The 72,089-nt window shown below is 38.9% G+C and overlaps 2 protein-coding genes across 5 annotated transcripts; one reads left to right on the forward strand and one right to left on the reverse strand.

Moving 5' to 3' along the window:
- Positions 1–4,395: 4,395 nt before the first annotated feature.
- Positions 4,396–58,130, forward strand: LOC103697565 (vacuolar protein sorting-associated protein 8 homolog). 4 transcript variants are annotated; one of them, XM_039117381.1, is made up of 19 exons: positions 4,398–5,952; positions 11,895–12,206; positions 12,325–12,573; positions 12,698–12,818; positions 12,924–13,066; positions 13,163–13,796; positions 17,050–17,114; positions 17,217–17,318; positions 17,473–17,615; positions 19,127–19,185; positions 22,942–23,600; positions 23,767–23,957; positions 24,238–24,541; positions 32,186–32,473; positions 32,583–32,692; positions 55,981–56,272; positions 56,752–57,150; positions 57,266–57,509; positions 57,578–58,130. In XM_039117381.1, exons 1-19 carry the CDS (start codon positions 4,474–4,476, stop codon positions 57,601–57,603), a joined length of 5,820 nt encoding a protein of 1,939 aa, XP_038973309.1. In that variant the 5' UTR covers positions 4,398–4,473; the 3' UTR covers positions 57,604–58,130. The 4 variants fall into 4 exon arrangements, with proteins under 4 accessions (XP_038973311.1, XP_038973313.1, XP_038973309.1 ...); XM_039117382.1 differs by having other exon boundaries at positions 4,399–5,952; positions 19,130–19,185; XM_039117383.1 differs by lacking the exons at positions 56,752–57,150; positions 57,266–57,509; positions 57,578–58,130 and having other exon boundaries at positions 4,396–5,952; positions 32,583–32,726.
- Positions 39,369–40,509, reverse strand: LOC120105161. Its single transcript, XM_039117386.1, has 2 exons — positions 40,253–40,509; positions 39,369–40,106 (listed from the first exon to the last, which is right to left on the reverse strand). The coding sequence occupies exon 2, from the start codon at positions 40,102–40,104 to the stop codon at positions 39,487–39,489; it is 618 nt and encodes a 205-aa protein (XP_038973314.1). The 5' UTR covers positions 40,105–40,106; positions 40,253–40,509; the 3' UTR covers positions 39,369–39,486.
- Positions 58,131–72,089: the final 13,959 nt, after the last annotated feature.

The following is a 72,089-nucleotide window of genomic DNA, read 5'->3' on the forward strand; positions in this document are numbered from 1 at the left end:
AATCGAGTTAGTTTCTATCTAAGGAAAATTGAGAGTGAAATTTTTAAATTGAAAGTCCGGTTAGAAGCTAGGATATCATGTTGCGATGAATACTCTAGTGAAGACCCAATTAGCGATAATGAAATTTTAGTGTTATCCAATGAAGAACAATTCATCATTAATATGATCCATTCTCTGAAAGACCTAGAGGAACAAAAAAATTAACTTACAAAATTTTTTACTATGACAAAAGGTACACTAGGCTTGATAGCCAAGAAAAACCTATATTTATCAAAACTATGTCTGTAAAATTTTCTCATTTATCTATTTTGAACAATTAGAACAAAGTATTGAAAATTGGAAAATAGAAATAATCAGGTTAGTTTCTATCTAAGAAAAATTGAGAGTGAAACTATTAAATTGAAAGTTTGCTTGGAGGCTAGGATAGGTTTAGTCACCTCCTTATTGATTAATAATTTTAGATGACTTAAAGAGTGCCTATATTTATATTTATCATAAGTACAATGGACTTCCTCTTTCCTAAGAAGCATTTTCTAATGATTCTAGCCATGGCTCAAGCTCTATTTTAATTCCTTGAGAATGGTGGCTAGTCAATAGTTTATTAGCTCAACAAAAGCTCTAAAACACTCTCTCAACTCAAACAAGCACAACAAGCATCCATGACTTTGGTCCTGTCTCAGAGAACCTTGACTTCCTAATGATTACACAAAGTTAACAAACTCACTATTCAGATGGATATCATTATAAGAAAAAGATGTTTACATGAAGTTAACGAACTATAAGTCATCTATTGGTGTGTATCTTGGAGAAAGATGCTTGCACAAAGTTTACCGAGCTTCTGATACTTTAATACACACCGGTAGATGATTTAGAATTTTTTATTAAGAGGGAACACTCAGATAGACATTCAAACACTAGTTAAACATTTACGAGGAGGATTAGGAAAGGTGGAGATGGATTAAGAAGAGTCGAAGAGTGGAGATGGATTAGGAAGAGTGTTGTAGCGGAGAATGGAGAGTGAAGAGTGTAATCCATCTCCACTCTCCCCTACGACACTCTTCCTAATCCATCTCCACTCTTCCACTCTTCCTAATCCATCTCCATGTTTCCTAATCCTTCTTTGGTTCTCTGAGGTAGGACCGAAGTCATGGATGCTTGTTGTGCTTGTTTGAGCTAAGAGAGTGTTTTAAGGCTTTTGTTGAGCTAGAAGACTATTGATGGTTCATACTCCTCCTTTTACTCCTCCCATTTAAGTTAGGATCCATTGAACATCAATGATATATAAAATGAAAATTTTTTATATTTATCCTTAGCCTAGCCCATTTAATCCAATCCATTGGATATCAACTGATAAATTGAATGGAACCGAATTGAATTTCTTAGGCTAGTTTCATGTGATTTTTATAGATAATTGGTTCGATTTTGATTATGATTTTATGAAACTGATTTAAATTAGTTATAATTTTATGAAATCGATTTAAATTGGCTTGATTTCAGGTATATCTCTAAATCAATCCAATCCAATCCAATCGATATACATCGATAGAATCCATTGTATCCTTTGATCTAGCGGCTGCCACAACTGTTAAGCTAGACTTTGATAATCAAGACCAATCAGTGCAATAAAATGAAAGGGTTCCTACTTTACCTTGTTTTCGATAATGGGACAAGCAACGATGGTTAAAATAAAAACCTCATAACAAAGAGTAAATGAACCGAGAGCATTTGAAGCTTGGACCTATCACGACATGAGGCTAGCCCTTTCCAAACCGACCCACTATCGTCGGGCATGTAAAATTCCCATAAAACTACCTTTCTGCAGTGTGACTCCTTCTCATGCTAAAGCCCGACCCTCTAGGTTCCTCTCAAAGCTCCACTGCGAGTTTCGATGAGAGAATTTTAGAGAATGCGAAGAGATTTCTTCCTTGTTCCACACCCCTCCTCTACCGTGAGATTTGTAGATCGTTTCACCAAATTTTCTACGAATTGCCTCTCTTATGCTCTTCGAAGAATTTCTTTTTCTTTGGGATTATGGTATTTTTCACGGTTTTTTATTCAAATTTATGCCCTATACCTGGAAAATACGTTCGATTTCAGCTATACATTTCTTTTGGGATTTCTTTTGTACATCCCTCCTAAATATTGGAATTCATGTGAATATCCTTCCAAAATTGATATTTACATGTATACTCTTATAAAATATTTTTTTTTTGCATGTTATCCTTCTTTTTTCTTTTTTCTTGCATATGTGCCAACATCATCTAACACCATTAAGAAATTAGCAGTTTAAAATTAAAAATAACTAAAATATCCTTAAAGGGTAGATATGGAAAAAAATGTATAAATGTATATATTCAAATAGCAATTTTAAGAGGATATTCATACAATTTTATATATTTAGAAGGATTTACATGCAAAAAAATTTAATTTTAATTTTATCTATTTCAACTTGTTTTATCACTCGGATTAGTCTAGTGCATGCTTCTTAATATTTTCTGCAAAATATTACCCAAGAAAAATATAGATTCAACAATTAGATAACAAAAAGAGTTATGGAAGTCTTTTCACTAATCATGAGATTATTCTACTTTATTTTTTTTCATTTATAGCAACCACTATATCTTATTTCATCAAAAACTAGCTTGTGATATTTATTATTATAGATTCATATATGAGGGCATGTATCATAATATAGAAAGGAATTAGAATCTCTTAAAAGCACATTATCGATTTCAATGATCAAGCTTTCTTTCTACTACTGTGTTTATGGATGGAGGAACAAAATTAATCATCTCAAGCAAAGTCATTGAAGGACTTTAGAATCCTTCTGACTTACTAACAACCTCTGCAGCTATGTTGTAAAAGGCCACCTCTTACGTTGTGTACTTTAAGCTACTTTTTTTTGAAGCTTCAATTTTCTGAAAAAAGAAAAAATCTAGTATATAGGGCTCATCTTGTTGTAACAATTTTAAATTAGCCTTCAATCTGCATATAAGAAATTTTCTAGCTCTAAAAGATAAGCATAGCAAATCTCATATACTAAAAGATAAATGTTGAAAATCTCTCACAATATTTTTTTTAAATAATCCATAAAATTAAAGGCAGGACTTGACCATTTTCATGTAAAAAATGATACGATAGAGAACTTTGGCGACAATGAGAGGGACTTAGATTTCGATAGCAAGAACTCCGACAAATGGAAGAGAGAGAGAATGGCTGCCAACAGTGAAGAAGGGAGTCAAGGGAATTGTTTTAATTTTAGATGGAGTAGTAAAAGAGAAGGATCGAAAGAGATCAAAAATTTTTTTAGAGGATGTAGAGATATTAGTTTTCAGAGAGACCCGTTAACCTCTTACTCGCTTCAGGGTTGACAAGAGAATTTCATTTTTTAAATTAATTCTTAATTTAAATAAATATAATTTTGGTTGATCATGTCAACTGATCCACTATGGTAAAGTTATTCTTATAAATATAGTATTTTGTGAGGGCATGCACACAAATATCAATTTGTAAGGGTATTCATGCAAATTCTAATATTTGAAAGGATATTTATACAAAAATTTAAGGATTTTTTTGCATGTATACCCTTCTAAATATATGAGATTGTACGAATGTCCTCACAAAATTACTTTTGCATGTATACCCTTATAAACATTTATTTTTGCATATTTACTTGTTATGGATATTTTAGTCATTCCAATTTTAAAGCCGCTAACTTCTTAACAATATTTAGGGCTGAAATCAGATTAGATACTAGTATATCCATTACCATATTTGTTTTGCTTAACAAGTACAAATACAGATACGATGTTAGTTGGATATAAAAATTCATATCAATATTTATTTTAAATGGATATGGATACAAATCGGATATCGAAAGTATGGATATAAATACGTATATCAAATAATTAAACTTTATGAGTACAAAATCAAAAATTTTATTAAATAGATGATAAATCAAATTAATAACATATTAATATGGCTATTTTTTTTAAAAGTTCATAAGTGTTATATAAAATTAAATAGGGTTACAAATAGAATTGGATATTCGGATACAGACCAAATAGTTGTCCATCTATATTTATATCTTTTTTTTTGACGAATATGGATGGAGATATGAATATTAGTCTGATGTTGGGATACGAAAATGGATTCGGATGGAGATCCACTTTTGCTCCTAATGATGATATGTGTACAATGGCAAAAGAAAGAAAAAAATAAATAAAATAAATATTTTATGAAGATATATATATATATTTATTTATTTATTTATTTGAGGAGATTATTTATTAAAATTTCAATATTTAGATTTTTTTTATTATTGTTTTTTCGCTTCATTCAGAAGATTGAGGTTTTTATTTAAACCGTGGCTGGATAACTGTTCAAGTCGATAACCAGATCTTTTCTTCAGGGAAAAGGGAATAAAAACCAAAACAAAGCAAGGAAGAGAATGAGACACCGATAACGACGACGATGGCGGAGAAAAAACCAAGCAGAGCTTCCATGGAGGAGCTCGACCTCGACGCCTTCCTCCGATTCCACGGCGATGACCTCTACTCCTCAAGCAGCGACGACGACGATGAGCAATCCGCCGCCGCCCGCCGCCGGACCGTCGACGAACTCCTCCACTCTACCTCCTCCTCCTCCTCCTCCTCTCCCCCCACCCCCTCTCGGATCCCTCTCCTCGTCTCCGATACCCAACCCAAAGAGGAATCCCCAATCCCCCAAGAACACGACCAAAGATCCGGCCGAGAAGAAGAACAAGAAGAAGAGTCCACCAGCTCAACCGTCGATTGGAGAAGGAGATCCCGAGAGGTTCCCTCCTCTGTCTCCCTTTCTTCTCTAGGCCTCCGGAGCTACTATAACTCTACTGCCTCCTCCTCTTCTTCTTCGTCGCGCCTCTTGCCTCCTCTCTTTGGCAGCGTCCGGCCGAACCCTAAGCCGGGGGCTGCACTCGCTGCCGCTGCTGCCACTTCCCGCTCCATCCCAACGCCGCATGCTGCAGCGATCAAGTCCCAGAGAGCCGGCAGCGGATCTCTTCAGAAGGTCCTCGAGGAACCAGCTGTGGATCCAGAGGAGGTCGTCGGTTCTGGAGGATTGGATGGTTCGGAGCTCTCGGAGGCCACTCCGTCGACTGGGAACTTCGGAGTGGAGGATGATGATAGGGGACCGGTGGTTTCAGCAGTTTCGCGATCTTCTTCAGAGGCTGAAGTAGTGGCAGTTTCTGAAGAACTCCGTAGTGAAGAAGTATCAGGAGGTGGTGGTGGATCTAGTATTGACGAAGAGATTGAGACCACTGGGCAATTAGAAGCCAAGGAAGATGTGGTGAATTCAGTTGAGCCTTTGGTCATCAGTGATGAGAATGCCCAAACGGTGGATGAGAATTTGCCTCCTACAGATGAAGGTAGTTCTGTTGCTGAAATTGTCGAGGATGACAAAAATGAAGTAGATTTGGAAGTGCCCAAATCCGAAAAAGATGATTTTGATAAGAGTACTCCTGATGGAGAAATAAGTTCCGTTGGAGACGAAGCTCAGGTTGGAAGTGAGATTGATAAAGTAGTCGAAGAGAGGTTAGGTCAGCTGGAGAACAGTAAGAAGGCTGAGAAGAAAGCGGAGAAGAAACTACGTGCTTCTATGAAGCCACTGGAATGGGCTGAAGAGATTGAAAAGAGGCAGGCATCGTCAGGCCTGCACTGGGAGGAGGGGGCAGCTGCCCAGCCAATGAGGCTCGAGGGCATCCAAAGGGGACCTCCTGCTGTTGGATATTTGCAAATTGACCTCGACAATGCGATCACTCGTGCCATTTCATCACAAGCATTCAGGCACGACCATGGCTCCCCTCAAGTCCTGGCAGTTCATATGAACTTTATAGCCTTGGGCATGTCGAAAGGAGCTGTTCTTGTTGTTCCCAGCAAATATTCTGCTTATAGTGCTGATAATATGGATACAAAGGTCACTCCTTGCTCCTGTTTTTTATGATTATTTGGATTTTGGGTTGTTAAACTATTCTTATTCTGTTGTGATCATCTTAAGAAAATGATTGCCTTGTCAATATTTATGTTCATTTGGTGGATTCTTTTTGCACCATCAATTTTTATATAATTCAAGTTCTATGAATTTGCTACTCGATATTCGTTCGGAAATGCTGTTGTTGCTATTATAATTGCAAATGGTCAATCTGCTACAATTTATTTTTTTGCCTGTTTTCTTTTATATGGATTACCATAACAAACAGGCTCTATTCCATTACATGGGGCTGGCTTTATAAATCGGCCAGTAATGTACTACTTGCATCCAGATCTCTTTGCTTCTCTCTTCTGTTTGTAAACCAAATGCAAGTACAGTTTAAATTGTATCTTCCATTTAACTATGCTACCCATGCCTAAGCCATCTCAAATGGTGATTAGTGCATCTTCTGTTCATGGTGTCTGTATGTTTCTTCTCAGCATCCATTACCTTGTTATATTTATTTTAGAAACAAATACATCTCAATATCCTTCCATGTGCTGCAATGATCTTGCTAGGGCATCATTCAATACCTGATGCTTACAACATGAGTGCTTTTGGAATCTTGATGCCTCAAACTCTTATTGCAAGCAGATGCAGAGTCTTTTTGTTCCTTAATTTTAAAGTGTTTCCACATACAACCACCTCAACTTTACTACATTATGGCATACATGGTCATTACACATCATTAAAAAAAATATTACAACATAAAATGATTTTATGTAAACAAATCTCTTTACATGTTTTGCTTGTGAATCAATAATTAGTCAATATCTACATGTATTTAGGGGCACAACTATCTTTAGTCAATCAAAAGAGTTTCTTGCAAAAGGGAAACTTGATAGTTCTTTTATGCTTGCGTATATACAAGCTGAAGGCTTGAAGTATCAAACTTAATTGTTTAAATGTATTTTTCCACGGTTTATTGATTGTGACTAAAAATCCACATACATTATTGTTCATATTCCAAGTTTAGTTTATGTACTGAAATTTGACCACCTGTTTGAGCTTCAATTAAAATTGTAATTCCCTGTTCTTTCATAATGTTTCTCCACAATTGAGTTGAATAGCAGTTTAGCTGCTAGCTGCTCAAATCTCATTGCCACTGCATGATTTATAATAACACACAATAAGATGATAATTGTGCCTAAAAATCCATATCTATTATTGATCCAATTCCAAGCTTATTTTATCTAATGAAATTTGAGTACAAGTTTGAGTTTCATTTAAAATTTTAATTCCCTTACTTTCATAAAGTTTCCCATGATTGAGTTGAATAGCAGTTTAGCAGCTAGCTAGTCAAATCTCATTGCCACTGCATGATTTAGCATAACGCACAATAAGATGCCTCATCAAAAGTGGGTTTGCTAATAGAAAGTTCAAAGAGGTTGAGCCTTGGTGAAGTCAAATCTCAAATATTGTCCCTTGTGGCTAAAATTTATTAGCTACACAATTTTAAATGGTTGTCACATTGGTAATTGTTTCTTTCTGTACATCTATATGCTGCTAGCTTGTTCATTTTACGTACTTTTATTTGTGTCATGGATTGTTAGCATGCCCATTCTGCTTCCTTTTTTATTTATATGGTGGAACAATTATTAACCATTATTTAGCATGCTTTCTCAAGGTCAACCTTGTATAGATCTGTTTATTTTTCTATACTTTTAAATGATAGTTTCTAAATGAGGAAATAACCCAAAGTGTGGTCCCATTATAAGGTAAATTGCTTTTTATTTTTCAAATTGAGATTAGGAGGGGCTACTTCCCACCATTTTTCTACCCTATGCACACCCTACCCTAGGGCTGACTCCAACGAGAATCAAACCCCCGCCTCCTTGCTCAAGTGGCAAGGGGTGACACCATTCAAGCAAGCACTCAGTGGTAGGTAAATTGCTATTTGAGGTCCTTGTATATATTCTATTGTATCATCTCGTTTCTTTTCATCTTTACACTTACATTTTCATCTTTATTCAGCTTTCTCTACTTCTATAATTACTAAAATGATGAAATGCATGTTGACTTCTGTTGAGTGGTTCATCTTTAAACTATACATTAATAGCATCGTCATCCTATCTTTCTGAAGCATGTTTCTATGAATCTTCGGTCCTATCATTGTTTTACACAATGACTTTTATAGTACAATGGCACCTAGTATGTCATACTTTTTACTTTCATGCATATACGATGGACACAAATGCAGCCCAACATTGTGAGCTGCAAAATTATAGGAATTGACTTGCCTTTTTTTAATAAAACATCAATATAATATAGATTACATGCATAGCAAGACAGATTAATACCTGTAGAGGTGATTTGAGAATACAAGAAGATGGAAGAAGATGGATGAAGACTTCTCTATGCACTAGAGTACTTACCTACTACACGAATTACTCGGCAGTCTCCTCATCTCTTTCTTCTTATCTTTCTTCTCTTTATTGAATTTTTTGTAGGCGGCACTAAAGAACTTTTGCTTAAGCTCTACGTGATATGAGAGGCTCGCTATCTCTAAATCTGCCTCTCCTATTTATAAGAGAGGAATTGGCCTTGGAGTGGAAACCTTAGGCCTTTGTGGTGCCAACCTAGGGAACCCTAGGTGTTGGTGGCGACTAGTTTTGAACCCTAGTAAGTGGCGGCCATTGAAGAAGTCCTAGGCATGTGGGCAACTGCCCTAGGTTTTTCGGTTGTGGTTGGCCACCAAGGGTAGCCCTAGAAGCCGGGTACACTAGAAACCCTCATACAAGGTTGAGTTTGGGTTCCATAACACTGGCCTAATAATGCTATGCCAACATGCATGAATGAATCCCTATACCAAGGGTCTGAGTCACCTGCTTAATTAGATTAAACTTGAATTTGGTGAGGACTCAAGATAGATCTTGGGAAAAGGTCAAGGATGGCAGACATGTATGGACCTCGAGGTCAACATAGATTTCTTATCCACCATGTTCCATCTTACTGAATGGGTATGTCATAGTCACAATAAGTAAGGTAGACTAGCCTTCTATACATAAAGATATATAATTATGCTAATTTCTGATAGATAGAATGGATGAAAAAGTCTTTCTTGATGCATATTAATTGGTCCTGCAATTCAGTCCCTTCACCTTGATCATTGGAAACTATTCACACTGTTAAACCTATAGCCAATTGGTTTTATAGCCTACCAGAACAACTGATCACTAGACAAACACAATTCAAAACAAATGCGCATGCAAAACCAATTTTGAATAAGATTTTATTATATACAAAATAAATAGTAATTATTATATGGAACCAATTCGATTAAAACATTGCCTAGTACAAGGGCTCCTGTGTCTAACATATCTTTGTTTTGATATGGATAAAATGTCATAGGTGGATTCCTTGTTAGAACAATCCTTAGCCTCACGCTTGACAAGACACAATAAATCAACTTGTTTTATATTATGGATAAAATTTAAGATATCATTGTTGATACATGGGTATGTCTCCAAATTCATTGAACTAAAATCACATCAGGTAGTCATGCCCTTTGGTCAGGGGATAACTTGCATGCTGTACATATGATATCAATCTCTCTATCTCTTGCTATGGTTTCCAAGAGATGGTCTTGTGTTGTTGACTATTCAGTGTGAAACATGCCCATATGCATTAGTGCAAGTTCAACTACTGTGATGATTGAGAACATAGCCACTTCAATATATTATTGGACGCTACACACAATGGCAACCATATAAGTGCATATATTATTGGATGCTACACACAATGGCGGCCATATAAGTGCAATGCCCAACCTCACTTGTAGTTCTGAACAATTTTCAAATCTCGAGGATGTTCTAATTCTTACCATGAAATACACCAATCACTTGGTCATTCTACCCAATAGTGACACTTGTGGACTCTTTTTTGGTTCAAAGGTCTATGTGTGACACAACCTTCTTAATGTTTATAACCATGTGTAGAAAAGTTATCTATGAAATATCTCAAAATGGTGTGTTGAATATGCCAAATGCCTTTTAGGGCACATTCTACTTACAGCATTATAAACATGAATAACAACCTAGAAAGAATGACCATTGTATATGCAACAGGTAGTAAACACGAAATAAAGTATCGCATATCATGCTTCTGCTAGTGCACAGCATTAATATTGTACCATATCATGATGAAGGCTTGACATGTACCAACATAGAAAGATATATGACACTGTGAAGAGCAGGCTAGTGTTGTACTAGAATGCGCTCTTTCTATTTTCATAAAAAAAAATACGTCGCAATCTTACTACCTCTAATTGTTTCTTGGTGAGAGAAACACATGTTCCAAACACTTAGATATGACTTTTAGATCAACGTGAATATATTCAACATGTTAAGTCATTGCTGTGAATTTATATGTATTATAATAAGATGTCCTAACATCAACTTTAGGCAGGTTTATGTGCAGTCTGACCATGTACTGTCCTGTATAGATTTGTATCTACATTATGTATAGGTCAATTCCGTTACTAAAAAATGAAACTGGGGATGGTAAGTTGCTATACGTATAAGGTAGTATTAGTATGAACATTATGTTGGTTAGCATTCCAGAGCAAAAACAGTAAGTATATGTCCTATACCATCATAGAAAAATATGTTAGATACACTCTAAAATTATCTTCTCTAATTTGTGGCCAACCACAGAAGGAGGGTTTGCCATCTTTCTCTATTACCAGTAAATTTGCTACAAGCTAGTTCATTAGTGCCTTAGTTTACAGTTCTTTTATTTCTTTATCCCTACGTATATGGATACTTTTAGTCATGTGTCATTTATACGATGTTATACCCTATCATCCTTCTTAGCTCTTGTATGTTGCACTTGGTTTCCTACCAATTGTCATATAATTAACATTCTCTTTCTTCATAATTATGCTTATTAATACTGCTATTTTAGTCTGTTGAATCATTACATTGAAAATAACATAAGTTTCAATTCCTAGTTTAAGGAATATGGAAAAAATGTTTAATAGGATTCTTATAGGGGAACTTTAACACTGGATTTTGGGGTGGAAACTCTTTACTATTGAAAATGTGCTGAATAGTATCTTTATTCCAAATGGTTGGTAGGACAGTTTGATGCCTGATTATTTCTTTAATAGCATTTTGTGATGTCGAGGCAAATTTTCTATAGGAATTTCTTATAAGTCATTAAAGATTCATTTCATGTTGCAGTATGCCATTTGAGAGACTGATTGTTAACCTGTTTCTTCTCACCTTCCACATCTATACTTGAGAGGTGTCCACAAAATCCCACATACACATACATCTTGATAATAGTTTATTCTCATTAAAAATAATTCCACCTTCATTTTTACTGATTATTCTCTTTACAAAAGATGACCATTTTTAGCATAAACAATACTTTATGTAATTGCATATGGGATAAATTTTTGAAATCTAATGTCTGCCAGTTTTTGAAATGCACAAAGAGGGGGAAAAAGATAAAAACCTGGAATGAATTAAGTCTAGGTGCCTCTGATAAATGAAACTTGTTAGACATACACATATATGATATTTTTGACTGGTAATTAAATAATATTCTGGTTAGTTGTTGGCCATTTTTGTTCACGACAGGTGAAGAAACAGATAAATTGATAAGGAGATCTTTTCATGCACTGATCAACATTATGCTATATTGTAAAGCTATCTTATTTTATGGCATTAATTGCTTGAGTATGGGAAATGTTTTCCGGTAAAATGCATAACACCCTTGAGTTGAGTTTTGAGGTAATTATAAAATCATGTACCATATGTTTACTGAATGGAAATTAATGGTAATCTGAAGCTTCCAACTTATCATATCACTTCTAAGCTTCCTATCACATTACAATGATGGTTTCTGAGGTGTCACTACTTATACATGTTCTTATTTTTCAGATGTCGACACTTGGTTTCCATGGTGAGAAAGTTCAAACACCTGTAACTTCAATGTGCTTCAACCAGCAAGGTGACCTACTTTTGGTAGGATATGGTGATGGTCATCTGACAGTTTGGGATGTGCAAAAAGCAACAGCAGCAAAAGTAATCACTGGGGAACATACGGCTCCAGTAGTGCATACGTTGTTTCTAGGGCAGGATTCCCAAGTTACACGTCAATTTAAAGCTGTTACTGGAGATTCTAAGGGACTTGTTTCATTACATACTTTCTCAGTTGTTCCTTTGCTCAATCGTTTCTCTGTCAAGACTCAGGTCTAAAGAAATTTAATATTGTATGATTGTCTTCTTTGAAACTGAGTGTTTTTTTGTTCTCCGTGTCATCATTTTATTAAAGTTTTTATGTTGATATTTTGTTCATTTGTATCAACAGTGTCTTCTTGATGGTCAAAAAACTGGCACTGTGTTATCGGCTTCTCCTCTTTTGATGGATGAGACTTATGGATTTGGCTACACATCTGCCCAAGGGAACTCAGCAACCACTAGTGGTCTTGGTAGCATGATGGGAGGTGTTGTTGGTGGCGTAGTTGGAGGAGAGGCTGGATGGAAGCTTTTCAATGAAGGTTCTTCAGTGGTGGAAGAAGGTGTAGTCATATTTGTCACCCATCAAAATGCTCTAGTGGTATGGAGCCTTAAGACGATTATGAAAATTTCCAACTAGTGTTTATCTTGTTCAGTTATTCTTGAACCAAGTAGAAATCTTCTAATTTTTTTGATGCGTTATCTTGCTGCTTCCTTTCTTTCAGGTTAGACTGAGTCCCAGTGTAGAAGTTTATGAGAAATTTCCCAGACCAGATGGGGTACGAGAAGGATCAATGCCTTACACTGCATGGAAATCCACAACATGTTTGCATGACTCATCTCTTGGTGAGATTTTGACAATTTTCTTCATTTCAAAATTTATATTGATCTCAGTAAAAAGTTATATATTTATTGTGGCAATAACAACAACAACAAAAAAAAAACCTGCAGAAGCATCTGATAGGGTTTCATGGCTTGCAATTGCATGGGATCGGAGGGTCCAAGTGGCCAAGTTGGTCAGATCAGAAATGAAAAGATACAAAGAATGGAACCTTGATAGTGCAGCAATAGGTGTGGCATGGTTAGGTGATCAGGTAAGGGAGGTGTCTTTCCACGCCCAGTCATCCTGCTGTTCTATTTTATTTTCTTTTCTTGTTTCGGTAAAACATTGGAGTTCTTTTTGACCTCAGATGTTAGTGATGCTTACCCTGAGAGGACAGCTCTGCTTGTTTGCCAAAGATGGAAATGAACTTCACCGAACCAGTTTCATTGTAGATGGTTTGGGAATTGATGATATGATCACATATCACACCCACTTTTCTAATATTTTTGGAAATCCAGAAAAGGCTTATCAGAATGCAGTATCTGTAAGAGGGGCCACTATATATATACTCGGGCCGATGCATCTTATAATTTCTCGTCTTCTTCCTTGGAAGGAACGCATTCAAGTGTTGCAGAGGGCGGGTGATTGGATGGGTGCATTGGACATGTCAATGAGGCTCTACGATGGCCATGCACATGGTGTTATTGATCTTCCAAGAACTGTTGATTCTATAAGGGAGGTCATAATGCCATTTCTGGTAGAGTTACTGTTGTCATATGTAGATGAAGTTTTCTCCTATATTTCAATTGCTTTTTGCAACCAAACTGATAAAGGGGGATGGATGGGAGGTCCAAAGATCACAGACAGTTCCATGTGCACAGAGGTAGAGGAGCAATATGCTCGTGTTGGTGGTGTTGCAGTAGAATTTTGTGTTCACATCAAAAGGACCGACATCTTGTTTGATAGTATCTTCTCCAAATTTGTTGCTGTTTGGCATGGAGGTACTCCTTCCCCTCCACCCCCTCCTGGGGGCATGCTCTCTAATTAAAGAAGTGTATTAAGCAAAGTTCGTCGTACCGACATACTGGTGCGGTCCGGTACCGGTACGGTACTGGTACTGAACCGAGCCAAACCGGTACCGTACTGAAATGCCACAGCGCGTGGCTTTAGCCACGCGCTGTCTCCCATGAAGAACATTCCGTACCAGCGCGAACCGACTGGTACGGGTATGTACTGGTGCGAACCGGTTCGCACCGGTACAGGCCATGAACCGATCGGTTCCGACCCAATCAGGGTCGGTATGGGCTGTACCGGTCGGTTCAGCAGACTATAGCATTAAATATGCATTTCTTCAGCTCTGAAGTTTATCTATTCCTGTGATACATGTAATGTACAGTTTGTGACATGGCTTGTTTAATCAACTAGTATCTGAAATCATTTTTTCAGTTGTAGATAATTGTATCAATTAAAATGCTCGGCTTACAAGTTAGTTTTGTAAAAACTGTATATCTTCTAACTTTAATAATTGCAAGTCCTTTTCAAAGTTGAACTTTTGCCTTAGTGTCTATGATGAAAATGATGTACAATTCCTAGGGACTTTGGTATTCTAAACATTAAGTTGGCATGATTCAGTATTAATTGACTGTAAATGTGGCGACTATAAATTGAGTCCTAAACCTCTTTTTTCTGACTATTACACAATTCATATTCTTAATGTCAACCAACATGTAAGTTATTTTGACTTATCTGAATTATAGTTCTTGCAATTTCATACTCGTGATTAGTGTTTGTGGTGGCCTAAATTATTCTGCTTATATGATTAATGATTAATCTATATAATACCTTATGCTATCTTACGGCTTCGGGATCCAAACCATGTCAGTGTGCCTCATTGTATGATTAAAGTAATAGCTTCGAAAAATCTCAATTGAAATTACCAAGATATCATAGTTTTCAACAAAAACTTGAATCTTGCGGTATAGAGGTGTACTGAGTATTTGCCATATCACATTTGTATTGACAAAGGGTATCAAGTAGTATGCTTTGGTACTTCTGGTACAGCCTATTTTGGCCTCCAAAATTGTTTTTGCCTTTGTTGATTGTTTAATAATACATTTTTGTAAATATATGATATCTATATAGATTTAAGTGCCCTAGTCATTCTATTTAATGTGTGCTGAAGCTTTTCATTTCTATTTTATTACTTACGATAAAAATATGCTGAAAAAATATACGTCCGTTTGTAATTGAAATGCAAATAGGATCTTTGAATTAATGAATGATGCAAAAATTGTGGTGCATTCAAGATGAAATAGTTTACTAGCACTAGTCTCACAAATGAACAAAGAAATAATATATTTATAGCATTATTGAACGACAATAATTATTTTTTTGATACAAATTATACCCCCTTGATGCCTCAGCGAGTGCTTGGAGGCTTGTGGACATTTTCATCGGCTACTAGGTTCATGTTGGGGTACAGAAGTGGAATTATTGTGCATGTTAACAACCTTTTAAATGTGGTGATGTTTTATCCTGGAATTTCATAATATTTTGAGAATTGAAGGACATGACTATTAAGCAAGGTTTCTGCAGAGAAAAAAATGATAAAGGTCCTAGATGAGAGATACTTGTTTGTGCAATAGAACAATTTGTTATAATTTTTTTTGTGCTTAAACGTTTCAGGAAAGTCTTAGAGAAAACTCAGAAACGTAGTAGTAGGAATCTTCTGCTTAGGTTGCCACACGTGCTTGGTTGGAAATTTATGCCTACACCTGCTTCCTTGTAAAAAGAAGGTTTTTCAAAGACCCACTTCCCTGCATCTGCACCTAAATTTGCTCCCGCACTTGCAGTTGCACCTATACTCGCTTCGATAACTTAGTTCAGCATTATGGTACATGTAGAAACAGAACAATCAACGAAAACCATTTAGAAAAGCCTTCATACATTACAATAGTTTATCAGAATAGGTTTGAGACTTCCATTAACTCTGAAATTCAACTTTATTTTTTCTTTGTACAACTATAACAATTCCAAAGAATGCCGAACCGGGCCGTACCGCATGGTTCAGGCCGAACCGGGCCGTACTGCATGGTTCAAGCCGAACCGGTTCTGATCGGATTGGTTCAGGCATATAAAACAGTTCCAGCCCCTACGGGGCCAAAATCGCCCGATACAAGAGCGAACCGGAGGTCAGGACTTAGTGCGAACCGGCACCGAGTCCGACGGAAATTTATTAATGCCACAACGCGTTTAGTGCAACACGCTGTGGTGTTTTTGGCGACTGATTCGCACTGGTCTGAACCGGTACCGAACTGGATCGGGTGCCGACCGGTATGGCACCCGGTACCGGTTCGACAATCCTTGAACAATCCTAAATTCCATCTACTCTGATTAGCTTTAGAGCAATCACATCCATATATACTTTGAGATTTCAAAAAATATGTTATTTTGTTTAGCATGATGGTCACATATTCATGTGTGCAATTGTCTTTTTAAAATCAATAAATTGTTACCAAAAACTGTAGTAGGTAATTTGTCTTCAAATCAAGGTTTTAAATCTTGGCGGGATAGGGGGCATTCTGGTCGTCCTGTCCCATTTCCGTGAGAAAACATGACTGGGAAGGGGTCGGGACTCTAAAACCCATCTATGTAGGTAGAGAAGAAGAAAGTGGAAAGAAAGAAAGGAAAGATAAAGAAAAGGAGAAAGTAAAAGGAAAGAAGAAGAAGAAGAAAAAGGAAAAAAGAAGAAAGGAAAGAAAAAAGAAAGAAAAGAAAAAGGAAAAAAGAAATAAAGAAAGTGATGAAAACAAAAAGAAAAAGGTAGGGAAAGAAAGGAAGATGGAAGAAAAGGAAGGAAATAAAGAAGAAAGAAAGAAAGGAAGGAAATAAAGAAGAAAAGAAAGAAAGAAAGGAAAGAACGAAGAAGGGGAGATAGATGGAGGATATTTACTGGAATGTATGGCTGGGATTGATGCCAGGATGGGGCAGGACAACGGGGCGTCCCATTCTTTGGAAAAACCAGGACAACCTTGTCTCATGGGATTTAAAACCTTGCTTCCAACATTTATTCTTCTCTTTATATTGCTTTTAAAAAAAAAAATTATCTTACGTAGCTTGAACTAACTGCACCTGGCTTAAATGGCGAAAAAGTTTGACGAAGCTGATGCTGCTTAGATTACCGAAACACTTGTTTATTGTAATTGTGGTATGCTTATGGTTTGCATGAGATCTAATATTTTTCTGCTAGTACAGGTACATTCTTGGAGATTTTGGAGCCATATATATTAAGGGACATGCTTGGGTGCCTTCCTCCTGAGGTATTATTGATTGTTCATTATGATTGCAATCATGATACAGACTTACAGAGCAATTACTTGCAACAGAATTGTTTTGACTCTCTGTTTATATAAATTCTATAGATCATGCAAGCCTTAGTAGAGCATTATAGTGGCAAAGGATGGTTGCAACGGGTTGAACAATGTGTTCTGCACATGGACATCTCTTCCTTGGATTTCAATCAGGTAATTCTATTTGAATTGCTTAGCAAGTTGTTTTCCGATAGTTATGGAAGATGCTGCTAGCAGGCATTGGAATGCAATTTCGATTAATTATCAGCATTGAGTTGCTTTAGTTATAACTTATAAGTTAGTTTTCATACTCCTATTGTATATGCAGGTTGTCAGGTTATGCCGTGAGCATGGATTGTATGGTGCACTGATATATCTTTTCAATCGAGGTTTAGATGACTACAAGACACCTTTAGAGGAGCTTTGTGCAGTTGTACAACATAATCAGAGAAAGGATGTTGCTGCTATTGGGTATCTTCAATCATTGTCCTGAGTCTTTTGGCCAACCATGACAAAAACTTCATATGTATAGTGCCCTCACAGTTTTGTGTTGCTGTACATATGAATAACATTCATACCATTAAATATGGGTCTGCTAATTGAAACTAACTTCTAAATACTATATAGGTTGTTATCTCTGTCACGTGATCTTCCTCAAGTCCATTATGAATTTATGACCACTTTCTCCATGTTTTTCTTGGACCCCCTAGCTTTCTTCTATGAAATTTCAACTAAATTCTAAACAATGTCATGTTGAAGGGTTTAAATACTGATACCAAACCTTGTACCATTTTTTTGCCTCATTACAGTATAATACTGATACAATATTGGTATGCTAGGGATGGACCGAGACAATTGGAATCAAAAGCAACTAATAGCAACCGGTATGGTCAGTGTGGTCTGTTGGTTTTGACTGCTATGGATTGGTTAGGTCGGTACATACCGGTCCAATTGGTTTTGATGTCCTGCTCTATCCCAATATTATGGCATGGTGCCAGCACCATCCTGTTCTGCCAGTTTTTGAAACCTTCATTTATATGAATAGACAATCTAACTCTGACTTATATCATTCTGAAGTTATAATATATTTTATCCTTGATTGTTTATTTTTCTCTGTCAAACTTACCCTTTCTATCCATGGTATATATGGTTGTGTACCTTCAGTTTAAGAACTCATTATATTGGGCATGGTTAACTCTATGCTAAAGTGCATGACTTTTCTTGAACCTTGATTTGGGAACTAAATTTATCTAGATGTGTTGTTTTACGATATGGAAATTCTCGTTCTGCTGGAGATCAAATGTGTATGCATGTGTATGCACTTATGCAAGTAAGCTTCTCTTGATTATTTTAAGGCTAGAACTGTTGTTGGTATGTAACTAGAAAATTTAGTAGTACAAAAATCAAAAGCTATAGAAGAACCAACAATTTGAGTGGATTGCTAGATATCATGCTGCTGCAAACAGTAACTCCTGTCATTGTCACCCATTTTATATAATTTTAACCTCTCTTTCTTCTCTTGCTTGTGTGATAAAGCATTTTGTTTTTCCTTTTAACACCACTATTTGTAACCTGCTCCTGAGGGGAAGTTTTTCTTTACTCTATCCTTTCATAGTTTCTTGAGTATGCATTTCATGCAGTAATTGAAATCATGTGGCAATACATATAGCTATGAGTTAACCATGTGCATCAACCAATCTCTCTCTCTCTCTCTCTCTCTTTCTGATTGTTATATATATTTATATTTCATCTTTCATGCTTTTTTTAATTTTCTTTTACTTTGATGTTGACAACTGATGTACTATAGTGGTCAGTTAATTCTCCCAGCTGACTCTATGTATTTATCTTGTTTCTTGTACTGTTTTATGTATCATAATGAAAGATTGAAAATATCGTATGTTAAAGTTACTTCCCTTCTTTCTCATAAGTAATCTGGGTGCTGCCTTCTCATCTTTAACAACTATGGACCTTTACAATGTAAGCAGGTACAAGATGCTTGTCTATCTGAAGTATTGCTTTCAAGGTCTAGCATTTCCCCCAGGTAAACTTTTCATACTTGATTTGATCTAGGGTTCAGGCTTGTGGCTTCTGGATGATCAAATTCTTTTTTCCTGATGATTAATGTATGCTGTATAATTTCACCTACTTATATGTTATTAATTTGTTTTTTTTTCAATATCTCTGTCTCACTCTTAATAATGTAACTCCATGTATTTGCCTTGTCTGGCAGCATCATTGTGATTGTACAGAGGTTGGTTAGAGGAATTATGGGAGAACTTCTGTTCTCCATTTCAAGCAAAATCAGGAAAGTAGTGGCAGATTTGGTTCCAAATAGGCCTGTTAGTAGTATTCTAGTGTGATCCTTAATTCAGCAAAGAGAAATATTGTTCACATTAAAATGACTATTTTGTAATTTATGACATATTCCAATGGTTTAGGTCGTGGTATAGCAGTCTTCTTAATGCAGACATGTTTACAGGAGAAAGAATAAAAAATATGAGTATCATAAGTTAACTTGGGACAAAATGAGCTTCCCTAAATTAAAGTGGGGTCATATATTGAGAATTCTCTCTTTTGCACAAGTTTGTTGGTAACTGTCAATGGATAGTGGTCTATTTTACTAGCTTTGCCTGACCTTTTTCCTCCGCAACCTCTAAAATTATCAGAATGACATTATTTTAGTTGACAAGGGGAATTTTGGTATATATAAATCAATAGAAGACACTTTCCTATGTCAGTTTATTTTTAGAAATATGTTTACTTGGATTCTGCTCATTTTAAACTTTGCTTATTTTGGCACTATATTGGCATACGCTTGATGTCATATCCAAAAGTTTTCATCTTTTCTCGAATAAAGCAATTAGCTACCCCAAGACAAGTAATGAAGCAGGAGCATTTCTGGGTTTCTTTAATATCAGTTCTTCCTAAAGTGCAGATATTGAGAAAGTAATTAAATTTGTTATTTTAGGGTCACATGCTTTCTCTCACCCATGGTTTCGAAAGTCGCCGAAATGGCATGGTATGGTTAGTGCTGTATCATTTTGGTGTGAAATCGGCACTGGTATGGGTCCTAGGCTGCTGAAATGGTTGTACCAGTATGTACCGGCTGTACCAGTCTATACTAGGCCATACTGGTGCATGCAGTCGGCACTATACCAACCATAGCAGTCGATGCCAATGTTTTTTCAAGATTTTGGAAATTGCCAATTTTGGGACGTACCATCAGTACCGGGACTACCAATACCTACCATTCCGATGGTAAAAAGGTACAAGGTTGAGTATTCGTATTTAAAACCTTAGTCTCACATCAGTTCATAATATTTACTATATTTTTTCCCACCAATTTAGAATTCAGGTATTTTGTTTTGCAACTATTCTACCATTTCTCCTTTCTCATATGCTTCCTAGGTACTGGTCATAATCCTGACAAAGGTTTGTAGGTCCGGATGCAAATAGACACTCATAACCATGAAATAAAACTCTGAAACCTGAACTAATGGAGTTTGTGTGGAAGAAACAAATATCATATGCTCTTTGATTGGATGGATGAAATCTGTTATTTTTCCTAAATGACTAATGATTTCTATTAGACAACTTTAGACCAATGGAACTCGACCTTTGATGAAAATTAAAGAGACCTGAATAGAGTTGCTGTGTGGCTGCAGATACTGTTTTGCCTTCTGAAATCTTTCTAGCTAGCATTGTTAGAAAATACTCTAAGAGGAGATTAGTTTGTGACATGTTTTAATTGTAGAGATGTTTATTCCTGTGGTCTGCTGTAGTCATTTATTTTAAATCGATTGGTTGTTAGGTAGGCTATACAGCATGACATTTGTGCAAATAATGTATCAATGATCCTCCTTTTAATTAAAGAAGAGTGTTACAGTGAGTCATCCTCCTTTTAATGCTTGTTTCAAGCCCAGTTGAAACCCACATCAAAGTTAACCATCAACTTGTAACCTTCTTCATCCACATGGGCCCACATGTGAGTGGTCTGCATGTGTCCCCAAAATGCTAAGCGGGCCTTACATGCAACCATACAATGCTAACCAGGCTGCATATGTTGCTCCAGAATGCTATGTGGACCTCCTTTTCAGCTCATATTTGGTATGATTGCATGTAGTTATGACAGTATATGGGAACCACATATAGGCAATGCAATGTGGTCATGGGACCCCATATGTATGTGCAGGTGCCTATGCAGCTGCATACACTGCACTTTAAAACATTTTCCCCACTTATGCATCAAATTGTTGCAACCATATGTACAGTTAGTTGGCAGTATGCAATGTTTTGATGTTATTTACATTTAGAAGAATTCAAAAATAATTTTGGATTGTACGAGTTCTAAGATATTCAGATCAAGATCATTCATATGGGCCCTCAATTAATAAGACCTACACTTTTTAGCACACAAGCTCTATTAGTATTATTGATTTTTTGTCCACTTGATGTAGGTACCAGTCTTCCCACACATATGATTCTTTTAAAGATATATAAATATTGTAGATTATGTTTAACAATGTGGATCCTCAAGTTGAAATGCGTATCTATTTTGCACTAATAGGATTGAAACCTCAAATCTACTAGGAGGAAGCTTGACGCCGAGCGGCGCACCCCCTGCTCGGCATCTATTTGTCTATTTCTCTGTTTATCTATCTATATATAAGAGCATGGTATGCCGTACAGGCCCGAACCGGGCACTATGGGGTATACCATATTGTACCGGTTCGGTACCAGTACCCGGCATGAGTAGCGTACCGATATTCGGTATGCTAAAAAAAATTTTGCACCGTACCATACCGACATTGTACTAGCGTGGCACCGGTACCGAGACGGCGAACCTTGTATAAGAGTATGCACGAACTCATGCATGTGCTTTTATATGCATGAATGGAAGATTGGAGGCACATGGTACTTCCGAATTAGCTTTTCCTTTGTAATGTGGAGGTTGATCTCAATAGCTGCTTCTGTCTTTAGTTTTAGATAAAGCTTCAATCTCTTGTCATCAGAAATTTTCTTCTATTTGGGGGTTAACTTCAAGATTTTTTTTTCCTATATTTGGTTTCAGATAAACACTTCTGTTCCCCTTCATTATGCTAGTTTAATTTAAAGAAGGAACAAAAAAAAACTAGATCTCTCAATTCCAAGAAAGTGGAACTTTTACGTTCTAGAAACCCAGTGATCATTGGACCTTATTTTTTAGTTTCATAACCTAATCCCAACATAATATGGGCAAGATTTGTCCATAAACTTGCTCTGACAAGGTGGGGGCAAAAATTTGACAGCTACCAAACTTCTATATATAACTGAAAAATACTCTGGCTTCTATTTCTCCCTTAGGAAGACTGCACAAAATTTTCATTGAAAGTAACAAGTGGGACTCTCATATTGCTCTCCTTAGGAAGATGAAGCACAAGATGTTCATTGGAGTAACAAGTGGGACTCTCATGTAAAGGTACTAAAATGAATAAGAACATTCATTAAAATTTGGTGTAGAATATATTAATTTTGTTCCGTATTCAATTTTTTTTTTGGATACATACTAGATCCTGATGCACTCCTTTGATCGAACATGGCCTCTTGATGCCATGCTTTTACAATTTTGTAAATACAATTTCAAATATATGGTTGTTAGTTATTAGTAATGATACTCAATATATGTTAATGATTAGAGGTCTTCAATAAGCTTTCCCTTGTTTTCGATTTTGTTACTAGTTATAAAAATAGTGATATGACATTGGAATATCATGAAATCTACTGGGTTGTGCTTAAGAAAAAGAATTTTTGGTTACAGGACATGGTACTCTTCCTCTTTCTCGAGTTCATTCAGTTAGAAAAGAATTGTTGCAGTTTTTACTGGAGGATTCTAAGTCTTCTACCGCTCAAGTAATGAAAAGTTTGAAGTCATATTCTGGAAGGTGCTCAAACCTATGTTCTCTCCTGTGGTTGGACACAGAAGCAACACTAGATGTTCTTAGATGTTCTTTCACACAAGAGGAACCCAAAAAAATAGATAGTTCCTTGACTGATTTGGCTGAATCTAATATTGAACATGGAAAAGGAATTGATTTTGAGAGCCAAGACTATCAGAATGTAATGGTACAGAATATCACAAGCACACTTATAGAAGTTCTTGATTTGGAATCTGATGTGATCAGAACCTTTGTCATGGATGACAATATGGCCGTTTGGCCTTCTAAAAAGGACTTAGGTCATATCCTTGAGTTCATTGCATTTCTCATTTCTTGTAAGAAAGCGAGTATTTCTGGGAGGGTATTAATGCATATTCTTGAATATTTGACATCATGCGGTCTGACACCAAATGATCCCAGCCTGAAAACTGAATCTTCTCAGAAGGAGAAACAGGTACTCACACTTTTGAAGGTGGTGCCACAGACGGACTGGAAGTATGATGATGTGCTGCATCTCTGCATGAAGGTTAATTTTTATCAGGTATCATATTCCTTTCTTTCTTTTTCATCTTCATTCAGAATCATGTGGTTTTGAATGATGATATTATTATTTTCCATGGGTACCAGATGATCTTCTAGCACATATATTTACCATATTCACCTGGTTTTCTGTTCTGAAAATTCTTGATTTTAATGTAAAATCGCAGGCATGTGGCTTAATACATGCAATCACGGGCCAGTATATTGCTGCTTTAGATAGTTATATGAAGGACTTCAATGAACCTGTCCATGCTTTTGCTTTTATAAACAAAATGCTGATACAGTTAAAGAATACTGATGCTTCATCTTTTCGGTCAGCAGTGATTTCTCGAATACCTGAGCTGGTCAAGCTGAGCAGGTAAAACTGTAGATAACTCTTCATGGTGTTGGCTTTTATTCCCTACATTATTTGAGCAGTAAAATAATGGAGGCAATAAAAGTCAACACCATAAAACCAATGCTTATTGCCTACATTATTATTTCAAGATCTTATCAAGTTTTCCAATGCATATTGCCTCCATTATTATTTCAAGATCTTTTCATTTTTTCCTTTGTAATTTGCATATCTTGAAAATTAGGTTTTTCCATTCAACTCTTTATGTTGAGATTGTCCTGCTTAATGGATTTGTGTTTTGCAGAGAATGCACCTTTTTTTTGGTCATTGACCAATTTAGTAGTGAAAGTAAGCATATTCTGTCGGAGCTTCATTCTCATCCACACAGCCTCTTCCTTTTCTTAAAAACTGCTGTTGATGTTCACTTGTCTGGCACTCTCAACTTTTCTGTGCCTAAAACTGTCTGGGTTTCGGATATTCCATCTGGAAGAATAAGAGATACTCATGATGAACTTGAAGCGTATATGGAAAGGCTATCAAACTTTCCAAAGCCTTTGCATCATAATGCAATTTATGTAACTGATGAATTGGCAGAACTGTATTTAGAGGTATGTTCTTCAATCTGGACTGAGATAAATTTGAGAGAGCTACTAGGTGATAAATGCATGAGCTTCCTCTTTGGCTTTATCAAGCTAAATAAACATGCATTGGATTAGATGACCTGATCTTCATAATGCATTCCTTTCATTTAGGTTACTCTCTCGTGTGGTTGCATTAGTTGTACCTGTATTCTATGTACCTGTAATCTAATTGATTTGTGGTTATATATGAGACATTCCCAACAAAAAAATATATATGACTTTTACAATTAGACAAAAATATACCTCTTCATGGGATAAGTGTTATGCTGCTATCCATCAAATAGCATATTCAGATTGCTTTGTATCTATTGTAGATATGATATTATGCACAGATGGATAACACTAGAATATGGACAAATTCATTCAGTATGATGGCAATTTCAATTATTTGAATGCAATCAGTTCGAATTATTGCTCTGTTAGCAAACAGCCAAAGTTATCTTTGTTGCTTCAAAATTGCCATTTAAATTTTTCTCTTATTTTTCATCCTTTTGTTCACCAATGACCTCTATTTTTCCAATCTTGCATCAAATTCACTCAAATAGTTACTGTTATCTTGGAAAAAATCCTGTGTTACTTATGGTAGGTGTGTTTAAAGTTTAAACCAACGTAGCATTTTATACTAATAATTATATCTCTTATTGTGTGAAGTCCTATTCATCTGGAAATTTTATGATTAAGAAAGTGAGGAAATCCTTCCTCCAAAAGTTCGATTGAAATGCACTATCTGAAATTATCTTTAAATTTAATTGTTTATGATCGCTGTTGTAGTATTAAAGTAAATAAACATTGTTTCTGATAAAGTCACATGACATACAATCGCAAAAACTATGGTTTGTAAGCAAGTATTCCCCTTCTGTAAACAAATTTTTGATAAAGTTAGAAGGTAATTTCTCTCCACAAACATTTTTTTTTGTTTTTGCTGATAGTAACAGCCAACAGGGTCATAAGATACATCAAATAGGCTTCCTGAACCACCTTTGCCTCATTGTTGATAGTATCCACGCTGTCCGGATATCGGTTCCAGGCCGGACCGGTTTGTACTGGGCTGAACCGGCCGGTATAGACCGGTTCGGCAGACCATGCTTGTGAGTGTTGGATGTCCAAATCTCGTACCCTGAGTCACCATCATGTTCTCTGATCCCTTCATCTCCATCACTCCATCAACTGTGTGCTGGCACTGAGTTGGAGCGAAAAACCATTACTCAGGCCATAGATCCAAGCCTTCAACTCCTAACTTGATGATACTTGGCAAAGAAATCTGTTGAAGCATGCCCTTGTCTCCTTGAGTGATCTAGAGTGCCATTAGGCCCATTCTTCCAATCCGCGAGGAAGAATGGCTAAATATGCGGTTGGGCAATACCACATGCAGCAATACAAGGCAAGGACTTGGTAGGCTGGAGATGCTGATGTTGGTATGGCAAGGACTAAAGAACACTCCAATTATGCTTTACATGGCCAGAGCAGCCTCAAAATCCACGTCTAAAGGCTAGAAAGAGCAAAAGGAAAGAGCTGGCCCTAAAATAAAATTGGATGCTGGTATACCTAAAATTTTCAAGGTGCTCCTCTCTCTGAAAACAAGTTTTGAGAGTACCCACACATAATTCCAAAGAATGACTTAATTGCAAAAGTTTATCAGTCTCATTCTTTCTATAACAACAAAGTGAAAATAGAAATCTTTTTCCTTTTTTTAAAAAGAGAACAAAAGACATAACATGTGGAAGTCCTGCACTTACTTTTAATTCAATAGACTAAAATGTGTTTTCTGATCCCTTCTTGTTAAGTACTTTTACAATTCAGTAATAATCAATATTTTCAATTTCTTTTGCAATGATTCCTTATAGGCACAGTGAAGTGGTGTTCATCCCTTTATTAGTATCACAGTTAAGGTTTCAACTCCCAGTCTTGGACGCCCCGAATTAGTCAGAGACTAGGTTAGTACGATATCAAAATGGTACCATATGACAGTTGGGATGTCTTAGCATCTTTTAATTCATTTGGACTCCAAATGTTTTTATTTTTATGTTCTTTCTATTGCTTGTCATTTTTAATGATTATTAAATATTTTTGGAATTTGTTTAGGCCATAGTTTAGGATTAGAGAGCTTTTAAGGCTTTTATTGGGTTTATGGTGCTGATATTGGGTACTGGCACCAATTTTGTTTGATTTGAAGAAAATAACAATAAACTCATAGCATTGGTAATTCCAAATATAATATGATAGCATGTTCATGTCTTAGTACAAACATGCTAACAATTTTTTCCCTGAAATTAATTTTTTAATAATTATTTTATTCCAAAGATAACAACTTCAAAATAAAATACACAGCTAAAAAACGTGGCATTGTAGGTTGATTGCAAAACTGCAATATATCAAAAATTCCAGCTGAATGGAAAAAAAGGGCATGGTTTCCTTGCCTTTTTTTTTTTTTTTGATTTTCAGACAAAAATGGTAAATCAAGAAAAAATGAAGTGGGAGAGGAGATTTTTGTGTTCTAATCTGGATTTGAGTTTGAAGGAGGTCAGATCTGATCAGTAGATGCTGAATTTGAACTCTTACCTTCTTTCTCTCCTCCATTTTCTCTTTCTTCCTCCCATGTGTGAAGCAAAGAGGGAAAAGAAAGAGGATGGATATCTCTTTTCGATGCCACTGTACCCGTCAACATCCCAGTTCATATCAGCCATTACCAATTGACACCAATCGGGACAACCTGCTTCTTTTCCATTACCCTGCATCTCACCATTCTGATTGGGGGCAGCCGGCCTGGACTAATATAGATCAGGATCTAACCTTTGTTATAGGTTATACATGATTCTTATAATTTATATATTCATCTATTTGTGGATTGTGCTTATAGTTATTACATATTGTGTATGCTTGTGCTACTTGCAGTAAGAGTAACATGTTTTCTATGCTTGTCCAACTTATGTTATCTGATACTTCAACTTGAGTGATCTAACTATACACCTTTGGTTTGTTTCTTCTTTGTGACCACTGACTGTATTACCTCTTGCTGTACTGTATCACATTGTTTCTATGCAAGCCATATCTGAGTATTTTCTCCCTCCTTTCCTTCCCCTAATTGTATTTGATTCAAATGCCTTAAATAATTTTTTGATGGTTAACCTTTAAGGCATATAGCTAAACTGTTTATCAGAAAAATTTGCTCCTTGTAAGTTGTAACTTTTGTTACCACTCGTCACAGTGTGCTATACAAGTTTAATCTCAAGATCTTCAATGCAATTTTCTGTACATAATATAACTTATAAGTTGATAAGAAAATACTTATAGAATTATATTCTGGAATTTCAAGTTCTCATTGGTATCCTACCTAATAAACCTAACCAACTCATCATTACCTGATAATTTTCTATACTATTATGTGTATTTCATTGTGCACTGGAAGTTGATAGGAGTACAATCCTCCTTTTTTGCCTTGGATTTTTCTCTCTTGTAATTTGCTCATCTAACTTTTGAAATGCATCTCCCCTATATTTTGGAAAATTCACCACCTTCTAACAAAGATATAACTCTCTATTTTCATAATTGTAGTGTGATCCTTAATTTTATATTTTGTTTCCTCTTTTTTGGCTAATTTGTGAGTACTAATTTGCTTCTTGAGCAGATTTTTGTACTTTTATTATTTGACACATATTTGGCCATACCAATGGCTGACTAGAAAAACTATATTTGTGAATATCAAATAGATTTCTTCCTTCGTAGAAAGACTAATCGAGTTTTGTGTAGTTATATTGGATGAGAGTTTAACTAGCCAATATAGGTTGGTAGTTTTGGTGTGTGTGAGGAAATGGAAGAAGGCCTAGAGAAAATAGGAACCTGGGAACTAGATGGTGGAATTAGCAAGGAAGCAAAAGGTTTCTAAAGATTGTTGAAGGAAGGAAAATGGGATCTAGATGAGAAATCAATGCCACGGGGGAACAAATGCTTATAGTATCAAAAAAGTGGCTACAGAGATATTAAGAGAATCAAAGTTAAAAGGGCTATATGGTAAGAAAACTTGGCGGTGGAAAAAGATAGTATGGTAGCTGTAAAGGTTAAAAGAGAGTGCTATAGAGGATTGCTGAGACTAAAGAATAGAGAAGTGTATGAAATCTATAAGATGAGAAAGAAAGAAATTAAGAAAGTGACACAAAAGGCTAGATTTAAAGTATATGAAGAGTTATATCCGCAAGTTAGAAACTAAGGATGGGGAGAAAGATATCTATCAGATTGCAAGACTAAGAAAAAAGAAACTTAGAGGCTTGGCTCAAGTTAAATGTATCAAAGATGAAAATAAAAAATTTTGGTTAAAGGAGGATGAGATCAAAGAAAAATAGAGGAGTTATTTTGATAAGCTATTCAATGAAAGTCTTACAAATGATTTAGGATGCCTTACTAGTTCCATTGAGGATAGAAATATCAAGTATACACGTAAAATTAGAGTATTTAAGTTAAAGGAGCCTATGACTTATGAGAAAGATAAAAATAGCAAAAGTGGTTAGATGGAATCCCTATTGAGATTTGGAAGTGTGTAGGTGATATGGGAGTAACTTGGTTAACTAATTTGTATAATAAAATTTTAAAGACCAAGAATATGTCCAATGAATGAAGTGCGCTATGGTACCATTTTAGAAGAATAAAAGTGATATTCAAAATTGTTCTAACTTCCAACTATTGTGGTATTAAACTTATGAGCCATGGTTGGCGGAATCGTCTTGAATCTTCCGGTTCGGAGCATTCTGAGCCGTACCGAGACCGTACCAGCGGTGGACCAGGACGGTTTCGGTCACGAAACTGAGACCCCGTTGCTAGAGGGGGAGAAGAAGGAAAAAAGAAAAAGAGAGAGAGTGGGGGAGGGAGGGAGAGGGAGAGGAAGGAGAGGCCGGCCAGCGGAGTTTAGGGAGCCTCCATGCGGAGAAGGTGGAGGCTGGGGCGCCGTGGAGGCGGGGAACGAAACAGGAGACCGGAGGCAGAACCCCGCCTCCATGGCTCCCCGGCCTTCGCCTCTTTTGCTCGGAGGCTCCTCTGCTTCCGCCGGCCGGCTTCTCTTCCTTCTTTTCCCTTTCCCTCCCTCCCCCACTCTCTTTTTCTCTCCCGTTCTCCCTCTCTTCCGCCTTTACTGTGTCGGTATAGGGCCGGCACGGCACGGTGCGGGGCCATACCGACCTATGCCGTCGGGCAACCCATATGGGGCCCGGTACCAGCACAGCAGACGTTGTCATGAGTTATATATTATGAAACTTCAGGAGAGGGTGATTGTGCTAGGGTGATTGAGCACATATCGAGGTATATCACAAAGATAGCAAAGAACGAATTTGATTTTATGCTATGAAGGTCGACTATGGAAGCTATTTTCTCCTTTTGGAGTTTAATAGAGAAATATAGAGAAAAGAAACAAGATCTTTAATGATTTTGTTTGAGTTAGAGAAAGCTTACAATAAAGTCCCTCAAAAAGGCTAAGGGTGGATGTTAGAAATGAAAAGAATTTATACTAGTTATATAAATATGATTAAGGATATGTATAATGGAGCAATTACTAGTATGAGAACTATTGGTGGTAATATTAGGAAGTCTCCAATCGTAATAGGTTTAAACCAAGGATTTGCTCTAAGTTCTTATCCTTTTCCATTAAATGAGCTTATTAGGCATATGGAACTTAATATTTCTTGGTGCATGCTATTTGTGGATGATATAGTCTTAGTAGATAAAATTAAAGTTGACTTTAATCATAAGTTGGAAACAAGGTTCGTTGTACTAAGCATACTATACCGTACGAGTGCAGAGTTAAAATTTGGTACGGAGGACATATCGAGCCTTGGTATGACAAACCTAGCTCCTTGCCAGATGTATCGACGCTATACTAGCATGGTATTGATATAGGTCCAGTAAGATAGTGAACCTTGCTTATAAGTATAGAGTACTTTGGAATGTAAAGGTTTTAGGTAGGACAAAGATGGAATATATGAAATGTATTTTTAATAAAATTAAAAGTAGAGATGAAAGTGGAGTGAAGATTGAGGATCATGAAGTTTCAAATAGTGATCATTTTCGGTATTTAGGACGGATGATTTATGAGGTGGAGATTGGATGCTTATTGATAGGATTAAAGCATGGTGGTTAAAATGGAGATGTGCAACTGTGATATTATGTGATCATATAATACTTGCCAAGTTGAAGGGAAAGTTTTATAGGATAGCTATACGACTAGTTATGCTTTATGGTATAAAATGTTGGGTGGTTAAAAACCATGCGTGCAAGATGAGTGTGGCTGAAATGAGAATGTTGAGATCGATGTGTGGTTGTGCAAGGATAGAAAGGATAAGAAATAAAGTTATTCATAAAAAGATAGAGGTAACATCAATTAAAGATAAATTGAAAGCATGATGACTTAGATAGTTTGGATATGTATAATGCAAGCCAACAAATGCGCTGACATTGAGTGATTTGATATATGTAGAAGAAAAGAGAGGAAGAGGTAGACCTAAAATCATATGGGATAAAGTCGTAAGGAATGATCCGATATTGCCCTATCTTTTAGAAAGTTATGGTTCTAAACATAGTGGAATGGAGGAAAATGATGCATGTAGCCAAGCCAGGATATGCTGAACCAGTACCAAAAGCCGTATTGGTCGGCGACCGGACCGGTTCAGCTTGTTCGGTACCATCTCGGCACCAGGCGTGTAGCGGGAGAGCCCAGCCGGAGTCGGAGGAGAAGAGAAACAACGAGCGGGGGAGGGAGGGAGAAGGAGAGGCCACGGACTCTCGCGGAGGGGCGCGACGGAGGCCAAGGCCAAGGCCGGGGCCGCGGAAAAAAATTTGAAATTTTTTAAGTGAAGTAGGCAAGTGATTTGTTGACTTCACTTAAAAACACAATCGACCTCCGCTGCCTCCTCACCCATGGCCCTCCGCAGGCGTCCGCAGCGGCTGCTTCTCCCTCCCGTCCTCACTCGCTCGCTGTTTTTTCCTTTCTTCCCTGGCTCCAGCGCGTACCAGTTTTTACGGCGGAACCGTACTGTAGGCTACCAGACCGGTCCAGTAAGGGCTAAACCGGCCGGTACTGGCCGGTTCAGCATACCATGAGCCAAGCACAACTAGTTTGGGATTAAAGTATTGTTGAATTGAGTTGGCCATACCAATGTTGTGCTAAAAATGTTAAGCTTTTCATGATCTGATATCTTCTAATTTGTTGGGCAAGATGTTCTCTAGATTTTTGACATGTAATGTAATATTTCTTTGGCCAAAACTTCTGATCTTTTGTGCAGTTTAACAGTGTAAAATATCAACAGTTTCTTGACTGTTTAAAGTTATCACAAATAACTAAACTAGAATGAATCCATAAATTTTACCATTTCTAATTTCTTTTCTGGCCTAGATATGCTCTGCATTGCACTCTTACTATGGCAGTCCAACAAGTTTCAAAAAAGATAACTGTAGTGTTTATTATAAGACAACCCATAAAAATCTTGAATGCATATACATAATATTTTCCTAAAATTCTAATTAAGAAAAAATCGTAAAAGAACTGAAAATTCTTCACTTTGGTTTTATTTGTGCATTGTTAAAACTTTAAAACATTATAGAACTAATGGAACCTGCATATCTTTTCTGCAGCTCTTATGCCAGTTTGAGCGCAACTCAGTTCTGAAGTTCCTCGAGACCTTTGATAGTTACAGGTTGGAGCATTGTTTACGTCTTTGTCAAGAATATGGGGTTACAGATGCGGCTGCTTTTTTGCTGGAAAGAGTTGGTGATGTTGGCAGTGCTTTAACACTTGTCATGGCTGGGCTGAAGGAAAAAATTGACTTTCTTGTTGCTGCTGTGGAAAATTCATCTTCTGAGATCGTGTCAAATAATATTACTGAGATGGAGCAGCTTAATTATGTTTTGCAAATAAATGAGGTTTGAATTAGCCTTAACATATTACTGGAGAATCAGCTATAACTATGAGCACTAGTGGTTATCAGCATTCTGTTTGTGTTTTGTTTTTATTTTATTTTATCTCATGCAGGTTGTCTCTGTGCATGATGTATTGCACACCTCTATTGGCCTATGCCAAAGAAATACTCAACGTTTAGATCCACAAGAATCTGAGTCCCTTTGGTTTCGGTTGCTTGACTCGTAAGTTATATATGATCTGCCACCTTATATATAAGTAGGTATACTTTTTATGTCATAACAACTTTTTGAGCATTAACCATGGAAACTTCATCTGCAGCATTATAAAGTAAATGATATATTCCTTTCACAGTTTTACTGATATTGCATTAAGGACAGGGAAATTGCTACTTGATCCTGTGATTAATCTTAATAATGATGCTACTGTGAAGCCTACAATCATTTTCTCTTGACCAGTACAACTTTGCTTTTTTTTTTTTCTGTTTTGTAAGCACTAGTTTTTGTTCTGTTGCCGAGAAAGTCATGGTGGTGATCTTTCTCTTTCTCACATCATATGACATTCTTAGTTGTCATTGTGGGTGATTCATTGACCCAACCTGATAACATATCATATTCAATCCCACTTTGGGTCATTTTTGGTTGAGACTCCTGTCCATTCTTTCAGGAGATTAGGTGAGGATTAGTGCTATAACACATCTCTAGGCATAGTTATGACATTTTGATTCTTATTTCACACATAAGTTGCTCATCATATGGCTCTTACATACTTCCATGGCACCACATTCCTAGTTTATTATATTTGCCGAGAGTGGAGAAGTTAAAATATGTTAGCCATATAAGGAGAAGCAATTAAAGTGCACATCACTACACAACATTATTGAGCTGAAGTAACATTAATTTATTTATTTTTAGAGACTAGCATCTAAATCTATTCATTTCTCCACCCTACTCATTTTTCACATTGCTGCAATGTGGTCCACTCTCCTCCCAATTCGGATAAGGGCTCACTGGAGGAGCCTACATGGCAGCTGGCATGGAGGAAGTTGGCTGAATTGGACTCAGTTTAGTCCACATGCCAAAATGCCCATTAGGCGCAAACACATTACGGTGACCCCTCCAGCACCTTTAGCGACTGCAACAACGACAGCTCCGGCAAGTTCTCCTCCGGTTCTTCACTAGCATCCAATTCCACCATCTTTGCCTCGATTGAGGATTTCTGCCTCAATTCAGCAATAGCCTCTGTGCTCTCAGCTATGATGTCGTCGTTTGCAAGTTTTGTTGGGAGAAATCCCCCTCCTTTCCGGCTAGTATATTTCGATCGAAATCACCTCCACCACATTCGGCTAAGTTGGTGTTGCCTAGCCCTATGCCCTCCAAGGGGAAGAAAAGCGGAGCTTTGGAGGGTGAGGCAAGAGTCCAAGGGCGCCAAAAGTGGACATGGACAGCGAGTGGAAGTGTGGAGTTTGAGTGAGAGAAGCTCTTCATCTCCACTGTTTTCGGCCAAGCGGCCATAGTTGGTGCGGTCGTCCCTCCTATGACCCCGTGCAATGCCTTGAAGGACCACATCAACCAGTTCATTGACCTGGCGGTCAACCTCTACCCCTCCTTTGATCCCCACCATGTCCTATCAAGCAAGCCCTTGCTGGCCATCATTTGCGGCAGCATCCCCAATAGTCTTGCCCACGATGCCTAATTTGCAGTGGGCCCAAACCCGATCACATCCTCCATGAGCTTGCTATCTCTTCAGCAAAGATAACATTATCTAACCCTTCTCTTCTTCGATGGTGATGGCATGCTCCACCTCCTCTTCAATAGCAACAGTCACCACCACGGCACCTTTTAGAACGCATGAGGCTAGCAGCCCCTCCTAAGTGTCTTGGTTGGTTTCCACGATGCCGACGAGTGACGCGGGGCAGTGGCTGCAACTCGTGTGTTGACAGGCCAAATGAACCCCGTGAAGGGTGCAGGGTTGGGCAACACCAACTTGATCAGATGCAGTGGGGTCGGTAGATTGCACTCTTGGCAATGGAACAATTGGTTCGATCTCAGCCATCTAGTCTTTGGCGAGGTTGAGAAACCCATAACCACTATGGAGGTAGTGAAGACGGAGGAGGTAACGGTGGTGGTGTCATCTTGGGAGCCATTGCTGGTGAAACCAAGGGCTGCCCAGAGAGGGAAGAAGGTCATCATCAACTTGGCTTATGTTCTCAGAGATAAGCTATAATCCTCGAATTTTGAATATTTCTTTTTTTTTTTTGCTAAGTGGCTATTTTGACACTTGGGAACTGAGTCCACATCAAATTCCCTTTATCTTAAAACAAAATGCTCATGTTAGCAAACTTCTCTATGCTAGCTGCCACGTAGGCACCTCCGATAAGCCTTGACAGAACTAACAGGTAAGTAGAGGTAGACCACGTTGTAGCAATGTAAAAAATGCAGGGTTGATCTTGCAACAATTCAATATGCAGGGGATATTTGCAATTCCTTACGAAATAAAGGGGTTTTTTTTTTTAGCCCAAAAAAACTCATCTTTCTCTTCTCTATGTTTTCAGTTGTTATTTTTAGTTTATTCTTTAGATTTCCTTTTTTGACCAACCCCTTATCAAGTTTGGACTTACAATAAAATAACTTTGGATCATTAGAGGATTTAGCAACACAATCATTGTCTGGGCCATCAATAATTTTCTACCCTAAACTCCAATGGATTTCAAGAAGTTTTTATCTAAGCAAACTAGGTTAAGAGTACACAACCATATTTTGTAAATATTACTTCTTTTATATGTTAGGGCTTGTCATTTGGTTTTCTCAAGCAGTGGTTCCTCTACTTTTATTGTTGTTGATACATAGTAATGTACAAACAAAAGAACATGCACAAGTCAGTGAAAAGGTAAACCACTGATACAATAGGATCATATATTCTATTGAATCTTCTGTTCTAACTTAGACTAGTAAACATGAATATTTACTAATATAGAATTCTAGCATCACAAAATTGTTGGGAACCTGCCCATGCCGCAGAAAATTAAAAAAAAAATTTCAGATGGCAGCGAAAGAGGCATGCGCGGGATCGACGTTCATCCTATGAACGTTGTTGAATAACCGTTCGTAGATAGATTAGAATTAAAAACTTTTAAACTAATTATGAAGATCAGATCTTCACCTTGTACGGGTAGATGATCACCGCAAACTGAAGTTCGTGGTTTAGGATGAAGGTTTGCTTGAAGCCATTCACGCGTCCGGCCTCTACGGGTATCCACACGAAGCAGAGGACCGATCAAAGCTTCCTTGTCTCCCCGGGGTGCTAGCTCCCTTGCAGAGACTACTTTAGATGGCTGATGTCCTCCCTTTGAATCAACCCTTGATTGTGCTTGGGAGGAGGAAGAAAGATGAAGTTTGAAGAAGAATCAAAGCCCCTGCAGCCTACTTCCTTTTCCCTGCGTTGGAACCAAGGAGGAGGGAAGAAGATGGCCGCCAAGCTTTCTTTTCTTCTCACCTTGCTTGCGGCTGAAAACCAAGGGGAGAAAGGGTGGTCACGAGTTGGAGAGGGAGAGGGCTTCAAAAATTACCCTAGGGTGCCGCCCACTTCTCCTTTTAAAGGCATGAAGGGCTCCTACAAATTAGGAGCCCTTGATCTTTTTCCAAGAGGGGCGCCGGCCCCTCTTGTGTTGCCGCACCAAGGAGAAAAAGGAGGAGGCCCCTCCCTCATGGTTAACCCTAATCCTCATTAAGTAAGGATTGGGATGCCCTAATGTGGCTAAGCCCTAATCTAATTAGGCTTAGTCCAAGGGTGAACCAATTTTGGGTTTGATTCATGCAATGTCCTAATCCAATTAGAACTCAATGAATCATGACTCAATTGAACCCTTCAATCCTAATCTAATTAGGAGTCATTAGATTAATAATTAATTGGGACTTAAGAAATCCTAATCCAATTAGGACTTATTTAATTTTAGTCCTAATCCAATTAGGACTCTTCTTTGAATCCAAAGTTCTAATTCAATTAGGACTTCTAGGAATCCTATTCTAAGTAGGAATCCAAATTGAATTCAAAATCCTAATCTAATTAGGATTGTAGGAATCAAGGTCCGCCGTACCGGTCCGGCTCGGCGTACCGGTGGCCGGCCGGACCGGTACGGTACCGGCCGGGCTCCGCGAGCCCGACTTTTTTTTTTTTAATGTTGTCTCTGTTGGATCTTAAATTAAATGAAAATTGATGTTTTTTTATTACTTTTTTCATGATTTTTGATATTTTCATATTTAAATTTAGGGTTGAAATTTGAAACATATATGATGCATGATTGCATGTTATGTTTTCCTCCCGTTCGAAATGATAAAATCATACACATAAAATATCTTCGAATTAAGATACAATCATTTACATACATTTAAAGTACTCTAGGATATCTAAAATCGGGACGAGTGCCGATGGCTCTCGTAGATATCTGGATCATAAGTATAATCAGGAGGAGGCAAATCAACCCAATCAGAAGGAACACGCGCCAGGTTATAAGAACTGTCGGATCTCTCGCTCACGCTCTGGCTCTGAGAGGTGTCCTCTGATTGTGTAGGGGCCCATCCAAATATGGCGGAAGCAAAATCCAATGCACCATATCCGTATTCGTCAGGCTGAGGCTGTGGATAATAGAATCCGTATCCGTATGTTGTCGGATCTGCAGTCGTATCCTGTCTTCCTGAACGACCTCGAGGAGCCCGTCTTCTATATCCAATAATATCCTCACGATCTCTATCAGGTGGTCGACCGTGGTCCGTATCCTGTGTAGCACCCATAAATTGGGACTCACCGGTGAAATAAAGACCACCCTCCGGCTGTGTCTCATGAGTACCATACTGTCCTCCGCTCCCTCCATGGCTAGAAGATCCATCACCACCAGAACCTTCATCGCTGCTAGTCCAAGTCTCTTCCTCGACACTCTCCATTGGGATTCTTTGTTTTTCTTTCCTGGCCCTCTCTGTCTGGCTCCCCTGTGCCTGCGGCTGATCAGCTCTGGGAGTGCGTGGAATATTGCGCTCAGCCCATTGCTCTGGATCGACCCCAGTTTCGGTGGCTATGAAGGTAGCTGGTCGTGGAGGCGATCCTGGCTCGTCAAGCTCGGGCTCCTGCTGCTGGCCTACAAGCCAGCCGAGTAGTGGATCATCGTCATCAGCGGTGAAGGACCCGTAAATCGGATCTGTATACTTGAGCTCCACTTCCTCCTGGATGCACTTTAGCCTCAACCGCAAATTGTAATGCACATAAACAAGGTCGTTGAGGCGCTTTTGCGTCAAACGGTTTCTTTGTTTGCTGTGGATAAGGGCGAAGGTGGACCAATTGCGCTCACATCCACTAGAGGAGACTGTTTGGGAGAGGATCCGGATAGCTATCCGCTTTAGATTTCTCGCGGATCCGCCAAAATGCACCCACCATTCAGCTGCAAAAATATTTATGAAGATTACATATATGATAGTTCCATAATAGTAACTAAGTAACACCAGGTAAATGTTTTGCTGATGTGTCACGTACCTGGATTCATATTGTGTTTGCTGACGACAGCCGCTCGTTGGCCAAAACTGTAGCTGCCTTCTCTAAATAATTTGCTCTGTGAAAAATAAGCATAAGAAAACCATGTTAATAATTGAAGATGCTGATATACTTACACATGCTAGTAATTACTAAATCATAATTACCTCTTCAAGACATAGGGCCGCTTTTTCTGGATCTGCCTCCATCTTGTAAATCACATTACGCAAAGCATCCAGAAGTGTTTCATCCATACCAATTCCATCTATGCTGTACTGAAACCGGGGGTTTAGGTAGTATGCTGCACATATACGAGACTATCTTAGCATAATTATATAATTATATCCATCACTATAATTGTCACTATAATTATATCTTAGTTTACCTGCTAGATGTAATTCCGTACCCATTTGCGCTCCCCACCGTTGCTCAATGATGTTGATGTATGACCGGCCATGTGCTGGATCCGCCTCCATAATCTGATCCTTTGCCTTGACCATCATGTGATACAAAAACCCCATCTGGGGGTAGATCTCGCTATCTACGGCCCGCAGCACTTCATATAATGGTTTGATAGCCTTGACTATTGTAGTAGCCCGCTGCCAGAATGGCTGTCTCGTCACCAAGTCTTCTATCTTGCTCCCTTCAGTGCCGGCATAAGAATATCTACTATCATACCACTCGGGACTGGCAAACATCTGACGTAGGGCTCCTCTCTTCTCGAGTATGCTATCAAGTGCGATGAAGTTGGTAGCAAACCGTGTGACTCCTGGTCTCAGAATCTCTCCCCCTGCATACTTTCTCATCAATGAAAGAACCCAGTTATGGTTATAAATATACCTCGTAATGCGTTGGGCTGTCTCCACCGTTTGTTGCACCCTACGGATCTTTCCAATGTCCATCAACATAAGATCGATACAATGTGCAGCACATGGGGTCCAGAAAATATGTGGCCGCCGCTCCATCAAGACCTGCCCGGCAGCCTTATATTGCGGCCCATTATCAGTGACGACCTGCACGACATTCTCCTCTCCTACCAGATCAATCACATCCTCCATAAGTTTCAGCATGTACGAGGTGTTGTGCACATAAGCCGAAGCATCAATCGACTTGTGGAAGAAGGTCTTAGCATCACAGTATGTCAGGAAGTTGATGATGCTCCGCCTGGTCGGACCGGTCCAACCATCGCACATGATGGTTAGTCCATATATGGGCCACTTGCTCTTGTAGGAGTCAATCCAATTCTCCAGCTCCTCCTTATTGTTGTCAAGAAGCTCACCGTATATATCCTTCGGGCCTGGAGGAGCTACACCGGGACCGGCAGCTTGTATGGCGGCAATGGCAGACCTGTAGTATGTATTGTCTGCCACATTCGCTGGGATGTGGCTGAAGTGAAACCAGGATCCAATAGCTCGCCACATAGTTTTCTTCTTATCCTTCATCCACATTGTGTCTACCCTCTGCTGCCTTGAATCTCTACTGGGGAGAGCATGCGGATCTACATCATGAATTGTCGCTCCTTCTGGAACTCCTCTAGATGACTACCAAAACCACCCAGCATAGATGCAATCCGGCCACGTTCTTTGCCGACGCCCTCCCTTACTGAAGTTGTCCTCAAGAACTCTGGATCTTGTCTAGTGCTTCGAGAACCGCCGCCCGACTCGTATGCAGAGGGCCCAAATCGAGCCCTATGCCTGGCCACCTCCTCCTGCTGCCACTGATCATCCAGGCTTGCATGCATGGCCGCCTGAATATCTGCCTCCTCCTCATCTAGATCCTCGACCTCCTCTGGCTCCCTAGAGTGATAGGAAGGTGGCTCTGCCGCTTGGCGATCGACCTCCGCCCTCTTCTTGGAAGCCATCTCCTTCGCTTCTTTGGCCTCAGCAAGATTCTGCCTCATCAGCACACGAATCTCGTTAGGACAATTTCGGCACGTAGCAACCTCACCGGAATTTCCGGCTAAGTGTTGCTTCAACCTGGTTACCCCTCCTCCCTTGAAAACCTTGTCGCAAAACTTGCATTGAAACTGGTGTCGTTGCCCCTCACTTCCAAGTCTTCGCCCATAAGACCAGCCAATATCACGCTTTGCAGGGTTCGTTTTTCTTGATGGCTCCATTTCTATCATAAAAAGACAACTTATCAAAAAATTAAGCTAATAAAGTAAATTTTTGCATTATCTTATTATTTAAGTAATTTATAAACTATTTTTTTTAAGTAAATTATTAACAAAATTAATGAAATAATATAGGATAAAAAAACCGCACCTTAAATAGTCTCCGCTGGATTTTTTGGGCAGGACCTCCTCCTCGCTATCTCTCAAATCTTTCCGTCTCCGCACCTTAAATAGAACCTCTCAAGTCTCAACCTCAAATTGTTTGGGAAAGAAGTGAGCCTCGTTCGGTTTTTATAACCGAACGAGAGGCTTAAGATCGTGCTGTTAATCCCAGATTAACAGAAAATCCCAGCTTAAGATCGTTGATTCGGTACGGAAAGAAGTGGCCGGTCGGCCACTTCCTTGTTTTTTAATGGGAAGGAGTGGCCTCCGGCCACTCCTTTTCCCATTAAAAAAGGAAAAAAGCTGTGGCCTGTCGGCCACAGCAATTTTTTTTTTTTTTTGAAAGAAGTGGCCGGTTGGCCACTTCCTTCTTAAAACCACGCGCGGCGCGTGGTTTTTGAAACCACGCGCCGCGGTGGTTTTTGGAACCACAGTGCCTCGCTGTGGTTCCCAAAAAAAAAAAAAAAAGTGAAAGAAGTGGCCCACGGGCCACTTCTCCCTTAAAACCACGCGCCGCCCGTGGTTTTTGAAACCACAGCGCGAAGCGCTGTGGTTTCTTAAAAAAAAAAAAACACCCGTACCGGCCGGTACGGGGTCCGTACCGGCCGGTTCGCAGATGAAAACCGGATACCGGTTTTCATCTGTCTCCGGTACCGGTCAAGCACCGGACCGGTTTGTACCGGCCGGTACGGGCCGGTACGGCTTTCCTTGGTAGGAATTCTACTCCAAGCAGGACTCCCAGTCCTAGTCCAAGTAGGATTCCCAGTCCTAATCCAATTAGGACTCCAGAAATCCTACTCCAAGTAGGATTCGTGTTCCAAGTCCAATTAATCAATTCCCATTGTTCCTTCTTCAATTTGATTATCAATCGAATTGATTACTCGTGATTCATAATCACATTTCAACCATCGGATCGGTCAATACCTCTAGTGTGTGTGATCCCATAGGTTCTATTCTGATTGGTAGTAAGATATATTGCGATCTCTATCACAATATCATTGAAAACTTCTTTCAATGGGTTGGAACAGTTCCAACTCAACTCATCAGGGTTTATCGATCATCAAGATATTCCCTGTGAGTCTCACCATCCACCAGTGACACCTAGCAGCATGTAGTGGCTACCCAGCAGAATGGAATGATGAACCTCTAGGTGCAGTTATCGTATGATACAGTCCTTCTATCGTAGATCCCTACAGGACGGAGGTCATGGACAACTCGTCAAACCCCATCGTCTGTCATATGTCAAGATTTATTCGACTTAAGTTCGAGAATGGAAAACTCTCTTCACTATTTTTACTGCCCCGGCCGAGGTCTTACGAACTCAGTCTTATAAATCACATAGGATCTCTCCTTATCTATCAAGATCGATAGATTCCTTATAGATACATACCCTACTACTACAGTGAACCTACTGCAGCCAATCTACACTGCATGGACCCATATGGCTAGAGACCATGTATGTGTGCAGTCAAACTACAATAACCTCACTGTGACCAGCCGAAGCATCGCAGGTCAAAGGACCAGTCACACTACTGCAATATCAAGCAAGTCACTGACGAGTGGATAGACATCCAAGTGACTTCTTGTCTTGGTCACGCTCAGTACCCTTGTTCTCTAACAAGCATTTGCACAATTGTTCCAGTGTCCCTACACTATGGACTCAAGACTCGTCCATCAAAGAAAGCAATATGTGCACTAATCTCAGCGGATCTATCACCGTCCTCGTGATGATCCATCGATCAGGAGCAATTCAGGAATTAATCACCAATGACACATGCCTCAAATTCTCAACTCTTGAGAATATGTGTCATCTTATTAATTCCTTGGACGATTCATGGACACATAAGAACATGAATGAAAAGAATGCCCAACTTAATTAGATCAAGTACAAATTTATGTTCCAGAATAAAATAATGCGTCAGCCAAATTGGCTTCTAGGGCATACTTCTAACAATCTCCCACTTGCACTAAAGCCAATCAGCCATAAACCTAAGCCCCATCTTCTCAAGATGCGTTTCAGTTTTCTGCTGACTTATCTGCTTAGTGAATGGGTCCACCACATTTCCTGTGGAGTCTACTCTTTGATCCTCTACTTATTTCTTTTCGAGGTAGTCACTTATTAGGTTAAACCGCCGCTCTATGTGCTTCGATTTCTGGTGAGACCTTTGGCTCCTTAGCTAGTGCTATGGTGCTTTTGTTATTGCAGAAGAGTGTTATGGCATCTGATGACATTACACCTAATTCTGCAATGAACTTTTAAACCAAAAGGTTTCCACTGCACCCTTAGAGACGGCTTAACATTCACCTTCTAAGGTAGAATCTACAATGATCGGTTGTTTGGAACTCTTCCAATTTACTGAACCATCATTGCACATATTCTGATGTAGACTTTCTATCATCAATATGCATGCATCCTTCTACCTTCAACTGTTATCTTCTCCCAAAGACCAAGAACATGTCCTTAGTCTTCTCAAGTACTTAAGACTGTTCTTCATAGCTATCCAGTGCTTCTTGCCTGGATTTGATTGATATATGCTTGTGACACTCACAGCATATACTATATCATATCACGTACATTGCATGGTATACATGAGGCTCCCTATAGCCGAAGCATAAGGGATCTTGCTCATCTGCTGAATCTCTTCAGATGTGTTGGGGCACATTTTGTTGGAGAGATTTATCCCATGCCTAAGGGGTAATGATCCCCTTTTAGAGGTTTCCATGCCGAACCTCTTCAGCACTCCCTCTATATACATATTCTGTGACAGGACAAGCATCCTCTTAAATCTATCTTTATAGACCTTAATTCAAAATGTAGGATGCTTTCCCAATGTCTATCATGGAGAATTCCTTACACAACCAAACCTTGACCTAAGTTAGTATGGGAATATCATTCTCAATTTGAAGAATATCATCCACGTACAATACGAAGAATGCAATAGCCCTCCCACTAACTTCTTATAAACACATGGTTCCTTTTTGTTCTTGATGAAATCAAACGATTTGATTATATCGTTGAAACGAGTGTTCCAACTCCGAGATACTTGCTTTTGTCCATAGATGGACCTTTGCAGCTTACAGACCTTGTGACCACCATCACAGTATCATGATATGCTGCAACAACAAGCAATATTCGAATGGACTTCAGCAATGCTACAGGTGAAAAGTATCCTTATAATCAGTACCTTTGCACTGACTATAACCTTTCGTCACTAGCTTTGCCTTATAGGTCTCTACCTAGCCATCCGAACTTAATTTCCTCTTGTAGATCCATTTACACCCAATAGGTACTATACCTTCTTTGTGAATCTACTAAGGTTCAGACTTGGTTGGAATGCATGGAGTCCAACTCTGACTTCATTGCTTCCAGCCATCTCTCGAAATCGATGTCGAACATCGCCTCGTTGTAGGTATTGGGATCCTTACCTTGATCTCTATCTCCCATGAGGAACACTTCCTCTACGAGGTGGAGGGGGTACTACGTGTACTGGCTTAATATAAATAGGTTCTATAGGCATAATGGCTCGTTGCTCTTTAGAGACTTTCTCTTCAAGCTCAATTTTCCTCCTACTGTCTCTATCAAGGATAAACTATTTCAATGAAGATAGCATGTAGGCTCACAAACACTTTGTGATCCTTTGGGATTAAAAATCGTATCCTAATGACTCTTTAGGATATCCTATAAAACGAGCATTAATTATCCTATCCTCTATCTTGTCCGCCTGTTGTCGCTTGAGTTGAGTTGGACATTTCCAAATCTTGAGATAACCAAGACTCGGCTTGTTACTATGTCATATCTCATATGGTGTGGTAGGAACGGACTTTAGAGGGAACTCTATTCAATAAGTAAATAGCTGAAAATAGGGCATCTATCTAAAGAAACAAGGGTAAATTAGCGAAGCTCATCATGGACTGAACTATATCCAATAGAGTCCGATTCCTCCTCTTTGACACTCCGTTGAGCTGAGGTGTTCCAGGAGGAGTCTATTATGAAACTATACCATTCTCCTTGAGATAATCACGAAACTCTCTACTAAGGTATTCATTTTCTCGATCTGATCGAAGAACCTTAATGAGTTTTTCTATTTATTTTTCTACTTCATATCTCAACTCTTTGAACCTTTCAAAAGTTTCAGATTTGTGTATCATACACATATCCATACCATGAATAATCATCGGTAAATGAAGTAAAAAATTACAATCCCTAGCCTGCACATCGAATGGGCCACACACATCAGTGTGTACTAGGGTAAGTATTTCAGTGGACCTTCCTGTGTCCTACAAAGGATAATTTGGCCATCTTTCCTCGAAGACAGAATTTACAAATCGAATATGACTCGAAAGTCAATGAGCCAAAAACTTATGTTTCTCCAATTTGTTTATTCTGTCTTCTCCTATATGGCCAAGCCTGAGGTGCCACAAATACTTTAGATTTATCTCATTTCTGCATCTATTAGATCTTATGGTATTCACTGTTTGCTCAGATACATTCACAGATTTATCCATATGTATGTGATAGAGACTGTCAATCATAAAACCACGTTGAACCAATTTATTTCTCAAATAAATGGAACAGTAGTCTTATAAAAATCTTTCTGTGCTAAACAAGATACAGAAATCAAATTTCTGCTAGCAACAGGTAACAATCCCTAAGTATCCTGAGCATATCTGACATACCTTCTTAAGGTCTGTCACCCTTCATGTTCTTTATGCTTCCCATGTATGTAGGACAGTTCCTCTTCCAATGGCCGTCCATGATGCAATGAAAATACTTTTTCTTGCAATTGGCCTTTTTTTTGGAACTTCCTTACTTGGCGTTTTCTCAGTCTTCTGCTTCTTCGCAGGCTTCTTCTTCTTCCAAATAGACTCTCTCTTGGAAGTAGAAACCAACTCGACAGCGAGAACGATGCCCCTTGAACTCTTCAAGGTCCCTAAGGTAGTTACCAATTTATTTAACAATTCTGTTTTGGTGTATACAATATTGTTCATATGGTAATTTACTATAAACTGTTCATATGAAGCTAGAAGGGATTGTGGAATTAAATCCGTTTGCAATTCCTTGTGTATGGTCATGCCGAGCTTCTCAAGCTTCTCTAAGCCCTTTATCATGGTCAAACCATGATCATGGACAGACTGCCCATCGCGCATCTTGGCCTTGAAGAGCCTCTTGGACACTTCAAACCAAGCTGCGTGACTCTAATCACCATACAACTCTTGCAGGTGATTTAATGTGTCCTTGGCAATCTTCATGTTCTCATGCTGGCATTATAATTTATTGGACATTGATGCCATTATTTAGCACCTAACTTTATTGTCATCGTTCGTCCACTTAGCATGCGTCTTACGCGGATCAGTGATCGGACAGATTGGTAATACGGGGATTCCATGGTCTAGCACATACCCTAATTTCTCACAATTCAAAACTATTTTGAAATTTGCTGAACCAGTCTTTATAATTGGGTTTGGTCAAACGGTTGTTCTATAGGATATGAGTTAAAAGTCTAGAAGCTGACATTATAATCCTCAGAGAGTAAAGATTCTAGTTAGAATTTTGTACTTGATCCTAATTTGTTCTAGGGTCTTTTAGAACAAATGTACCTCCCACTATTTTCTCGAATTCCTCATACTCCTCTGGTAGGAAATCGAAAATCCTACACGACTAGGGTTTCTAGTGGGTACTGCGGTCCCACCGATTTACATGCCACCTCACCTAACAGTTATTGGTGACACATAAATAGATAAGTGTACAACTCTTGTACAATGCTTCTCAAGCATGTTGCAGTGCTACTTGGTCTCTAAGTCATGAAGACCTCACCTAACAGTTATTGGTCCCATTCCTTAGTTAAGTCAGACCCACCATATAACCGTAGAAATAAAGTTGTCATTGGGTCCTCACCTAACAGTTATTGGTGCCCAACCCCACCTTTACCCTACAACATCTCATGTCTATAGAGAGGTCCAGTCCCTCGATGCAACTTGCCCACTGTGTCCAGTCGAGACAAATCAACATCAGAAAGACCTTAGCAGCTCTACTACGGTGGAAGACCTATGGACTTAATATCGGTCAATCAGGTCTTAGTGTTTGCAATTTGAGCTCTTCATAAGAGGTAATCGAACAATTGGCCAGGTAAGCAGGTAGGAGGCTCCCCTTACTCAGAGAGTAAGGTCCTAATTAAGTAACCACCTTTCATGCTTTCCTAGACACCAATTAGATCAATTAATCTAATATGACTCACTCATGTTGGTTCACTCTCGACTTGATTGAGGAGGTTTTAGTTTAAGTCTCATTTGGATTGGTCTATTAGTTTGCATCACATGTAAACCTATCTACCCCGCTCACATTCGCATCACATGCAAATAGCACATCCCAGGCAGTTATAATTGCAGCAATAAATAAAAGCTGAATTTTAAATAGGTGATGATCATGGATTCTAATTAGGTCATATTACAAGCACATGCACGTCAATCGATCAATTGGTCTTCAATTCTTGAATTGGTCCCGAGCCTTCTTGATTCGATCCTTGATCAACTCTTGATCCAATCGCCATCAACCGCTCACATTCGCCGTTCATCTCATGTACTGTCTTTGACTTGATCGTTGACGTACATCACATCACAGAAATACAACCAGATATTTAATAATAAATTACATCTCCTTTTAGGAGGCACGCAGATCTCTCAAAACATCAAATAAGATGCATGCAAGCATCTGAAAAATTACATGACATTGCAGATCACATCGCAGGTCTTTACAATTGATACCAAAAGGGTTTGAATCCAATGATCATCACCACATGCAACAATTATAATTTTCAGATCTGAAATCTAATTGATTATCTTATGACATGGGTTGCTGATCATGCTAAACATGATTCTAAACTTTGTAATCCCATTAACAATGCAATTAGAATCATCAATTTATCACATAAAAATCAGCATGCAAAAATCAGCAACCCTGAAAAATTCTGCATGCGGAAAATTTCAGTATACATATCCTTTTAAATTTCAGATCTATCATGCCTGTTAATAATTAATTCTAACCTTAATCTACGAAGCCTAGGCTCTGATACCACTGTTGGGAACCCGCCCATATCGCAGAAAATTAAAAAAAAAAAATTCAGATGGCAGCGGAAGAGGCATGCGCGGGATCGACGTTCATCCTATGAACGTTGTTGAATAACCGTTCGTAGATAGATTAGAATTAAAAACTTTTAAACTAATTATGAAGATCAGATCTTCACCTTGTGCGGGTAGATGGTCATTGCAAACTGAAGTTCGTGGTTTAGGATGAAGGTTCGCTTGAAGCCGTTCACGCGTCCGGCCTCTACGGGTATCCACACGAAGCAAAGGACCGATCAAAGCTTCCTTGTCTCTCCGGGGTGCTAGCTCCCTTGCAGAGACTATTTTAGATGGCTGATGTCCTCCCTTTGAATCAACCCTTGATTGTGCTTGGGAGGAGGAAGAAGAAGGATGAAGTTTGAAGAAGAATCAAAGCCCCTGCAGCCTACTTCCTTTTTCCTGCGTTGGAACCAAGGAGGGAAGAAGATGGCCGCCAAGCTTTCTTTTCTTCTCACCTTGCTTGCGGCTGAAAACCAAGGGGAGAAAGGGTGGCCACGAGTTGGAGAGGGAGAGGGCTTCAAAAATTGCCCTAGGGTGCCGCCCACTTCTCCTTTTAAAGGCATGAAGGGCTCCTACAAATTAGGAGCCCTTGATCTTTTTCCAAGAGGGGCGCCGGCCCCTCTTGTGTTGCCGCACCAAGGAGAAAAAGAGGGAGGGGCTTGCGCCCCTCCCTCATGGTTAACCCTAATCCTCATTAAGTAAGGATTGGGGTGCCCTAATGTGGCTAAGCCCTAATCTAATTAAGCTTAGTTCAAGGGTGAACCAATTTTGGGTTTGATCCATGCAATGTCCTAATCCAGTTAGAACTCAATGAATCATGACTCAATTGAACCCTTCAATCTTAATCTAATTAGGAGTCATTAGATTAATAATTAATTGGGACTTAAGAAATCCTAATCCAATTAGGACTTATTTAATTTTAGTCCTAATCCAATTAGGACTCTTCTTTGAATCCAAAGTCCTAATCCAATTAGGACTTCTAGGAATTCTATTCTAAGTAGGAATCCAAATTGAATTCAAAATCCTAATCTAATTAGGATTGTAGGAATCCTACTCCAAGTAGGACTCCCAGTCCTAGTCCAAGTAGGATTCCCAGTCCTAATCCAATTAGGACTCCAGGAATCCTACTCCAAGTAGGATTTGTGTTCCAAGTCCAATTAATCAATTCCCATTGTTCCTTCTTCAATTTGATTATCAATCGAATTGATTACTCGTGATTCATAATCACATTTCAACCATCAGATCGGTCAATACCTCTAGTGTGTGTGACCCCATAGGTTCTATTCTGACTGGTAGTAAGATATATTGCGATCTGTATCACAATATCATTGAAAACTTCTTTCAATGGGTTGGAACAGTTCCAACTCAACTCATCAGGGTTTATCGATCATCAAGATATTCCCTGTGAGTCTCACCATCCAGCAGTGACACCTAGCAGCATGTAGTGGCTACCCAGCAGAATGGAATGATGAACCTTTAGGTGCAGTTATCGTATGATACAGTCCTTCTATCGTAGATCCCTACAGGACGGAGGTCATGGACAACTCGTCAAACCCCATCGTCTGTCATATGTCAAGATTTATTCGACTTAAGTTCGAGAATGGAAAACTCTTTCTCCACTATTTTTACTGCCCCGGCCGAGGTCTTACGAACTCAGTCTTATAAATCATATAGGATCTCTCCTTATCTATCAAGGTCGATAGACCTTATAGGTGCATACCCTACTTCTACAGTGAACCTACTGCAGCCAATCTATACTGCATGGACCCATATGGCTAGAGACCATGTATGTGTGCAGTCAAACTACAATAACCTCACTGTGACCAGCCGAAGCATCGCAGGTCAAAGGACCAGTCACACTACTGCAACATCAAGCTCGTCACTGACGAGTGGATAGACATCCAAGTGACTTTTTGTCTTGGTCACGCTCAGTACCCTTGTTCTCTAACAAGCACTTGCACAATTGCTCCAGTGTCCCTACACTATGGACTCAAGACTCGTCCATCAAAGAAAGCAATATGTGCACTAATCTCAGCGGATCAATCACCGTCCTCGTGATGATCCATCGATCAGGAGCAATTCAGGAATTAATCACCAATGACACATGCCTCAAATTCTCAACTCTTGAGAATATGCGTCATCATCTTATTGATTCTTTGGACGATCCATGGACACATAAGAACATGAATGAAAAGAATGCTCAACTTAATTAGGTCAAGTACAAATTTATGTTCCAGAATAAAATAATGCGTCAGCCAAATTGGCTTCTAGAGCATACTTCTAACAAAAATATCCTGGATAACTATTTGGGTTGTCATTTAACATGCAGCAATAAGAACATGGTTTGAAGAAATTTATCATATACACTGAAATTATGCATTGACGGTTACATAATAATGACACAAATAACCTTAAAATCATGCTAAAACCAAATGGGAAGATACATCAAGGATATAACTCCATTCATGCCCAAAGCAAATTAATTCATGGCCGAATTGATGAATAACATGATAAGTTTGATTGCTTAATTACTTTGATGTTCGCTGTTTAGTTCAAGGCTTTAAATATTGGTACTGGGGCTGGTACCAGACCAAAACAGTATGGTACCGATCCATCCTGTACCGACATATGGTGCAGAGCTTTGTGCTGGTTTATATTAAGGTGTCAAAAAACTTTGTTTGTCTACATAATAAGGTTATTGGCCCCTAAAAAGGTGTTTTTTTCGGGGGGCGTGGGAGAGGAGGAGAACCTAATCAGATCCTAAGGCTCCTTGCTCTATGCTGTTGACATCCTCACCAATTCGAGACCTTGCTCCCCTCTCCTCTAGCTTCCTCTCTCTCTGTCTCTCTCTCTTTCTTCTTCCCACTTTCTCATACTTTGGACATAAGGCGAGCTTCGCCTTTCATGAGATGCCTAAAGGCACCCTAGGACACCTTGATGGCCCCCCTTTTCCCCACCACATTTTTTGGAAAAAGAATTGCAAAGCTATTGAAACAACTGGCAAACCAATTGAATTGGTCTTAGTACGTGGTGGTGTGGCATGTTTCAATTGGGACATGTGATTCCTATGTTGTACTGGCTGAACCAGGGCATATACTGATTGACATTGACCCTTCCTACTGGGATGCCTGAATCTCACTTGTTTTAGCGACCTGAGGGGTGTCCCTGTGCTAGTTTTTGGCCAGAATGGCACAACACTGGATGTGCCGTCCCTTTTTTGTGGCATTTAAAACCATGTTTAGTCTGAAATTAAAGCAAGATTTTAATATGCTTTTTGTAAAACCTACGAAAGATAGGAGAGAAAATGACATCTAGCTTTTGATTCACTATACTATGGAAGAATGTTTTCGTTGCATCCAATTTGTTATTCAGCCTTCAGATCCTAGACTCAAAAACGAGCAAATGGTGAAGAGCTTTAGGCTATCCTGAACATAACCAAGACTGTTTTGGATGATCAAGCATTGGTACAGGAGAGGAAAATAGAGTAGCACATATTACATATCAAATTGCAACTTGCATTTAGGCAAAAGCACTTTTACAGGCTAATATGTAGCAATATGAGCCTGTTTATGCAATGCATTGGTACATCCCATTGCACTATGCTTGAAATTTTTGAGATCATGCATATTGTGAGATTCATTATAGTAGGATATGGAGCAATACTTCAATTCATGATTCTGGCACCAAGTAAATGGACAATGAATCTGGAAACTAAGACAAGAAACATGCTGGGTGGAAATATGTACCATATCTATCCAGGAATTATTTTTACTCTACTAATAAGTGGGACATAAATTACCAAATTCCTAATTATAGAGTTATATATTAATATCCATATAATAAATGAATCTGTTATATGAAATTCTAAATCTCAATTTGTTATGCATGTGTGGTGTTTAAAAGGCAGTTATTATATATAATATGAATGTAGCAAGTGATTGCCTAGCATTTAAGCAAAAAGCGATAACTTAGGTGGATTTTTAGATGGATTGCATTTGAAAATCAATAATATTCATAAACGAACAAATATAACGGCCAAATATAAATAAATCAAACTATAAGCTAATTTACAGTATAACAAATTAAGGGAACTACTTTGTGTAGTTGTTTGTGAACCTTAGATATGTAACATGGCATGTTAGTGGCAAAACTGCAGTTCTTTCCTGCAAATTATGCAATAATATCTATTGAGCACCAAAGATAAACAATATTCAGTGTATGTAAATTAATGCAACATGCAACTCTAGAGAAAGATAAATAATGGGAAGAAAATTAGAAGTACATAACTAATTAAGAATTACTGAAGTTGTAAGTTGTGACATATTGAAGTCTTTTCTTGTAGCAACGCCCCGAAGTACTAGCTTTCTCAACTAGTTCTACATCCCTAGTGGTATTCTTCTTCATACATCTGAATAAGGCCTTCATGTTACTTATAGTATCAGTCCTCCAGCCTATCGAAACTCGTGTTTTTATTAACCAACAAACCGAAGCAGGGACAAGGGGCAAACCAACAGCATATCTTCCATCTCGAGATGGTGATTTAGATTCACTAGCCTCTCGTCTGCTCTCATAACCAGCTTGATCAGAAACACGCCAGTGTTTTAGGTTGCGGTTTTTCTGGATCGTTACAGTCAGTGCCAGTCAGGTCTAATTAGTTTTAAAAGCTAAAAGAAATTGTTAAATTATTAATGATGTTTCAAATAAAATGTAATATAGTTGCTTGGATGTCATGCATTCTAATTAGTTGTAGACAAGGTCAGTCTCCTTACACAATACATGGGCTTGTAGGTTTAATGCAATCTCTCTTTTCAAAAGTTGTCTTAGCTATAAATTCTACCTTAATCCATAAATGGGCTGCCTTCAAGTTGAGAGCCAATCATTCAACATTTTCAGAATCTGAGGAGGCATAACATGATCTGTAATGTTCATCCCATATAGATAGCATACTACTAGTTAGTTTGGATTGCTTTGGTTTTGGCTATATAAGCGATAAACTAGTTTCTTCTTTTGTTGCAATTACAATCCTCCTACCCTCTTGATTAGGAGGCAGAAAAACAAGCAATTGTTTGAGTCTGCGATTTTTGAAAACAGGAAAAAAGCATGCAAATTGTAAGTGAATGTATAACATTTGTACTGGCTAGCAATTTTATGATCAAAAGAATGCATGTATAATGATTATCAAATAGAAAATCATTTTAATAGCTCACTACAGCTCTTTCTTTCCTTCGATTTCATCAAATTATAGACTATAAATATAGTTCAACCATAAAGCACCTCTGTCATGATTGGTTTGCAATTTAAGGATTTATATTTTATACCAACAAGAATTGATCCTGAACATGAAAATTTTTGGCCATCTGAAATCCTAAAATTTGAATATAATGTGCTGTCATTGCAAATCCAAGTAAGCAACCTGCCTGCCTGGTGAAATCAGACTAAGGCATGGTTGGACTAATTTGTCTTTCATAGAGGTCATGTGTGCAAACGGATTATGCACGGACTTAAGCATGACCTATCGATTAATATAGAATAGAAGAATTCATATGATGCAAGTTGTAAGTTAGTTGGGCTTAACTAATAGATTTAATAAGCTACTTACAAAACAAATATATTTAGTAGTTCACATTTATTATCATTACCTATTAGAAATTCAACCACTTGAAAATGATGATTGCGAGGTTCAAGGTTTTAAATCTCGTGGGATAGGGCTGTCCCATTTTTTCTATTGGATAGGATGCGCTGACGTCTCACCCCATCTCAGTACTTGGGATAGGGGATGTCTCAAGACGTACCAATCAGGATGCTGGAAAAATGGTGGGATGGTCCTGTCCCAATGCTCGAGATTGTACCCCGTCTTGGTGTCCAACGAGACATCCCGTTGGGACTTAAGTCCATGGTGAGGATTGAATGATGAAGTTCAAGTAGACCAGCCAAAGCATTTTTCTTTGTAATAAAAATCTTAAATGAATCCTTGTCCATGAAATCTTTCTACTAAGGTTCTAACTCTCAGTGCGACGACAGACATCCCTGCCTTCTCATCCTGTTCGTGTGAGAAAATAGGATCGGAATGGGGGGGGAACTCCACAACCTATCCATGTGGGAGAAAGAAGAAGAAAGAGAAAGCAAGGAAGAAAAGAAGAAAAGGAAAAAAAGGAAGGAAGGAAGAGGAATAAAGAAAGAAGAAAGGGAGGAAAAAGACAAAAAGGAAGGAAATAAGGAAAAAAGAAAGAAACAAGAAGAAAAGGAAAGAAAGAAAGGAAGGAAGAAGAAAAAAAAATGAAGCAAGAAAAAGAAACATATAAAGAAAGAAAAGGGGAGAGGGTTGGAGGGTGCCTACTGAGCCACTAGACAGGGATGCCCGTCGGGATAGGGTGGGACAGTAGGGCATCCCCTTTGGTGGAGAAACTGGGACACCCCCGCCCAACGGGATATAAAATCTTGCTTTGTACTATTAAACCTGGCAAACATGAAAGATGTATATGCGTGCATACGTATGCACGAACCGAGAACTAAGTGAAATGTTAGGCATACTTTCATGTGTTTAATGTAAAAAAATAGTTTCAAGGCATGTATGCCATTTTAGTTATTCCTAATGCTATTTTAGCATCCACACCACAACTCTACCTAGACTGAGTTAGGGTAAACAAGCTTTGTAACATATATTACCTTCAACAGCTATGCAGATTATAACACATTTTTCTTCATATTCTGATTACAAACTTTTTTCGTTATATTTCTTAGCAACAGTTCCTGCATTGTAATATTGTAATAATTACATAATACATAACGTTATAATGTTATATGAACATATAAATATTAGTATATAGTTATAATGCGACATTCATTATTGGTAATAATATTGAAATAATTGTGATTAATTTTTAAGATCATAGTAATTGATATAATTTTATAATTATAATTGCACTATTATTATAGTTATCATAAATAAAAATTTATTATTATAAAACATACATGATGAGAAAAAGTTTATAGTTGGCTGCCTATTGGTTAAATAAAACAAAGAGAAAACAGACAGTTCACTGTTTCTAAGGGAGTAACTTTACCAGGTCATCTCCAGGATTACCACATTTTGTTTAATATCATGCAACCAAAGTGCAAATCATATGCAACTGTCTATCACAAGAAGTCAAATAGTAATATTTTTTTCAACGATAAAATATAAAGGCAGCATTTTTACTTGCAATTGCAAGTCTTGTTGTAGACAAGTGAGTGGAATTGCAGGCAACGAGACAGCCTCTTATTTGAGGGCATATTAGGTAGAAGAGATTTCTCTAGCAATGTGTTTATAGCATACCTATCTTCATCTTTCTCCTTTCTCTTGTGGTAACCATCTTCTCATGATAGTACAAAATGCCCTAGCCTTGCCCATCATCCCATCTTCATGAAGGTCATTATCATGTTCTTTTACATTTTTTCCTTTCTCCTTTTTGTCCTTATTCTGTCCTCCTGAACTACCTATTTCCCTGAAATACTCATTCTGAAAGTAGTTTAACCCATATCCTCAAATGAATGTTTGGCTGAAAAGAACTGGAATAGGCAGGTTAAGGACCTTTTATTCCTCCGTATTCCTCAACTAAATGCAGCCTAAATTGGTCAGCCATAATTATCGTGGGTTTCCATGTTGATAGTCTGCTTGATGATGAAATCAATGGGCCTAGGTTCATGATGATGATGATTTTGTTTCTTCGATAAACTTTCAAGATTATTTGATTTTAGGTGAGGATTCTCTAGCAATGCATTTAGGGCCTGTTTGGATGTCAGGAGATCTTACTGGAGATGGCCCTCTCTAAATACGATGAAGGGGGGAAGAATGGCAGTTCAAAGAGCTCCTCTCTGTTAAAATAAGGTAAGTCACCTCCACGAGTAGATTTGTTATACCTTGAAACAAGGATTATTTGTCTCACCAGGAAAGTCATTCTTGTTGAAAAGCTTTCCCTTCTATCATATTTTCCAAATTGAATCCTGTCGGGAAGATCTTATCGGCCCTGTAAGACTTCCTGGATTGCAAATAGCTGTGGAGTGAAATGGTCCCTTTGATGTTGAGAGTATTGGTGCCATCTTATTTCTGGGTCTGCAATTAGTTTGTGATGAGTGATTTCAAGTAGCCCGCTTGCTTAAATTTGGGCAGGTCCCAGATTTTACTGGAATTCAGCCGTTCTTAGCACATGATTTCCTTAGATGGTATATTGCCTTCCACCTCTTTGTTCTAGGACAATTACTGATTATGCATCATAATTACATTTGTGTGGCATACTTGCTGCTGTATATGAATTGCTGGATCAAGAATCACTATTATGTGGCATTCATCACAATTATATTAAAATAATGATAATGTACCTATGCTACATTCAAAATCATATTTCATTTTTTTTTATTCTCTGCGTATGACTTTAGAATCTAGTGCATCGAGGGGAAGAAAAAAAGAGCAATGAGCCACCATGACTCAATGTCTCGCCTTTGGTGCCACTTTCACTATCTATCATTTTCACAAGTTGTTAAGGTGACATGTTTTCAGTTTTATTGTAGATTTATATTATGTTCCTATCTGACATTTAGAACTACAAATTTCTGGTCCAGGTTTTCTGAGCCGTTGAAGAGATTCTATGGCAACAAAGCAGTATCTGAAGGACAAAGTTATGTTGGCAGTTCACCTGCAAGTTCTGATATGGGGTTCAAAAAGTGTACTGGTATTTTGCGAAGAGTGTTGTCACAATTTGTTGGGGAAATCATAGAGGGAATGACTGGATTTGTACCCCTCCCAGTCATCATGGGCAAACTCCTTTCTGACAATGGGAATCAAGAGTTTGGTGATTTTAGATTCACCATATTGAAGATGTTGGGGACATATGGCTATGAGAGAAGAATACTGGTATGTGTAGTTTAAACAATATTCTATTCATTTTCTTTTGAATACATGTAATCTACCATCTAGTGGTTTGATATCTGTAGCTCATTAAGCTGGAAAGCCCCATTATTTACCAAATTTAGAAGAATAACAAGTGAACTAGCTTGGTTTAGTGTGAACTTTGGTGTACTGAGTTTGTTATACAAAAATTAGAGCAACAAACTGGTGCAAAATTTCTGTTTCAAACTGCATGTGTTATGTACATGTTTGGTTTCAAGAGTCCGAAGGTTTGTAGAGCACATCTCCTTGAATTTTGTTTTAAAAGCATGCTACATTTTTTGTCTGAAATTCTCATAGCTCATTATATATGGTCGAACATGATCCTTCCTTGAACAGATTGGTTATTTGGTATAATGGCATCTTAGATCATATTTATTTATGTATTGCCTGGTTTTATCTGATAAGGGAAGTTTTATAGTTTCCACTGTTTTCCGCTTCTCTAGGACACGGCTAAATCATTAATTGAGGATGATACATTCTACACCTTGAGCCTGCTAAAGAAGGGGGCATCTCATGCATATGCTCCACAAGATTTTACTTGCTGTATTTGTGGCTGCTCTCTTACCAAGGACTACTCTAGTTTGGGAATTCGAGTATTCAGTTGTGGTCACTCGATGCATCTCCATTATGAATCTGAGAATGAATCATCCAACAGCGAGTCATCAGTTGCATGCCCAATTTGTCTAACAAAGAACCAGAATGGACAAAGCAAATCAATTCTTGTGCAGAATGGGTTGGTCAAATATTCTGCATCAGGCTCCCAACCGTCACAAGGGACTGTTCGTCACCTGCATGAACCAGATACTGCAGAGAAGAGTTATGGGCTTCAACAGATGTCTCGGGTACATAAATTTCTCCTTTGTAAAATATTTCTGTTCAACTTGTAATCTTCAGGTAGTTTTTCTCCAATTTTGGACGTTGAATAGCTAAGGCTAAAGCTGGATCATGTTGTTGCAGTTTGAAATATTGAGTATCCTTCAGAAAGCTCAGCGATCTCTTCAAGTTGATACTCTTCCTCAATTTAGACTCTCACCTCCGGCTATATATCATGAAAAGGTCAGAAAAGAAGGAGCTAGTTCTGTGATGGGAGAGACAAGCGATACTTCAATCAAAAGTGAAAAGCCAAATAAACGTTGGCAACTGAGGGAGCTAAGATCAAAAGGATCGCCAAACCGGTTTCCCTTGAAGTCAAATATATTTGGTAAGTTTCTGGGTTGTCTGTTTAATTTGTCACGGTTGCAGCATTTATATTCAGGGGTTCATTTGCAGGTACTGAGAAAAATAAGGTGCGCTAGTATGATATGCGGTGTTGTCAGGAAACAATGATTTTGCCCTATTGTTAGACGAACAAGTCAGTAATAGATAGGCAGTGGTGGTTCCACCACCTAGACATACAGATCTAATTTTAAATATTAAAAAATAATGCTTTATATTAAGCGGATGTTCAAGTGGTATAAGAGGAAGAAGAAGAAAGAACAATAACACCTGCATTGCAAACTCGGGAAGAGACGAAGGAAGCAGACGTGTGCATTTTGGTACATAGACACAATTCAGAATCCATGATTTGCGTTCTGATCAAGCTTTTTCTGTTGTGCTGACAATATACTTTTCTTTCAGTAGACAGCCCTTTGTCCATTTGCCTTGACGGTTCATGTAACGTCTTGAGAAATCATAATGGTTACTTTTGCCCTTTTGCAGTGGATGCGTTGCCCAACATTGTTGTCTGATATATGTAAATTCTGATATTATGTATCCAACAAACAGCATTTCTGGTCTTTGGCAATGACCATTAATATAGATGGCAGCCATATTCTTTCATCAAGGTGTTGAAACCATGTTAAATTTATATTATACTTCTCTCAAAAAATATAGTTGGAAGACTTGTAACATTGGAAAGCTACAAATCCCTCTAATTTTCAAGTGATCTTTTATCCTAAATAGGGGTAGCCCGGGTTCATTGCACACAAATCATGACTCAGTGGGGACTGCAATCAGCCATAGAGCTGGCTTGAGGCATGTAATGAGCAAGGAACCATATGGCTTGGCATATTCTCTTCCCTGTTCTTGTCAGTTGTGCTTAGGGCATTTAGGCGTGCACCTAAAGTGATTTTCTAAAATCAATGAGATGTGCTTATATATATGAAACACTGCAGTCTATATGCTGTCGCAATCAGAGAAGTTAATTAAAGATTATTTATTTTGTTCGTTTAGTTAATACCGAAAATGGTAACCAGTTGAATGAACTTGCCCTCGTATTCCATGGTTTTATAGTGACCGACCGGTGAAGGATAAACTTACAGTCCCTGTTGCATCCGTCGCCACAACACGTTGGTGGTTCATGGCACGCGGCACAGTGCAGGTTGGCACAGGTGGCTCCAACGGCAAGAACAGAAAAAAAAAAGAAAAAATAATAAAAACATATTTGGAACGCAATCTTTTGGGACGCCTGTTTCATGTACGCATATTCCCCAGGCACATTAGTGCGATACGATCAAGTGTTTTCCCGCATGAAAGTAGTGCCACGTAGCATCACTCATTTGCAATGGGGCAACCGAGATGAAAATGTCCAGATGCAATCCTCTCAAAACCAACAAAAATGTAGAACATTCAGTATGGCAGTACCCAGAAAATAAAGAAGAGGAGAAGAAGAGATTGCTTTGTTTGCATTTTTAAAAGTAGCTCCAAGTAGTGCTCCTTCGTTTTTGTACTTTATAAAAGTTTCATGCATAAATATCAAAGATCTGTATTTTTTTAGGAAATTCTTGGTTGAAGCACTACATGAAACAAATAGGCGAGTGACCTACATTGGTTTCATATTCTACTATGCTACCCAAGTTTCTTTAGAATGACATTAAAATACTAGCATAGCTAGACATGACAAAAGTGACCTGTCACCATAGAGTTCCTTCGTAATAGCCTCCTACCTATGCTAAGCTTAATAACATGGCAACCCCGCACTACCCCTGTGGTTGGGGTTATTAAAGGAAAAGGATAGGTTTGGAAGGATGAATGGCTTCCATTCACTGTTTGATTTAAAAAAATCTTATGAAGGATGCATGAAAAGGAGGAATTGTCTATCACTCTTGGCCCAACAATTGCATTGGTCCAAATTAGGAGGATGCAAAAATGAATGGACGGAGTATGTGAGGGCTGGGTAGATTTTTACATTGATAAATTATTTCTTGTCAATTTTTTTGACAAAGTCCTAACACTTCTTCACTCTTTTACTGAATAAGAGACCTATAACCCAAGAAATAGTTTAGTACAATTAAATTAAACAGATAACTACAAATAAAAACAAACTAAATTCACTTATTTATTTATTTTATTTATATATTTTTATTTTACCTATATAATTAACCCTATACTATTAAATTTGATTACTAATTATTGTAATTTAGGCACATAATTTCATAATTATAAGTAAATCACTAGAATTGTCTTCTATTTTTTATTTATATTCATAATTTTTAGTTAATTATTTATATAAAATTAATTAACTACTCAAAAAATTATAAATTGGTTGTTTATATAATGAATATGTATGAACAAATTAATTCATATATAACTAATTTATAAAATTATAAATTAGATTAAATTAAAATAAAATTAAATATTTATATATTTTTCGTATAATTATAAATTATAAAGATTATAAGTATATGTATTGCTCTACTTCTTTGGTATAAGTAATTATTATAAGTTGATAATAATAATAATAGTACATTTTTATCAAAGGGTTGTTTAGCAAAATATCATACAAATATCATTTATTTCTCTTAGACTAAATAGAGGAAATCATTTCTTTTCTTCTTTTTTTTGCTGAAAGCGGGAGTATCATGCATAATATGTACGGATATAATCAAGAAAATCAAAATACAGTAGTACATCACAAAGTGCACTGGGTAACTCCGCCTCTCCTACCCAAAGATGGTCTTTCGAGTAGTCGGCAACAAAAGAGGCCACCCAACTGCAAATTATTCGTATTCATCCTTCCATATTTTACCAAATATATGGAAGGATGGATAGATGGAAGAACCACCTATCCTCTTTCTCATCCATGCTTCCTCCCTTATCCATCCTTGCATTAATCTATCCTTCGTTCCAAATAGAGGGTACAATCTCGGCGAATATCTTTTACCATATTAACCTGTTTATAGAATGGTACATTTTGAAGTCCATCTTTCACATGTTAGAAACCAATAATTGCTTAAAAGCCTTAGAAAGTGACAAAACCTGCAAGCCCATTCGATTAGCATGAGTCCTTCTTTGCCCTAGATATATGCATTCAATAGTTAAATGCTTACAATTTTTCTTTAAAAATACAAAATTATGTTAATTTGCGATGCAAAAGTTACAAATTATGTCATTGAGTGCATGCATACTTAAGTTCGTAACTAGCACATTCTATGAAGCACTTTCAAGCATCTAAGGTGCTTTTTTGATATGGTCCTTTGCACCCACAGCTCTTATTTCCGCCCCAACTTGATTAAAATTAGATGAGTTCCCTTGGAACTAAAATGAGATGAACTGCCCTTGGAACCAGTTTTGCATGAGCAAATATGTTCAGCATTATGTGATGGCCTGCAATCACTGTAGCACAAAAGGAGAATTCTTTCAAGGTTACCAGGCAACCAAAACTGCTTGTAGTTGAGACAGAGTGCATATATCTACATGATTTGAGATAGGTAACCACTATCTGTGTACAGTAAGTACAACAGGAACTATATTTAGCTAAAGCAGTAGGCATGTACAAATGCTTATTCATTGTTGAAACAAGACGATAAGGATGTTCAAATACATAATAATAGAGTATAAATGCCACAAACAAGAGGAATAGCAAATATACGGGCATTAGGTTTCATGTACTACCTCACATCAATAACCATGTTTGTGCTTTTGATCAAGCTTGTAGAAAGAGGAACAGCTATCTTAATCATTGCAGCAATTAACGTCACATTTACTTCATGTATATCGCGCCGATAGGAGAGTACCGAGCATTTACTATTGTTTGGAATGATAAAACTACTTGAGTGTAAATCTGGTCAAGGGTTGTAATTTAAGATGGCAATTATGTGTTTTCATACGAGCGCAAATCCATAAACATCAGGACCGACTTTTTCTCTAAATTATCTCTAGAGAAAACAAATTCCAGTTAGAAATAGTTTTCCAACCATTACACATTTGACAAAAAGCCAACATGGGAACAAGAAATGGGATGCCAGTGATCCCCCCCCAAAAAAATAAAAATAAAAAATAAAAAATAAAAAAATAAAATAAGTAAAAATAAAAACAGAGAGCACTAATATCCCAATGCCTCACGTTCATCCATTAAGAACCATAGGGCTTGAAATGTGAAGAGAAGAAGGGAGGAGGGACCCGCATATGAAGACACCAACAGCTCGAAATGGGAGGAGAGAAGAAACCAATCCTTTCTTTCTATCTTCTATTCTCTCTGTTTTTTATTTAGAGCCAGGATAAGCAGGCAGGGATTGAGAGTTGCACAACTTCTTGAGTTAGACCGGGTATTTTAGGTCTCAGACAACAAGCAGTAACGTTATAGGCCAATCCACGAAAGGACCAGGCATTAACCCCCACCCCCACCCCCACCCCCACCCCCTTCTCCCTACCACCAAAAAAAGGAACTCTGCCAATGGCTACTGAGTGCAGTGCATGAGGATAACTTAGGTTTTCTACTAGACCAAATGTAGTGGTACAAAGGATGTTAATGGGCACCTCAACCTTGCTTTGCAACCAATAATCAACAACATAGATGACCAAACCCTAGGAGCAGCCATAAAACCTAGAAAAGATCAAAATTCTCATCATTCCAAAAACTTGAGTGAGACCAACCCCACAGAGGACACATGCAGGATTTAGTCAAAAGCACAAGGGCATTGCATGGAAGTAAGGAAAAATTCAGTCCTTCTCGATCACATATTTTTGGGTAGTTCTAAATACACCCCCCCGATTGCTCAGGACACCCCCCAAAAATTAAAAAAAAATTAAATACTCTCTACACCCCCCCATTTGCTAAGGACACCCCTAAAAAATTAAAAAATCCTAAATTACCCTTCACCCTCCCCACCCCCTCACCTAAATTGCTCTCTACACCCCCCAACCCCCCCCCCCCCCCACCCCGCTCTTCCCCTCCAAAACACCACTCCAGCCGGCTTCTCCCTTCCGCCCAAAAAACTTCGCCTCAAGCACCTCAAGCACCTCGCCGGCGGCCAAACCCCCTCCGTCTCCCCCTTCTCCCTCTCGTCGCCGGTCGGTGCAGTGCACCTCGCCAACGCCCAAAACCCCCCCGTTCCCCCTTCTCCCTCTCGTCGCCGGCATTCTCCCCTTCTCCCTCTCGTCGCCGGCATTCTCCCGGAACCACCTCCCCGGCCATCTCCCGAGCAACGAGCACCTCGCCGGCGCCTCCACGACCACGTCGAGGTAGCTCCCCCCCCCGCCTCCAGTGCTCCGTTCGGCACTGGATCGCCGAACAGAACCCTTCTGTTCGGCTGAACAGTGCCGAACAGAAGCCCTCTGTTCGGCAACACTCAACCGAACAGAAGCCTTCTGTTCGGCTGCACGGTGCCGAACAGAAGCCTTCTGTTCGGCTGCACAGTGCCGAACAGAATGGTTCTGTCCGGCTCTGAGCAGCCGAACAGAAGCCTTCTGTTCGGCACTGTGCAGCCGAACAGAAGGGTTCTGGTGCCAAATCGCGTGCCGTGCTGAATTTTGTGCCGAACATTTATGTATGCAATTGAATTATTTTCTTTGATGTAGCCTAACATTGAATTTCTATATTTTCAGACATGGATCCCCGTCCCGCCAGAGTTAGACCTACGGCGTCAGCTAGGAGACGTCGTGCTAGGATTGCTTCTCCCGAGCCTGCTCATATGCCATCGGACTCTCCTGAGTCAGAGCATGATGATATGCCCGCTAGGGGCGAAGACGATGAGCCCGTTGGACCATGTCCAGGAGGTCCAGAGGATGAGTCCGTCCTGATCAGTTTCAGGACGCATATAGCAGCTTCCATCTGGAGGCAACAGGTATTGTTTATTTGTTATAGCATTATATTTTGTTTATTGATGTTTTATAAAGTAGTAGTAATTATACATTTATATTACAGGAACGAGCTCCACTCAAGTGCATGAACCATACTGCCAAGGTTGGTGAATGGAAGTGGTGGTCTTCAAACCAACCAAATACCAGGTTCAGAGCACTATTGAGGCAGTCGGGCCTCGTAGAGTTAGTGCAGTGCTCTTATCGATTCATCGATAAGATTCTGATTTCGGGCTTCGTAGAGAGATGGCAGCCCGAGACGAACACCTTCCATATACCATTTGGCGAGATCACTATCACGTTGGATGATGTATCCGCCATTTTAGGGATTCCAGTCGCAGGTTCCTCAGTATCAGTTTCTCCTGAGAGGATGAGTGATCGGGATGCTGAGGAGCTACTTGTGGAGTTGTTGGGGGTGTCAGCTGGAGACGCGCGTCAGGAGGTACTGTCATCGCGCGGTCAGTCTGTGAGGATGGAGTGGCTGAGGACTCAGTTTCACTCTGTATCTGATAGAGACAGCCAGCAGAGGATAGAGTGTGCAGCACGAGCCTATTTGTTATTTTTGTTAGGCTGCACACTCTTTGCTGATAAGAGTGGGACCAGGGTGCCTATAGCGTATCTGTGTTTACTGCGGGATCTGGATAGGGTGAGCACATATGCCTGGGGTACAGCTGCCTTAGCATATTTGTATCGGCAGTTGGGGATTGCGTCGAGGTCATCAGTGAGACAGATCAGTGGTTATATGACGCTTCTGCAGGCATGGATTTATGAGCATTTTCCTGCACTCAGTCCTCACCCGTCGCTCGAGTATACTGATGCCAGTCCCCGCGTGCACCGCTGGATGCCCGGTACTCCATCCCGTACCACGATGGACCATTTAGTGGTTCTACGTGAGTACTTGGACCTTTTGAGCATCGATGAGGTACGTATCATATTACCATTTGCTTGTGTTTGTCAGTACTTTTAATATGCGATATAGTATAAAACTGAAATGTACCTTTTGTTTTGCAGGTTATTTGGGATCCCCATCATCGGCTTCGGGGAGATCGCCCATATATACCCGTCGCATTTTTTAGTGGCTCCATCAAGTGCCTTGATATCGTAGAACCCTATCATCCAGAAAGGGTTCTTAGACAGTTTGGTCGTATTCAGACCATCCCTCGAGCGCCACTAGCCCCTACGCGAGCCAACAGAGGTTCCACAGCAGGCTCGTACCGGATACATTACTCCTATATGGATCAGCTTTGGGAGCGGTGGGAGGACCACGTGCTGAGCCAGGCGAGCAGGAGCCACCCAGTTACCCGGCCATCAGACAGCGTACCGGGATACATGGAGTGGTATCTCCGTATCACGCACGTTGCAGTTCAGCCTCCTCATCTGCGCTCGAGTACTCATTCTGGAGCTAGGGGAGGTCATGATGATGCTGACATGCACCGGCGGCGTAATGCAGCTGCAGTCGGTATCAGTACCGACATTGTACGGATGGGTCGCCCAGAGGCTACGTCACTAGGTGCCGGGCACCTATATGATGCTATTTCTCAGATGCATCAGGTACTTCTGGGTGATGAGCCTGGCCCGAGTACAGCACCCTCTCATTTGGATCCAGGACCCTCTCATTCGGACGTACAGCAGTACACGCGTCGACGATGGCGTCATAGGGATTGATGATGGAGCCTTTGTAATCTTTGTAAAGCCTTTGATATTAATGAAAAATATATATTTTTGGTACATTTACGTGTAATCTTTGTAAGGCCTGGCCCGTTCTATTTTACGAAAATACAACAGTGCACATAACAATCAATCTAACAATGCGAAGACAGATATTTTTTGATTTATATTGATGATGGAGTTTCACAGTACATGACTCTAAGAGGCCAAAAAAATTTACAACTTTCAAAAATTGTACATATATAAACAATCAATCTAACTCTCCCGTGGGGGGTTTGACCCTGGACAAAGTTCCCCTCCAAAAAAGGCAGCAAAGCCTAAGAGGGTGCCAGTGGCAAGACCTGGCCTTGCAAGGAGAGGGCAGCCGATTAACCTCTTAACCAAGGACATCACAGAGCCCTCTTTTCCAACAAAAGAAATGATAATGCCTGCTCAACTTTTCCTTCAGAAATGATGATGCCTGCTCAACAAGAAAGTGAGATGGTGCAATCAGAAGTTCTTCCCCATGATACACTTCACAAGGTCTAAGATGCGAAAATAATCAGCCAACAGAGATGAATGTTTACCCTCCAGCCCATCACGACTATAGGGGTTGCTACCTGAAAGATTATTACATGGACTTCCACCAATAACCAGATCAAACCCACCAAATGTGTTAATCATCTGCTCAAGCTTGTCACCGTTAAGTTCTTGTACATCAGAAAGGTTTGATTACAACAACAAAACCATTTCGCCTCCCAGCTTCACGACACCAATTACACAAGTCCTCTCTACTCTTGAAGATCTATACATTAAACAATTTATGTAAGTACACAGTTGTAAAAATAGCTCGCTAAACTAATACAAAATTGCACAATATATTATAATACCTTGTAAGTTGTAAATTCGCTTGTGTAATTCAGTACAAATTCTGATCCAATTATACTCGATTCGGTTGTAGCATAGCCCTACATATAAAATAATTTATCACCAAGAATTAATGAATCAGAGGATCTGTTCGGCACAAAATTCAGCACGGCACGCGATTTGGCACGAGAAGGCTTCTGTTCGGCTGCAGAGTGCCGAACAGAAGCCTTCTGTTCGGCAACCCAGTGCCGAACAGAAGCCTTCTGTTCGGCTGCAGTGTGCCGGACAGAAGCCTTATGTTCGGCACTGTGCAGCCGAACAGAAGCCTTCTGTTCGGTAGAGGGTTGCCGAACAGAAGGCTTCTGTTCGGCACTATGCAGCCGAACAGAAGCCTTTTGTTCGGCGATCCAGTGCCGAACGGAGCACGAACCGTGAAAAAAAAAAACTTTCGAAACAAGGTGGAACACGTACCTTTGCGGCCGATTCTTCGTCCCAAATCACTAGTTGCTTGTCCATGCTTCGAATGGGGCTTAAATCTCCTTCAAAGATCGCCTAAACGATGTAAATGGATCGAGGGGTTTAGGGGGGTTTGAGGGGTGGTTTTTTTTTTCCTTTTCAAAACGAAACGGAGGAGGAGACGGAGGAGGAGGAAGGGGGGTGTACTGAGAAAATTTCAAGAGCAATATGGTAATTACACTAAAGGTTAGGTTGGGTTTTTTTTTTTTGGTTTTTGGGGGGTGTCCTGAGCAACCGGGGGGGGGGGGGGGGTGTATTTAGAACTACCCCATATTTTTCCCTCTCCTAGAAAAATATAGCAGGAAAGGGAACCGAGGATTACAAGATACTGGTAAATTTTGGTCAGAATATAGGAATACGTGACATGGTATGCAAATTTCGATATCTCTGGATATATTAATTTTTAATGTTGGCATGGAGCAATTCGTGCAAGCATTAATATTTATCAAAGTGGGACCACCATCTTACCATGCAAAATTGATATAACATGCAAGGAACAATGACGGTGAAATACGTAGTATATATACTGCATCAAGCAAAGAATACATGGCATCATACGTTAAAAACTTAAAATTGTTCATTTTCTATAAATTCGGTGCATGAATAAAAGCTCTAAATAATGCAATTTTTATTTCTAAGTATTTTATGCACCTGAAATTTTGGACAATGGTGTTGATTGTTACTTGGAAAAGTCCATCAGCAATTCAATTTAGGAAGTACTTGGCACCCAATCCAATTGAATGCATTCTAGCCTAACCAGACACACATATTTGCCTTTGTTTTTTTTTTTTTTTTTTTTCCGATAGTTCCACAGAGGAAGAAAGATGAAGCGCAAAATAAAAGACAAGGTAATAATCATGAAGACCGCCAAATCGGGAGGCACAATACCTCCATCAATATAGTCCAGAATCATAACTGAACCAGCCAAGCAACTACAGGAAAGTTGGCTTCCTAAAAGTATACTTGGCATTTAAGTAGTCCAAGTAAGGCTACAAATGGGTCGGATTGATCTGTGACCCAACCCGATCTATTTTGGAGGATCCGTGGAGCTCGGTCGGGCTTTAAAATTAGACCCATTCCATTTTCTGGGTTGTGTGTAGGTTTACTAAATTCAAACCCGACATGATCCGACCCGACCCACTTGAAATTTGGATAATTTTGGATTTTCAATCTGATGACCTGCCCCGCCCCGATCCGACCCGACCCGACTCGAATCTTTAAAATTATTTGGATCCCCTGGGGTGCAAACAAGTTTTGAAACCATAGATGGGTTGACCCAAACTAGACCCGAATTTTTTGGATTTGATCTAGATTATACATGAACTCGACCCGACCCGAATGACCTATTGGGTCAAAAATATAGCGGTAGATCCGACCCGATCTTCTATTAGGTTGGGCCTGAATCAAAAATTAGAACGGAATAAGGAATCGAATTGGGCCGGGTTAGGAACAAGGATGGACCAGCCGTTAATTTCCCTCAGAAGTATCATATTATTATTTCAATACTATTCTACATTATGAAGTCTGAGCTTTTGCCAATTACGAGCGTTTTGCAGTGAGATTTACACTGATTAATGGATTAAGGTTAGGAAAAGCACCATTATGTGATCCAATAACATTCAAGCTTGCCTCTCCGTCGTATTTAATCCAAAAGGCTCCTCTTTCTCAATTAACATTTTTAAGGCATACTTTTAGGATCAACCGAGCTGCGCTCCAATCTCGGTTCAGATCAGCGGCAACACACATAACTCAAGTCAGACTTGTTATAGAGAGATTAAATTAAGAAGCCACATATCAACATAATAACCTCCTAACTGTAATAACATCAATTGATAAGAACATAAATTGATAATAAGCATGAACATAATGACATAAATTGATTAAAAAAAAAAATCTATAATAGGATGGACAATGTGATAGCCCACCCTCAAAGACTCCTAACCATCATGATAAAGATGAAAACAACTCCAAAATCAAAGATCAATCATCTAAAAAAGAAAGAAGGCAGAGAGAAAAAAACAATTTCTCATATATCTATCATAAGGGCATCACAAAAAATGTTCCTGGCCCACCCCATCTCGACCTACACTTAATTCCCCGGCCCTGTCATATGTACTTGCATGCCCTGCCTTATCGCGAACCAACTCTCCGGCAGTCGGCGAAGCTGAAGACTTGTCACCACTACCTGGAGCCTAGAGCCACAGGAGTAGTCTGGTTTGGCAGGTCAGCAGCTGGTGCGCGCTGCTGATCACCGTGAACTATTATTTGCTTGATCTCCAGCTTGATGGAAAGCCATGAACCGCACAGCTTGCACCTATGAAGGATCCACCCGCCGTTCAGTGTCTCACCGTCATACGGAGTGCGGCACTTCCGGCACATTGCTATGCCGGTTTGCGAACTCAGTGGCGAGGCACCACTAGTTTGATCACCTTTGTTGGAGGAAGCACCGCCCAGTCTGATGGAAGAAGGAACGCCACATTGCTTGCAAGTGACATGGCAGAGGCCATCAATCACTGTGTAGCTATTCCGAGTCCCGCAGAAGGGGCACAAAAGAAAGTTCGGTATGCTCGACTGCGACCAAGAGCGCTGAGTGAAAGAGGTGGCTGCTTGTGCAGTGCCCGGCAGAGGAGGAGGAGAAGGATGAGGAGGAGAGGGAGGAGGAGTCCGTTCGATCATGTCGAGGCGGCAAACCATTTTCTGGTTGTCTACAAGAGCTTGAATCGGTGAACTTGTTTTCCGGTGAAATCACGGCGCAACCGTGGCAGCTCTGGCACTTGCAAAGCACAGGGCTGTCGACTGCAATCTTGCAACCAAACTCTGATTGGCAATGTCGGCATACCAATTTGCCATCAGAATTCCTGGTGGCCGGTTTCCGTTTCGCATCGCCAGACCGAGCGGGAGGCGGTGGTAAATGTGGACTAGATGTTGTGATGGAACCAGAAGTAGGTGGGCAGGAAGAATTTATGCATCTCCAAGCCTGCTCGACTAGCTTGAAAGCACCTTCGGCGGCGGCAGACTTGCTCTTGTCGGGGTGGGTGAGGAGGCGCAAGATCTCGTACTGCTTCTTGATCACCTCGGGGTCGGACGAGGGTGCGACGCCGAGGACAGAGTGCCAGTCGGTATTCCCGGACGAGAGCTTTTCTCCCCTGGCAGCGACATGGACGTGGTAGGCGACCAACACGTTGCCAATGCCGGGGAGGGAGGGGAAGAGGCCTCGAGCATTCCATGCTAGCATCAGTGCACCGCGTAAGTCGTCGGCTTTGAACAACTCTTCAGCTTGCTCCAAGGTCTTCATGGCTTCCTTCTTCTGGTGCTCCGTAGGGTTGGCCTTCCTTTGTCGCCGACGCCCTGTACGACGACCAAAGCACTAGGGGAGGACTCGTATATAAAGGCGCTTCGGTTCTGTTGTTCCCCATTCCAGCCGGTTTCGACGTCATCACCGGCTCCCAATCGAATTAGGACTACCCAGTGGACCAACCCAAGGTAGAGCTACCAAGATGTCAGTTCGAATCCCAAGATATATATTGAAGATGTGTTTTTGTTACATAATCTTCGTGGTTATAGTTTGGGGTGTAAAGTTGATTTGCTTTTCTAATTTGGATTGGATTTGAAATCCCCTTTTCTTTATTTTCTCTCCTAGCCAAATCATATTAAGAATTCTATATTATCATATTTGCCCTAATCTGGGTTGTACATCCAGATCATCCATCAGTCATTTTGAGATCTATGTAGGTGGATAAATATTGAAGATTGAAGTGATTTGAGATCTATGGGGTGGGTGATCCAATGGTTGATTCACAGTTTCGCACCAAGAAAGGCGAATTCTTCTTTCGCATAAAAGGTACAACTTCATCTCTTCTAAAAAATCGAGCTAATTGGCTACCTTAGTTCTAGTTTTAATACATGCACATCATGATTTAATATATCCAACATTAGTAATTTCTATTTACTATTGTTTTTCTTAAGAAAAATGATAAATTTTTGTTTGTTATGATAAGTTTTGTTTAAAATTTGTAATTTATTTTTGAATAAATTGTTGCATGCTATTGTTCAATAGTTTGTTTCATTATTTATGTCCTTCATCGCTTGATCCTATTCCATCTTCAAATGTTTTGTCTTTGAAACATTTACATATAGTAATTTGTAATTCGACATGATAATTCACACTTGCTTCAAACATAATTTTCTAATTTTTTACAAAAATTACTATCTTATTTATGTCTTTCAGGTTTTCACCACTTGATCTAAATTATTTTTTTTAAAATAGAACTACTATCCTATTCAGTCTTCAAATGTTGTGTCTTTGAAACATTTACATATAGTAATTTGTAAATCGATATGATAATTCACAATTGCTTTAAACATAATTTTCTTATTTTTAAAGAGAATTAATATCTTATTTATGTCTTTTAGGTTTTCGGGTGAAAAAGTTAAAGATAATTAGAGATGTTGCATCTCTCTTCCAGCTAAACTTTTATCGCTCCATCTTCAATCTTCATACCGTACAAGGGAATTATGGACATCTCAAAACAAATTTGTCTGAATTGATAAAATTAACTTAGGGAGTACATGAATATTTGTGGTATCAAGTAAGTCCTTACATTGGAGGGAGTTCATGAGGTTTGAACAACTTGATTGAAATTACAAAAATATGTGCAAGGGAAAATTAAAAGTTGAAACAAATTTGTAAACTAGATCCTAATTAATTTCTATATTCGTGGACAAGAATCATGCCGTCAGGAGGACTTGGGTAGTAAAATGTACCTAGTCATCAACAACTTCAACTAGGATTGCTGGTTGAAGTTGGCTGATGTCATGTCTTGGCAATGGCATTCATACCGTTACTTCAAATTGAATTGAACTTGGAGGTTACACATGATGTTGAAAGACTGAATTGTGTATCGAATATTATCAGAGGCTTGGTTGATTTTGATTAATCTCTTTCTAGGTACCCTTCTGGCTCGACCATTCCAGCTGCAATTGACATACTTCATAATAATCATATAAGTCATGCTCATGGGCACTCTTTTTTTTAAATTCAGTCAATATAAAGACTTTCCTGATTGCCAGAGTTCTAAATGAACATATGGGTGACAATTATCGTTATGAGATAGCCAATAGGTGGTGAAGAAGTGGGATAATATTGCAAGTATCCTGCATTTTATTAGAGCAGGTTGCATGAACTCATAATAAAGAAACTAATCCTTAGACTACTGTTAACCATGCAATTAAGGATACAACCCGAACTATTTAAAGCCCAGAAGAAAAATATGGGGAGGACTACCTTTTTTTTGTTTTTTGTTGTTGTTGTTAACATTGTTCCGATGTAAAGAAAGACGGGGACTCTGTTGCATTTTGCCTGTAACTCTTGACAGTATTAGAGGTAACACTTCATGATTTTTCTGCTCTGCATTTGATAGATAAGTCACGTTGCACTTCACGTAAGTTTTGATGGCACGACCTACCATCTAGCTCATTTAGACTTTGTCATACATGGCCAGACCATTCTAGAAGGATGCTTCTAAATAGTGAACAGACTAATCCTTATTTCATGACCACAAGAAAAGCTAGGCAAAGTTATTTTGCAAATTATAATTTCTGACATGTCTGATACAAATATTATTACTTGAAAATAAGAGTGATCAACCAAGAATGGCAGAAAGAGTCGTTTAATGGAGCTGATCAATTGACAGGC

The sequence above is a fragment of the Phoenix dactylifera genome, unplaced genomic scaffold (assembly GCF_009389715.1).
Source record: "Phoenix dactylifera cultivar Barhee BC4 unplaced genomic scaffold, palm_55x_up_171113_PBpolish2nd_filt_p 000213F, whole genome shotgun sequence".
Lineage (NCBI taxonomy): Eukaryota > Viridiplantae > Streptophyta > Magnoliopsida > Arecales > Arecaceae > Phoenix > Phoenix dactylifera.

Coding starts and splice junctions, on each gene's coding strand:
- LOC103697565 (XM_039117381.1), top strand. CDS start 4,474: ATGGCGGAGAAAAAACCAAGCAGAGCTTCCATGGAGGAGCTCGACCTC. Junction 13,797..17,049: donor TGTTGCTGTTTGGCATGGAG/GTACTCCTTCCC, acceptor CTGCTAGTACAG/GTACATTCTTGGAGATTTTG. Junction 17,115..17,216: donor TTGGGTGCCTTCCTCCTGAG/GTATTATTGATT, acceptor TAAATTCTATAG/ATCATGCAAGCCTTAGTAGA.
- LOC120105161 (XM_039117386.1), bottom strand. CDS start 40,104: ATGGAGCCATCAAGAAAAACGAACCCTGCAAAGCGTGATATTGGCTGG.